Source organism: Mesitornis unicolor, unplaced genomic scaffold (genome assembly GCF_000695765.1).
Source record: "Mesitornis unicolor isolate BGI_N332 unplaced genomic scaffold, ASM69576v1 scaffold12675, whole genome shotgun sequence".
NCBI lineage: Eukaryota > Metazoa > Chordata > Aves > Mesitornithiformes > Mesitornithidae > Mesitornis > Mesitornis unicolor.
This window is the reverse complement of record NW_010187859.1, coordinates 1-72,089: the sequence shown is the minus strand read 5'-3', so window position 1 is coordinate 72,089 and position 72,089 is coordinate 1. Positions and strand designations below refer to the sequence as shown.

At 40.2% G+C, this 72,089-nt stretch overlaps 2 protein-coding genes across 2 annotated transcripts; both read right to left on the bottom strand.

Annotated features, from left to right (window-relative positions):
• Positions 1 to 23,522: 23,522 nt before the first annotated feature.
• On the bottom strand, positions 23,523 to 28,956 carry PTPN20B (protein tyrosine phosphatase, non-receptor type 20B). The gene is made up of 6 exons (XM_010185611.1): positions 28,927 to 28,956; positions 27,168 to 27,258; positions 25,717 to 26,051; positions 24,708 to 24,923; positions 24,399 to 24,461; positions 23,523 to 23,594 (listed from the first exon to the last, which is right to left on the bottom strand). Exons 1-6 carry the CDS (start codon positions 28,927 to 28,929, stop codon positions 23,523 to 23,525), a joined length of 780 nt encoding a protein of 259 aa, XP_010183913.1. The 5' UTR covers positions 28,930 to 28,956.
• A 2,558-nt stretch (positions 28,957 to 31,514) lies between these two features.
• On the bottom strand, positions 31,515 to 71,504 carry FRMPD2 (FERM and PDZ domain containing 2; the record flags this gene model as incomplete). The annotated part of the gene is given in 32 exon segments (XM_010185610.1): positions 31,515 to 31,695; positions 32,292 to 32,377; positions 34,382 to 34,458; positions 36,302 to 36,473; positions 37,332 to 37,493; positions 39,010 to 39,074; positions 41,401 to 41,438; positions 42,611 to 42,821; positions 44,162 to 44,336; positions 44,988 to 45,146; positions 46,072 to 46,366; positions 49,723 to 50,087; positions 51,314 to 51,412; positions 52,679 to 52,893; positions 54,632 to 54,776; positions 54,975 to 55,060; positions 55,555 to 55,648; positions 57,005 to 57,109; positions 57,643 to 57,878; positions 58,354 to 58,470; positions 58,586 to 58,693; positions 59,813 to 59,911; positions 60,702 to 60,805; positions 61,735 to 61,945; positions 64,532 to 64,688; positions 65,498 to 65,683; positions 67,903 to 68,055; positions 68,944 to 69,082; positions 69,180 to 69,218; positions 69,220 to 69,322; positions 70,577 to 70,751; positions 71,433 to 71,504. Coding segments are annotated over 32 exon segments (4,629 nt in total), but the record flags the coding sequence as incomplete, so codon positions are not given.
• Positions 71,505 to 72,089: the final 585 nt, after the last annotated feature.

Sequence of the window (72,089 nt, the reverse complement as noted above, 5' to 3'; positions counted from 1 at the left end):
TGGAACGAAACCAAAGGGTAGAGATTTTTTAATAACACAGGTAAGAAAGGCCTCGTACTCTGAGATTTGTAAATCCCCTTTTCACTAGTATAAAAGGCGACTTTTTTACAGTTACATTTTGGATCCATGTGGTGTATGGATTCAGCATAGCAAAAAAAACAAACCCCAAAACCTGGGGTTAAGTAGTACATGATCAGGCACTTCTCAGAGCAGCCACTGACTGTATAAAACATGTGGGAAATCCTAAGAAGCTGATTATTTCTCATGATACGTAGAATAGTAGAAATGGCTGGACTAGCTCTTTGTTTCTCTTTCTGTCTGGACAGTGCTAAGGACTTGCAGGTTCTCTTGAGTTCACTAAGATGCTAATGGAATATAGGCAGGGCTGAAATCTCTGGTTTGAAGTTATAAGGGGTGAGATTCATAATAATTCGCCTCTGAAGACTATGTCTGGGAGAATAGGGAATGGAGAAATTGAAACCTTCACAAAAAGGGTTGCGGTGTCAGAGTACAAATTGATAATCTCTGTTAGCAACAAGAAGGGTTATGCTGAGTGATGCTATACTGACCTAAGCCACCTCCTCAAATATGAGTTACATGTTAGGGCTTTTTCCTGGCTCTCATTTGGCCTTGGGTTTTCTTAGAATCAAAGAAAGTGGGAAATAATTTTACTGTAAAACTAGTAAGTGTTTGAAACCAGAGTTTTGACATTGGATATATCTCCAGTGAAAGCATCCATGAAATAAGATCTTTTATGATGTTTCATATATCAATTTTAGAAGGCAAGGACTACACAGCACACACTGCAATGAAGTCCCAATCCTAATGGGAGACAATTTGCACAGTGCAGTCAAAGAATTGTTGTGATAGCAGATAGAATAATACATGCAGCAGAGAATTCCAGAAACTGTTTCATACTAAGAAGACAGCAGTACCTTTCCCTATTTCATGGTGTTGTGACACAGCAATATACCACCTGCCTGCGCTTCACCTAAATGGATGCAGACTACAATCTTTCCAGTTCTGTTCTGCCTGAAACAGTGTCTGCTCAAACGGATTCTGTGGCTTATCTTGGCAGCTTAGAAAAGCTTGGTTCAAAGGGTCTTTTTTTTTGTTAATAGTGATTCTTTTTTATAGCTGTCTCTATGGCCCTAATTCCAGCTAGAGTCTGAAATGTATGTACTGTGTTAATGCTCCACAGCACAGACTGGGGTTTTCCAGCCCAGCCGGATGCTGGAGGTCCTGGAAATCTTGCAAAAGAGCCTGTATACATCTGCCAGCTCAGTTGTTGCTTGGCTGTCTAAAGCTGTGGAGTACTGGCTTTGATGGTCTGGATGCCCCCTACCAGTCGTGTGTTCACATGCTCAGATTAAGATGGTTTGGTTGTGATCTAGAGAGACAGATAACTTTTGTAGACGTTTTCTCAGTTTTTACTCTACCCTTTCCACGTAAGGTTAGTACTGGCAGGTTGCATTGTATCTTGAGAATGGTACAGCACAAAGCTGTGAAGGCCAAGGCCACAAGCAGATTGTTGCTTGAAGGGAAAACAGTGGCTGTGCATTCTTCTCGTTTATACTAAAATTGTATTAAACTTTACCAAGCGTTTTATTCTGGGTAGATGGCTGATCCTTTATGCTAATCAATGTAGTGAGGAGGCAGAGCTCTTCATCTTTTCCATGCCTGTCCTTCTACACTTGTAAGGAGAGGGCTAGTGATAACTCTGCGCTGAGAGTTCAAGGAACTGTAAGTGCTTCATTTATCCCCACTGTTCTGAACAATTGCACAGATCAGTGCTCTGGCTTGTGATATTAGCATGCTACACAAAAAGCTGCTCTTATTTCTTTATTCCAACATTTTTTGCATCTTTTATCCAGCTGAGTGTCAAACTTTGGAACAGGCTGCTCAGGGAAGTGGTGCAGTCACCATCCCTGGAGGCATTCAAACAACATGTAGCTGTGGCAGGTCAGGACATGGTTTAGTGGGTATGATGGTGTTGGGCTGATGGTTGAACTTGATGATCTTAAGAGTCTTTTCCAACCATTTTGCTCCTATGATTCTTTGTTTCTAAGTGTCAGGCTGCTGCTCCCTCTAAGGCAAAAAGTATTTACCTGCTGATTTGTCAGATAACACCAGGGATGAGTGAATATGGGCTAACAGCTTTAGATATCAATAGTGCTAAATTCCGTTGTATGTGTTAGGTGTACAACTTGAGGAGAGAGGGAAAAAAGAAAGCAAACCTTTTACCATACCCCAAGTCTAGGTAGGAACAGGAAAAAATTGTTTGTGCTAACCCCCCTTCTATCTCCCCACTTTCCTCCCACCATTTTAGTACCAAATATAACCAAAACCTTTGGAGTGTCTCAGCTATTGGACTAAGATGTTGTTTCATGTCTGGTTTCCATCTGAATCTGGAAGCAGAAATGCCATAATACCACAAGTCAAGTCTCTTGCATGCTACTTCTGATCATGGACAGGAATCTGGCCTGCCCCCTAGAAGGGCCTAGATGTGTTACAGGATTAGCAGGCATCTCCCAGAGCTAGGGGAAGTAATGCAGCATCAGGCCATCAGCTCCTTAAACTGTACACTCTTGGTTACTGGACACATGGAAACTTCCCAAGCAAAGGTTTGCAGCACACGAGTGCTTTCCAAACACAGAACCAGGCCAGTTCGTGGCACCTTCCTGTGAGCAGATCGTGACAAGTATTGCCCAAAATGCTTGACAAAGTTGTGTAGATCTCGACTGTGCTCAAATGTCTTCTAATTTGTAACTCTTCCTATATGCCGTCGTTGAGGTCACAGACAAATATATTAGTATATGAAAGAGGATCCTTGCATGAAAACAAAAATGTCATTTCTGAAAACATGTGAAAATCAATGCAAGTTTCATGGAGTATGAAGTTAAGAAGCAAGAATGTGTCGTGACGTTGGTTACGTTTGTTAGTTTAAGACCATTCTTTGGGCTTCTGTATACAGCAGCAAAATCCCTCAGTCTGTCTATCTTCCCTTACTCTGGCAAAGTGCCCTCATTAAGGGTTTAAAGATGTTATTGAAATACTATTCATAATGTATACACTGCAGCCCCTCACATCTGTTTTCTGCACTATTTTTCTAATCATCAAGACCCTTATTCATATTTGCCTTGGAGATAACAGGACAGGATACCAAAGGATTCCTGGTCTGAGAGGAAATGACAGAGGGTTGGTGTAATGGACTAATTAAAGACTTCAAGGTCAGGGTAGAGAAATCCAGAATTTTGTGGTGTGGAGACACTCACAGGATACGCAGCACTACCCCATTTTTAATGGCACAGCCATGATCAGAGCCACCTGAACACCATCCCAAGGAACATGCCCCTGCCAGATCACCCAGCTGCTGCTGAGGGGACGATGTTCTCATCAGCTTTACTTTGCATGTGAGGAAGTATGAGGAAGTCAGGCAGCTTGTGAGAGCTGAGAGCTCACTCTCAGTAAAGCACTGACAGGCCACATGTGAGTGAGTCAGACTTTACTCTCTTCTTACTGACTCGTCAGTTTGACTGTCTTGAGTCATAGAGCTCTGACAACAGAGTACTGTACAGTATGAAGATGCAGCTGGTATTCTTCTCAGCATGTGCTTTCAAATATGTCTTCCAGTATCACTTCTATTGCTAACATACAGAGTAAGAGACTGTTCACATATGTGATTTGTGGTAGAACTTGACTCAGTGACCGAGATCCCTGGGTGGTACTTAGGTTTCATTTCAAAAACTCCCAGAGAAAAAGAATTATAGAAGCACAAGGAAAGAGTTAAACAGTAAGGGTCTGTGTAACAAACAGTAGTTACAGAGTGCTGGTTATTTTCGTGGCCAGTGTGACAAGCAATTTGATAAAAAATAAAAGCTTCTGAGCTGCTAGGGTTAGTGAATTAGAGTCATACTCAGCTGTAGCAAACTCAGACTCTCTGTGAACTGACAGTGCGATACTTAAAACAAGTGTGAGGACTTTTCAGCTGTCTAAACATTGCCCAGTGTCTTGTAGAAATCTTTATGGAAGAGAGTTTTAAAGAGACGTTTGAAGAATTCTGAGGTCACATGCTCTGCTTCTTCATCTGGCTAATGTCACCAGCAAATCAATTCTAAACAAATGACTGTTTAAGTGTGTATTTAAAGAAATGAGAAAACGTGCCAAAATCAAAGAGATCCAAAGTTTAGAACAAGATGGAGCTTCAGCCTGCAAGAGCAGTTTATCCAGCCTGCAGGCTACTTCAGCTTCTCTTTTTCTGGGGCATCTCTCAGCTGTAGAGTTAGTGCTGGGAGAGGCTACATTAATTGTTTCGGCAGCCAAGTATTTTCTTCTGTTGCAGACCAAAAGATTATCTTACAGAAGGGCATGTGATGGGTCGCCTTGAAAGTCATGTTCCATAGCAGGACAAGCCCTACTATGAAACAGGGGATGCACATTGCATGGCCAGAATTCTCACATGCTCTGCAAAGTCACTGGCTGTGCTTATTTGGAGGATACTGGCCTCTGCTCGCACAATGGGCATAGTTGCAGTTACCCAACAGACGTTGCCTCCCTAACTGGCTGTGAAGCTGGTCTGCTTAGAAAGTTCCCATCTCCTCTTTAGAGCACTCAGAACATAAATCCATTTAGGGCTTTTGCAAGCTTCTGTCACTGTACCGACAGCTCTGGTTGGTTATTGATTTAGGGAGAACTGGTAACATGATCATAGCCTCCTCTAACTTAGAAATACAGTAGAAATGACTGGAACTGGCTACACCCTGAAGAATCAATGGAAAGTCCCTTTTGAATTTACTCTAAAGCTATGCCTTCTTTCCACTTCTCCCCATACTGCATCTCCTTCACTTATAGTGGTCTGAATCAGCCATCCCTATTTGAACTCTGCTGAGCTAGCAGGATTTTGATACTACTGATGAGAGCAGCTATTCAGACACATTCTCGTTTTCTGATCTGTGCACTATCAAGTGTTTGTCTGCCACTGTTTTTCCTCAGCAAGTGAACTGGCGTAGTGGCATGCTGAAGATCACCTTAAGGCCAGGGTATGGAATTAGCTTATTTTAGCCAGAACTGTCTATTTTCCCAGACTAGAACCTCTGAATTTTGAGGGAGTGGGCAGAAGAGACTCAGAGCTTGAACCCAGAGATGGGCTATCAAACAGTCCCACTGCACTAAGTATCGGAGCTGTTTACCTACTTCTAAATCCCCTGTATGTTTCCTGTCATCCGTGCACAGAACCTCTGGAGATGGTTTACTTATGATATCATTGTGGAAGAACATGTTACACTAATTCTAGTTTGATTTTGATTGTCACAAAAGTAAAGCGCACTGGAATTTGTCCAGTTTTCAATGTGCCAAGTGGTGGGGCTTGTGGTTCAAAAGACCTCAATTCTGCACCTGCTTTTTTCCTGACTTCCCAGGTGATTGTGAGAAAGTCAGTTTACGCATTTCCTCTTTTTCGCGTTCCCTGCCTCTAAAGCCACCTTTTTTTCACTTTCCCCATTTCTTAAAATCTGTGGATGAGAAGTGTAAGATACTGGTTCACAGTGGTGAGGATATGGAGCATTATATTTCTATTATTAACAAAGAAGGTGGCTTTTGTGTAGTCTTCTGTATCTGCACTGAAGATTAGGACCCGATCAGAGAAGTGATTAGTTCGGTTTTCACAACCTGGCTAAGTCTCTGTCCATCATGCCCTGACAGACCCAATGCATCATGAAAGGGCAGGAGGCAGCTCCCTTGCATTCTGTTAGTACCTCGTGATCCGAGGTGAGCCAGTGGCCGGTGCGAATGGCCATGACGAGCAGCACACCCTGCTGCCTGTCACAGTCACATGTTAATCAGGTACAGTAATTTGTGAGAACATTGATAAATACAAATCACTCTCCAGAGGACTGCAATATATTATTTTACCTCTCAACAATAACAGACCTTATTATCTTGCTGGGAGAAGCTCCTGTCAGAGCAATCAAGGATGGCCACTTTTAATGAAGACAAATGATCTCCTTCAAAGGAGCAGCGAGCCTTGATTTGGCTTAATGGCTCACTAGTACGGAGCATGGATTTAATCAGAGCTCCAGCTTCTGTCACGGATGGGCCTTGAAGTCAGGTAATTGGAGGCAGGTGCTAAATACAATTTAAATGAAATGTATAGTTAATAAGGACAGTTTGAAACAAGCAATTTATCCCCCTCCCCCAAGCCCTAGCCCTCTCAGGGACATGAAGGCAGCCAGCTGTGCTCAGGAGCCAAATGACTTAATTTCTCAGCATTGCCTTTCTCACTCCCAGCACTGTTCTGCTACTCTTAGCTTGCCAGATGTCCCAATTGCAGTGATCCTCTTTCAGATAAGATGGACAACTGAGGGACTGTTAGAGCTCAGTATGCTTTTTGTGTGTGTGTGTGTGTGCTGGAACAGACAGCTGAGCCAAAATCTGTACAGAGATGTTGTCCAGAAGATTCTGGCTTTTAAGCACCTCAAAGTCCAGGGAGGAGATGAGAAGGAACAGAGTGTCAGTGTTTCCCTAAAATGTGTATCATTGTTCACCCCTAAACTGCGGATCTGAATGAGAGGATTTGACTCTCCAGGCTGTATTGTGCAGGTCATCTTAGATGGTCACAACTGCTGTGTCAAAATTGGAGTATGCATAACCCGCAATGCCTTTCATAATCCAAATTATGGAGCCTTCTGAAGCACACCATCGTCCCTTTCCTACCTGCTAACCTGTTATGTTTCCTTCCAAGAACATGCTCACAATTCATATGGATATTTATATCTTTTTCCTTTTTGGTGGAGGAGGGGCAGAGAGGAGAGCAGTTCTTCTGACCTTGAGGGTGCTAACAAGAAATGTTCCTACAACCCATCACCTGTGTGCAGTTTTGTTTGGAACCATGTAGGAATTGTCAGCATCACTAAGTCTTGTGCTTTAAAGGAAAATCTTAAAACATTTGTGTTGTGTTTTGGTTTTTTCCCTTGAATACTCGGCTCATGGAGTTGTGTGCTTATGGAGTAAATAATGCTTGTGTGTGGGGAAGAAAATCTGAACATGTTACCTGAAACAAATGCAACACTAGCCCAACACTTCACTGAAAAGTAAATACTGATTTTTAAGTGAATCTTACAATTTTGAAGAACGGCCTCGCTTAGTTTCAGCAATGCTGAACCTTCTAGGGAGTATAAAGAGTTATAGGAAGTTTAGTGAGTTATCACTAAAACATTCACCATATTGTAGATTTTCAGACATGAATCAACAGGACACCAAACTGGGTTTTAAATCCCAGTTATCAGTTACTTAAAAGCAGTGTCACACAGACAAAAGCAGAATAAGAGCAGTACTATAGGTACTACAGGACCTCCTTTGTCCCTTTCTGGTCTTTATGCCATCCCTTGAGAGTAACAGTTAAAACATAGTGCATTCACAACAAAAACAAGATTTTACTTCTGAGGGAGAAAGTAATTAGCCACTGGGTGTGGAAGTATTTTCCCTTAGCAATTTTTTAAGCACAGGCTGGAACACAACTATGCCTGTAGGGACTGCGTGACTGGGAAGAACCACAGACCTTCACTGTAGGGAGATTGCTATTATCAACTGCTGTGAGACTCATTTCTTAGTCAAGGAAATACACACAAGCAAGGAAGGACTTCTGATGCAATTTCGGAGCCAGATGTCTCTATGTGTTTTCTCAGGATGCCATGTGCTGTTTTGCTTTTCAGTAAGGCCAGGCGACAGGTAGGGCTGCCTCTCTGTAGCAGGCCCCAAGTTGCTAAACCTGAGCCGTGGTAGGTGCAGCTGTTTTTGGGAGCATGACATGGCACTGATACTGGAAATTAATTTATCTCCATGAATGTTTTCTTATAGCAGGACCATTCAAGATTAGTTGCCCTCTAAGGAATATTTTTTAGAGAAGAATCGAAATAACCCCTGGCTCAAATTGCTTATTGAACTGCTTGGAAACAAGAATTTTTCCTGGGGGCCTCTGCAGTTTTGTCTAGTTTTTTGGGAAACCAAATACGTTTTGGCTTTTCAGATACATTTTGAAATTCATTGTTATTTTTTTCTCATTCTTTTCTCTTCATGTTGTTTTTGGGCTTAGTTTTTTTTTAATTGGGAAAAAATGATGAGCTGTAATTAACAGATGAGAAACAGAACAATCTTGAGAAGGCAAATGGATCAAGAAAAGAGTCAGACGTAAAATACAGGTCTTTTAGCTTAGTTAGTGTTCAGCTGATCAGAGTACTGCTACACTTCTGCTTTATGGCTTGAATTCCTTCCAGTGGCTCCAAAGGTGGGAAATTTCCCACTAGTGACAGAACAATTAATAGACAAAATGTTCAGGTGGCCTTCCAAGTTTACAGCAACACTGTGGTCATGGATGCGATTGCAACTCAGGTAGCTGCAAAAGAGCTGCCAGCTGTAAGAATGACTAAGTCTAGCTGAGCTGAGCACCAGTGGACATTCGATAGCACGGGCTGCACCAGAAACTGAGCAAGGCTGGCTGGTGTGTGAGCAAATGCACCGTGTCAGTTGTGATCATGTCTGCCTGTAGTGCAGGAGAGACCGCAGCATTCTCTAAGTGGCAGAGGTTTATGCTTTCAATCCCATAGTCACTTCCTATTCGTGTGTGTGTAAGTAGGGTTTGTCATGGGCATGCATGGTGATGAATTCTGATGGGAGAGAGAAAAGAAGGGTAACTTGATTATGTACTAGGAAGGGAGAGGTTACGATGTCCATCTTGCTTTTTAAAAGTTGTGTGTTTCTGTGTACCTGTCAAAGCAAGATGTTTATGACAGGAAGAGAAACTATTATTCTGTCAGAAGATGAAGCATTGGAAATGCTATGATTGGCCCAGCTGAGGAAAAAGAGAAGTTCCCAGAAGAACAGGAGGGCGTTGTGATAACTGTATATATCACTTTTATTGATTTAGGGAAAACAGTGGAGACAAAGGCCAGGCTGGGATTTCCCTCTCCTCCTTGGGAAGCAGAACTGGGCCCATGCAGTCATGGTCTGTGTGTGTTCTGTCTGCAGTCATGAACTATTTTAAAAAGATACTCAAGCCATACCTTAACAATGATGATATTCCAGTTCTAGATTACAAGTTATTTTGGTAGACCAGAAGGAGAATGTAACACTGACAGCTGCAGTGGACAGGAGACAAGACTAGGGTTACCTGCTGAGTCACAGAAATAACTCATAAGACTAACTCCTGAGCTGGATCCGCCTGTGACTGTTGTCAGCTTCTCAGGGCACCAAAGAGTAAGGCCAGACTGTGTTCATTCCTCTACATGCCCTTGGCTGCTGTATACACTGTAGGGAGCAATATGCACTCTATTCCCAGCTACTCAGGACAAACAGGCTTTGCTGTTCTTATGGACAAGGATCTCTTCATTACAATTTCATTTGTGAGAGCTAATGCAATAGAAATCAACTGCCATGCTTCCCTAGGAGCAAAGTTGCAGAAATAAGGCACTAGGCCAGAGGTTCACTTATACTCATCAGGATTCACTTTTCCAGCTCTGCGAGGTGCTCACCGTGAGGCCAAGTCATTTTGTCTCAGTGCGTATTTCACTGTCTGTAAAAAGCCCAGAATAATGCTACCAGCCTCTCAGAAGTGAAATGATTTGAAGCCCTCCGTGAAAGGTGCTATACAGGCCCAAGCTGCCATGGTCAAGCCAGCCCCAACAATACCTTGTGGAATGTGTGCCTTTCATGTCGCTTCTGGGGCCATGGGAAACAATGCCCTTTCAGGACAATAGGTGTCTGCGATTCATGGTGAATTTCCTTCCCTTCTGTCATTAAAATCCATTCATTTCCAGCTCAGCCTCTTCACTCTCAAACATACATCTTGGATATTTGTCAACTTCTATTCATCTTACTTAGTCTGCGCATCTAATCTCTTTGAGACTAAACATTTCCTCTGATGGCAGAGCCTTAAGAGTGCTATTCTGCCAATTGGGATGCATTGAGGAGAGCCTCTTGGCAAGCTGGCTCATTCTTGGGGAGCACACTTATTTGAGTAGTGAGACCTCAGGCATTTATGCTGTGCAAGACACCACAATGCCCAGCACTCAGTAAAACTCAGAAGAGAACCACTGCCTTGAAAAGCAGGATGCTTACTGGCAAGTGTTTTTCAAGATGGATATGGAAAGCTGGTTTCAGTGCCCAGTTTTGTTCCTGACTCCTCATGCAGTTTCAGGCAGGCCATTTCATCTCAAAGCCTTTAAAGCAGTAACACAAACTTCCTTCCTGTGCATGTTATTGTACCTCTTGCCTGCTCTGCCAGGTGTTTCAGGTAGAGGAGAGCAAAAGAACAGTGCTGCAGTGTTCCCTAGTAGTACGTGAAGGGAGATAGACTCCTTTCAGATTAAACTATCAAACAGTAGTGAAATCACAGCAGCTTTGGCTCAGTAGCCATTCAGCAGAGTTTCATCCACTGACACAAGGAACGGCTCTGTCCTCAGTTCCCTATGTTTTCCAGTTTAGCTTGTGCTCTTTAAAAGGGAAAGACGCTGTATGTGACTGGCATTCAAGCAGGATGCTTCTGCTGTCATAACTCCAGAGATCCCTGAGAGCTTGGTGACATCTGGTGGGAACTGGAAGGATCACAAGCCTTTTGCTTCCATATTCTGCCACCAACCCTTTTCTGCACTGAGAGCTTTTCTCTCACTCCCAAATAGTTTATAAAACAAATTTTAAAAAGATTCCCTCAAAAGCATGCCATAAAAGTTTCTATTGAATTTTTGCTCAGAATCACAAGAGCACAAGATCAAAACATGATGCTATAATGATGCATACCTAACACTGTATGGTTTAGAGATCAAAGGGCCTGAAATGCTGGTAAGACATATCAGAGCTGAAATACAAGGAATTTGGCTTTGGATTTTTGCAGGCTTGTAAATGCCATCTTTTTATCAGCCTGGTCAGATTGTTATGAAGGAAATTATGCAGGTCACATTTGCTCATCAGGCAGTGCCAGACCCCTGTGATATAACCAGTTTCCATCGTGTTAAAACTTTGCACAAAACACATGTATACCTTAGCCTGGAATGTACCATTGTAGGTGTGTTTAGCAACCCCCTTGTGAGCAATTAAATGTATGTGCCCAGAGTTTGGGTTAGACATGGATCTGACAATGAGCACAAAAACGTCAGTGAAGGGAAGGGTAGGGAAGTTAGTGTTATGAATCATAGAATCATAGAATACCAGGTTGGAAGGGACCACAAGGATCATCCAGTCCAACCTCTCAAGGTATTAGTTTAAATGAAATAATTCAGCACCCTGTCAAGCTGGCTCTTCAAACTGACCAGTGCAGGGGAATTCACCACTTCCCCTGGGAGATTGTTCCAGTGTCTGATTGATCTCATGGGAAAAAATTTCTTCTGGAACCTCTCCAGAAGCAACCCCTCGTCTTTTCCATGTGACTCCTTGTGAAAAGGGAGTCTCCATCTTCTTGGTCACCACCCTTTATGTACTGGTACATGGTGATAAGGTCTCCTCTAAGCCTTCTCTTCCCAAGGCTGAACAGGCCCAGTTTTCTCAGCCTTTCTTCATACAGCAGGTCTTCCAGTCCCCTGATCATCCTCGTGACCCTTCTCTGGACCCCGTTCGACTTGTCTGCATCTTTTTTGTATAGCAGGGACCAAAACTGGACACAGAACTCATGGTGTGGTCTGACCAGTGCTGAGTAGAGAGGGATAATGACTTCTTTGTTTCTGCTGGTGATGTCCTTTTAAACACAACTCAGTAACCTGATGGCTTTCTTTACAGCTGCAGCACACTGTTCACTCACGTTGAGCTTGTCATCCACCAAGACTCCCAGGTCCCTTTCCACAGGGCTGCTCTCTGCCAGGTGGAACCCAGCCTCAGCTGCAGTCTTGGATGATGTATTCCCAGATGCAAGACCTTACATTTGTCCTTGTTGAACTTCATCCAGTTCCTGCCAGCCCACTTGTCCAGTCTGTCCAGGTCTTCCTGGAGGGTGCCCTGAAAGATAGTGGATTCCCTGCATTTGCCAAGGGTTTTGCGAGGCCTTTGTCAAAAGGGGAAGAGACTGAAATGTTACCAATCAATCTCCTTTTCTCCTTAATTTCTTTTTAGGATTTGTAATGGAAAAGAACGGCAGTGAAGGATGAAATCAGTAAAATTACGGTAAAAGATTTCAGAAGTGATTGTGAAGGCTACACCACAGATCCAGCTACTACTAAGAATCTAGAATATATAGAGCACTTCCTGAAATTGAACCCCTGTCAAAGAATGCTGAACTGGGACCTTAAAGTCACTGGTAAGTTTAAACAATCACAGCCTGGTGTTGCAGCCTATTTATCTTTTAAACCTTCAATAAGAAAGGGTTAGGTTAGAGGACAAAGCAGGGTGGATTTTCAGGGTGAAATCCATCAAGTCCAAAGCAGATATCCTCTTAGCTACTTAGGAAAAGATTTTCACTCTAAGGATTCAGGTTGCCTGCCTTGAGCTCCTCAGACCTTTGCTTCCCTTCCTGTGCCAGTTCATCTGTGCAGTGGTGTCATGACGTGCAGTATCACTGCTGGTAACCTTATTATCAGAGCCAATTGTCCAAAGACCTTCATATGGGAGCCTGCTTGCCATTGTATGAGCTCTGGCCCTATTTTTTGTGACAGTGCTAGGTGACCTAATTCACTCCAGTGGGTCCATCACACATGTCCTCACAGAGTGATTTTCCCCTCTGACAGGCCATGTCACTGTCCCTCCTGCTAGTAGTCTGCTAGCCCTTGCCTCATGTTCAATCAAACACAGAACTGCACACAGATGCGGCCCTTACTGAAGGCTTATCTAGTTAGTAATATTTACATGGGCATAGCGAGCATGAGACATGAGCCTAAAGCTACTTGTACAGACCTTAGGCCTTTAAAATAGCAGACTATGTGGAGTCTTTGTGGTTTAGTGTTGGGTAAGCCCATTATTTTAGCTTCCCTGAAGAGCACTGCAGCAGGAAACAGTTCTGCTGATACTGAGATGTTCGTGATACTACTAGGACACAATGATAAGCTGTTAAATCCATACCCAGAGAAAAAGCCTTGTTAGCCACCATGCTACACACACATGGCGTATTTTGTGGAAGATAGATTTTCCTGCGCAAAGCACATACAGGAATGAAAGCAAAATCCTCACTGACAGAATCTCTAGTAGCTGTAAAGGGACATTTAGTTGAATGCTTTTGGTTCTGCTCTGTAGCAAGCAGTGTTACATACATGCATACTTTTGCACTCACGTACAGACACACACATTACTGTGTCTTAGGTTGAGGAGTGAACAGATGTCTTAATTTAGTGTAGATTATTCTGTGATTTGACAGAGAGTGAGAAGAAAGAAAATAGGACATTACTGCAAGGAGTTAAAGAAAGGTGGGAATTATCCCTGCCTGCCCTGTTTCCTGCATGATTTTTTGGCACCTTGCATCCATCATCAGCCTGCTTCCATGGCAGGGTAGGCTGGTGAAAGCATTCACACTAATGCAGATGTCTCTGCCAGTTCTGCTAGTTTTCTCCCAGACCAGTAGAGATCATGTGTGTTTGTGATACGAGATGGACCAGGAATGGGTATATTCTACTGCTTCCAGAAGCCAAGGTAATTGCAATATACAGATTTGGCACCCCCAGTTGTTGAACTACGAGATGGACCAGGAATGGGTATATTCTACCGCTTCCAGAAGCCAAGGTAATTGCAATACACAGATTTGGCACCCCCAGTTGTTGAATAGGTAACTGAGAATTAAAAGCAGATCTGTACATCCCAGTCAGTGTTCAAAGAGCAGCCTGACAGGAAGACAGATGCTGGAGTGTTGGAAGGAAACCTCAAAGGGAATTAAACATGTAAACCTTGTGACTGAAAGCTGTAGAGAGGACAGGGCGTCCTCCCATTGATGGACAGGAAGAATACAAGCCAGAACACATCTCACAAACACATTAGTCTCAGACCATTTTGATGTAAATGGTGGAAAAGAAGGGAAGAGGATGTGGTTAAACTTCACCAACCTTGGATGGCTAAAGAGCTGACAAGTGAATGGGACCAGCCTCATCTATCAGCAGCAATGTGGTACAGGTCCTAGAAAAGCTAAGTGGTAACCTAGACTGTGGTAAGAATCTTTATTGCCTGTTCTGAGTCCCGTATATGGGTTTCTTTTTGAAAACTTCTCTGGGAACTGATCTGTGTAGTGACTTTGAGGCAACTTGGACTGAAGCTACAGAGAGCAGCAGCTTTGATAAGGTTTTCTCTTCCCTGTCCAAGGCTGTAGTTAATTCAGCTGGCTACAGGCCATTGACCAGTGAGGTCCTGACCACCTGGAGGTAGCCTAGCTGCACTTTGGGTTCCTCAAAGGCTTTACAAAAAACTGGGAGTCAGGTTTCATAATCAGAAGTGGGGTGTGCAAACCTGTTGAGAACTGTTGACAAAGGAGAAGGAAGAAAACTTTAATTTAATGGATATTTTTAACATATTTACTTGCTGGTTGTCCTCCCAGCTTATTCTGTGTCATTCTCAGAACTCCAAAGAGATAACAGAGTTTCACCAGATGCTTTGATAGAACTCAAACCAGTGTTAAGCTTCCAGGAGGAGTTTTTGGATAATTGAACCTGGCCTTTTGAGCCGCTGATAAAGTCTAACAGAAGAGCATAACCCAGCAGTCACCCACACTCTTAGCTAAGAGTTTAAGTGATTGTTGATGAGAAGGTGGAGAAGTCTCCATAAGACTGAAAATCTCAGCAGGAGCTGGCATGGAGTGCTCTGGAAGGAGCTTCTGTTGCCTAGGGTAATGCTGCTCTGAAGGGACTGAACATTTGTATTGAGCTGAGAGGTGCGGTCATCCCACTGCTGCTGACATCCCAGGCTTTGTCCAGATTCTCATTATGGGGACAGTTTTAGATCTTTTGATCTAAAATTGCTGTCAAGCAAAAGCCATGATGCTCAGTCTGTGCTAAGTGGCTCAAGTTAGATGATACCAAAAGAATTTCTAGCTGTGAAATAACCGCTTTTTTCCTACTTACTATTGAAATGCTACATTTGCAGAATCCTGCTCTTTCCAGGTGACATTCACATCCAATAGAAACAGCTTATAGTCACGGGAAATATTTCCCTTAGTGAAGCAGCACAAATTTCCTAATAATAGACACAGATGCTTGCTACATGTGCCCCAACTCACACACAGTGGTGGAAGGGAATGTGCAGTAACTGCAAAGTGCAAGCAGCAAGAATATTTTACGCCTTGTATTATCTTTTCTTTGACACTTCACAAGCATTACCTGTGGCTCCTGCATCTCCTCTAAGATGGCAAAACAGCAGACAAGGAAAATGAGGCATGATACTGCTAAGACCAGCTCTCCTCTGCCATCTGCACTGTCATCAGAACCTGTAAAGGAACTTGTCTTACAATTAATTACAGATACGATGAAAGGAGAAGCCAGAAGTTCCGGGGCAATATGTGTAGTGCTATTCCAAGCTAAATAACTATTTATTTTATCTACTGAAAGTCGAAATTCCCCTATTTCCTTCAATTATTTCATTTTAGGATTCAAAAAATAGCCAGAAAACATTGTTTGTGTTCCCGTTGAATACACAACTACAAGTTTTTCCTGGTTTCAATGGATAAAATAGGTGTGAGATGGAGGCAGGATAGTTTAGTGAGAGACCAAGGTTCAGTTCCTGCCTGTGGAACAATGGCAGCCTCCTGATGACCATGACAGTGTTACCAGTAGATGGTTCTGTTGATGACATGGTGCTAGACTTGCAGTAAAATCTGGAACCAGCTGGATGAGGTTTGGGATTTCCTTGCAAAGAGTCAACAGTTTTGCATCTGTTGTTTCACCTAACATTTCCAAAAGTGGGTAAGCTAATTTTCTGTCTACTGTGGGTGTGCTTTTGTGTGTGTTACTGGTTGTGGCAAGACTGCAGGCCAGGCGTGCTCTCTCCTGACGCTGTAGCTCAAGTTCGTGCTTTATCAGCACTTTTACATATACAATAACAGCAGTTTCCCTGCACTCATGGTGGGGATTGGCTTTGTGAACACTAGTGTTGCTATAGCTACATTTTCCTAATGTTCATTATTTCCCATAGTGTCCTTGTCCCTCATCCAAGGATGCTGGCATTAAGCAAGCTCACAGCATGCCATTTCTGCCTTGGGAGCTGTTGGTAGGTGTACTGAATGGGCCAAGAGGTACTGCAGCTGGGGATTTGGCTGGGCTAAATCTGCTTCAACCATGAAGGAAGTGGTCAGGGAAATAGGAGCATTTTTACAGCAGTGTGATGGGAAAGAAAAGCCTCAAATCACTACGGCTCCTTTCCAAGAGGGCTGAACAAGAGGGAGGAGAAGGAATTGTCACCTCTGAAGAGAACAAATGCAGGGAGGGGAGGAAGCAGAGGCAACTTCGGTTAATTGCTAGGTTGTGTAATGAGCTGGGGTGCTGGACAGCTACTGTATGGTCCCCATTGTGTCTGTCGCCTGGTTGGGGGTGTACTGCTCTAGGGCATTTTAGCTGGTTTTTGTTTCGTTTTGGGTTTTTTGTTTTTTTTTTTTTGTTTTTGAATGGTTTAATGAGCAAGCTAAATAGCTGCAAAATTCAGAGCAGGATCTCGAAAAGTTCACTGTCCCTCAGGCGTGCATGTGTATCTGGTGCTGCACAGAAGGGACAATGAATTCTGAACAGCCACCTATTTCTTATAGGAGGAGGCTATGATCTGAACTTGGTTACACGAAGAAAGACACCAAAGAGTTATGACTAGCTGAAAAGCAGAGCTGGTCACTGGCAGATCTTGCAGACGGACATCCAAGAGGTACTCAAGACTTTGCATCTTCTCTTAAACTTCCATATTGGCTTTTCAGGCCTTCAGGAGTGCATAAATGGCACTACAACAGCAACTTTCTCATGCTAGGCATGCTGGTGCTAGGCACCAAAAACCTGTATCTCCTAATTTCAGTAGACAAGCAGATGTTGGATGGAATCTCATCTTCTCTCTGAATCAATATTGGCATATTAAGACCACTGAGATGATTAAGAAATTGGTATGACTGTCATATAAGGAGAAACTGGGAGAGCTGTGGTTGTTTAGTGTGGAGAAAAGAGTGCTTAGGGAGATCTTATCAATATGTACAATCTTATCAATATGTATCAATGATAAGACAAGGGGTAACGGACACAAACTGGAACACAGGAGGTTCCACTTAAATTTGAGAAGAAACTTCTTCTCAGTGAGGGTGACAGAGCATGGCCCAGGCTGCCCAGAGAGGTTGTGGAGTCTCCTTCTCTGCAGACATTCAAAACCCGCCTGGACGCCTTCCTGTGTAACCTCATCTGGGTGTTCCTGCTCCGGCAGGGGGGTTGGACTGGGTGAGCTTTGGAGGTCCCTTCCAATCCCTAACGTTCTGTGAGTCTGTGATTCTGTACAAATGGGAGAGAGAAAAGAAGTAAAGAAAGTGGAAACAGACTCCTCTCAGTGGTGTCCAGTGACAGGACAAGACACAATAGGCACAAAATGAATTACAGGAAGTTCCATTTGAACTTCAGAAAAAACTTTTTTACTCTAAGGATGGTCAAAAACCAGAACAAGTTGCTTTGACAAGTCATGGAGTCCCCAGCCTTGGAGCTATCCAAAACCCAACCAAACACAGTCCTGAGCTCGAGATGCCACTGCTCTAAGTTGGGGAGGGTTAGGCTAGATTCTCTCCAGAGGGGTGGTTTTGTGGTTTTGTGGTTCACTGTTAACTGCTGCATGCTATTGAGTCTGGAGGTGTGTGAATGAAGTCTGAGGTTCTGCTATTCCTGGCTTGCATTAAGTAATTGATCAAGACACAAAAAAATTGATACTTGTATGGCACTACAGAGCACTCTTCTGGTTTCACAAGCTTATTTCTAAACCTACAGAGCTACATCAGTGCAAGATTATGTGCAGACAACACTTTACTGTTACACATATCTTTGTAGGTGCTGTGCCCTTCCATCACGCACACTTTGGACATTTAGAAGATCAATCTAATAGTGGACTGTCACCCTCAATCTGCTTAGACTGCAGGGGTGAGCTTTCTTTTCTGTGTAGAGGTCTCAACTGCCATCTATTTTTTGTAATATTACAACAATATCATCTTTGCAAGCAGTAGGCAGGTGCTCTTCATGTTGAACCCAGCTTTGTGATTTAACAACTGTGAGAAATACCCTTGTGCTTCTCTGGTAACTGAATGTTTTGCACCTGCAGGTACTATTCCATTATAATTCTAGTAAGAAAGGCATTCAGACTATGTAAGGTATCATTTAAAGTGCTATTTATTATTGATAACTCTGTGAAGAAAGAGAGGATTGTATAGATAACCTTATGTCCCTTCAGATGCCTGGGACTCTCAGTAGCACAGCATCAAACAGGCATCTGATTTGGGTGCAGCACACTGTGCAGATGCTGTCTGTGAAAGGGTTACTCTGTTCTGGTCATTTGAACTATTATAGGATTTTCTCACAAGAAAACAACTCCATTCAGCATTACTACTGTCCAACAGAAAGCTTGTTTACATGAGAACTTCTTGCACTTTTAAGTAAAGGCAAAGACTTGCACGTGATACAATAACCAGCACCAAGTGGGAGCTGCTTACAGGCTGTCTGTTACAATTAGCTGGCTACGTTTATCCTGCAGCTAAGAGACATTAACAGCACAACGCAAGCCTGAAGGCTGAGCTTTATGTGCAGCACCAGCTTGGGCCTACTCAAGTTAACCATTAAGTGGATTATATTCCTTGATGTGCAGTGGTCAGGATCATTACCCTGACATAAGTGACACTATCTCCAATGCTCATACTGCAGATGAATTTGCAACATACTTGACAAAAGAAACAAATTTACAGGGATTATCTTGGACTAAATCCCAGAATCCCAGAATCACAGAATATTCTAGAGTTGGAAGGGACCTCGAAAGATCATGCAGTCCAACCCCTGCCAGAGCAGGATCACCAGACCAGGTCACACAGGAACACGTCCAGGCGGGTTTTGAATGTCTGCAGAGAAGGAGACTCCACAACCTCTCTGGGCAGCCTGGGCCATGCTCTGGCACCCTCACAGTGAAAAAGTTTTTCCTCATGTTCAGATTGAACCTCCTATGCTCCAGCTTTCTCCCATTGCCCCTTGTCCTGTCATTGGACATCACAGAGCAGAGCCTGGCTCCTTCCTCCTGACACTCGCCCTTTACAAATTTATAAACATGAATGAGGTCTCCCCTCAGTCTCCTCTTCTCCAAGCTAAAGAGACCCAGCTCCCTCAGCCACTCCTCATAAGGGAGATGCTCCACTCCCTCCATCAACCACAATCCATCTCACTACCCGATCATCTAGACCACACTTCCTCAGTTTAGCTGAAAGGATGCTATAGGAGACGGTGTCAAATGCTTTACTGAAATCGAGATAGACCACATCCACTGCCCTACCATCATCTATCCACCTCTTAGGTCCTCATAAAAGGCTACCAGGTTGGTCAAACATGACTTCCCCTTGATGAAACCGTGCTCACTGCTCCTAATGACCCTCTTATCTTTGATATGTCTGGAGACAGCATCGAGGATAAGCTGTTCCATCACCTTCCTAGGGATGGAGGTGAGGCTGACTGGTCTGTAGTTACCCGGGTCCTCCTTCTTGCCCTTTTTGAAGACTGGAGTGACATTTGCTTTCCTCCAGTCCTCAGACACTTCTCCTGTTGCCCACAACTTACCAAAGATGATGGAGAGTGGCCTAGCAATGATTCCCACCCGCACTCTCAGCACCCATGGGTGCATCCCATCAGGGCCCATCGATTTATGTATGTCCAGTTACATAGTTGGGGTAAATATACCCCAACTCAATTAGATTCAGCTCTTCACAGCGCTTCATAAAACCAGTTTTTGTAAAAGGATTTCCCATTACTCATAATTTTCAGTAAGTGAAGGAAGTAAGCACATCACTCCAAAAGCACCCTTGGTTTGAGGTGAAAAGCAAGTTTATTCATAAGCTAGACTCTTTAGATTTGGACATATCCTCTCAGATTCCTAGATACGCTTTCCTGAGAATGAGTACTTTATTATCATTATTTTAGGATCTTTGCCCGTAGATGGCAGTATTGGCTGTCCTTCTGCAGAACTAGCGGTACTTGCATTGACTGTATTCCATCACAGAAGATTCTGTTGTTCGGTAAGGCCATAAACTGCACAGACTTTGGACAAATCAACTGCCCCTGCCTCACTTCCCTGTGACTGAAATGGGACAGTAGATTTTCCTTTCTTTCTAGTTTAGCTTGACTAGTAAAGCAGTGCGAGCTCTTTAAGGAGTAGGTTATCTCTTGTTCCATGTGAATGTGTATCAGTGAGCCTTGATCCTCATGGGAGTTTTGCATGAGGAAAGAACCAGAACTGGGACCTTCATTTGAGTTATGTATGGTGGAAAATAATTCATGAGCTGCTGGATGTAGCCAAATACACCTATACTCAAATGCTTCTTGACAGTCTTATAACTGTTCTCAGTTTATCTACACTTTGAGTTCAGTGGCTCAATCTGTAAAGGATATGAGTATACCTCAGTAATGCAGTGTAAAAGAAGAAATCCATGAGGCAGAGAATCCTGTCTGAGTGGTTTGCCTTATTCAGGAAGTCTGCAGCAAAGCTGGAAGTCAAATCCCTGAATCCTACCTTTAAAGGGGAAGTTGGGAACAGATGGTTCCTTAGGGTTTCCAAGAGATCATACACAGCAGCCACATCTGCTAAGCACTTTCTGATGATAACTCACTGTTTATTTCTCCAAACATGATGTCTATTGTAGGAAGAAGCTGTGTCTATCATTTCAGTCCTTCCCTCAGAATTTAGCTGCTGTCTAGGCTGACTGTCAGCAGTGGAGCTCATGAGTGGTACTAGTACTGAGGTGACCTGCCTTTAGCTTCAAACATGTGCAGAACCCTTGCAAGTCTGCAGTTTTCTTAAACTGTTTTCAAGCTGTGGATTGAGAGGCTTGCTCTGTAGGATCGCTCTGGGACTGTGACAGATGGAGGGCCTGTCACTCGGCATGTGGTAAATTGCATCTATCTGGCTCCCCTCAAAGTTAGTTTGAGAGGCTCTGAGATCTTCTGTGGATGAAAGTTGCTTTGTTACATAGCAAATTATGAAGTATCTGGAAGGACAGTTCCGTTTTACCTTACTACTCTAGCGGCCTTAGAGGAACAGTGTAAAAGTGTATGTCTTATCCAAAACAAAGTTCAGTCTGAGTGAGGATGTTATGGGGATCATAGCCATAGTATCTGTTCAAAGACATTTACTTATTACATTCCTAAAGGATAAAAACACGGGATATAGCAGGATGTTTCAGAGGTCAGTAATACCTGCTTCAGGGGAATGTACAAAAGGCACCATCATCACAAAATCTGCCTTTAGCGGAAGTTAAAATATAAGCCCCCATTAGTAAAAGATTTGTTTTGCTAGAGCTCTTCCTGGTTAGTAGTTAAGTGTTACAGCTACTTTTTCATAAAAAGAAATGGAAATGAAATGCAATTCAGTATTTTCAGAAATCTTTTTAATATCCCTGTAAAACGGGAAAAACTTCTGTCAAACAGTAAACACTTCTGTCAAACAGCTGCAAAGATGATGCATAAACATGGAGGAACAAATACTGCCTTCAAGATTGTCTTCTAAATCCAGAATGCTTGTTCTAGACCGCAGTAAAAACACCTTTGCATAAAACACAGGAATATTTTCACTGAGAAGCTTTTTAAAGTTGTTTTGGTACAAAAAGTGAATTGTGCATTCGTGTGCAGTGTAGTGCATTCATTGCATAGACAATTAAAATCAAAGTGAAAGGCCAAATACCAGATGAAGGTAACAAAGTTATGAACAAAAAGTTGGCTGATGACACTCGAAAACACTGTGCAAACAGTCCTTTATGTGCAACATAAAAACAGTAAATGCAGAATGTACGGAGAGTAGTGCTTCTGGGAAGGCGCAAATTCAATGGATTTAAGAGAAAACATTGAATTCTGTTTATGTTTATACCAATATAAGTCCAGAGTTACTCCACTGATCCGGAGTTACTCTGGATCTCTATCAATATGTTTGAAATTAGCATCTGGCCCACATAATAAATTTCCTTTCTGTCTTTTCTTGACTTCCAGCAGACTCTCTGGGGGTAAAAAGAAAAAAATGGCCTTTATTTTAATTGTATTATGGTGGTTTTTTACTGAAAGTCATATTTTAAATTTTAATTTAATCCCTCATTCTTTCTGAACCATGAATCTCTCATTTGTAATGAAAATAAACAGCTATTTTATTGTATTGTTTCTACTGCAGTTTTATATTCAAATGCCTCTTCGTATTTTCTCCTTTCCTGAAATCAAAGAAGTTTTAAAAATATGTACAATTCGGTGAAATAAATGCTGTTATAATTTCCTATGTTTAAAAGTTACTCTTCCAATGCACATCTAATAACTTCACTTCCATACATGTCATCTTCTAGATAAAGGACTTAGAAATAGGGCTATGGAAACAGGTACAATCTTACAAACTTGAGCAACAGATTTCTGCTCAAATCCTCTCAAACTCACACTAACAGAAATGCTTTTTACAAGAGAAATACACTGTACAGAACGTTATTTACTCTGATTTAAAGATCTGATTCGGCCCCTACTGAAGCCAGTGGGACTTCCCATAGACTGGTTCAGATCCTAGATAAGAATTACAAGATAGTTAATCGATGGAAAGGATCAGGGGAAGATGAAATGTATATGAGTGTCACAGTGCACACACAGTCACTTCATTTGGAATAGTATTGCGTTCCTTTTTACGTGGATGCTGAACGAAAGAATACTGATGCTATCTACAGCTCTTCTTATTGCTGGGAAAATTAATATTCCATCCAGTTATTAGAATGGTCTTCCTGCTTTGAAGAGAACCACCTCGGGTTTAAAGACATCCTATTTTTCTGTCAGCTTCTTGATTTGAGATATCTAGTGATGGCGATGTAACTTCTTGGGCTGGAGTGGTGACTGGAAATGGTTCTACATTGTTCAAGCAACCAAAGGTAAACAAATTTAGTCCTTCCACACAAAAGCATAACTACTTTAGAATGTACTGATTTGCAGTCCAGAAGACAAGAGCGCACAATAATATGTAAGGGACAACTACTCTTCCACCAACACAATCTTAGGTCTTTATAGTTGCCCTCTGGACAGTAAAGCTAATTCCAAAGGCTGCTATCTTTTTGTCACAGTCCCACAATGTTTTTCTAACAATTATTACATTATTACGCAGAACACACACGTTGTCCATGACAATTTAATAGCAGTGTTGCAGTGCTGACTGGTTTTTTCCTCAAACTGTGAGCCAAGATTTAAGATTTAAAGGACTTACCCAGGACATGTTAAGATTAAGGTTTTGAAATGCCTTAGAAATCACAGTAATCTAACAAACCATGTAACATAATACTTGTCTGTGTTGGCTTGACATCTCCTTAAACCAATTGCTGAGTGGTCCCTGGAGTCCAAGGGGAATAGCAACAGGGAAGAGTCAGATTACAGTCAGTAGGAATCCATTGCTTGAAGGTTCTGAAGGACTTCCAGCACAACTTCATAACAGAATATATACTCATCCTGCACACAGAGACGCTAGTGTGAAACATCCAGTTACACCGAACATACATTCTAGACAGTGAAGGATGAACAGGCTGAAGTGTTATTTATAACATCAGCATCTTTGTAGCATGGATACAAAAGATTACAGATATAGGAGCATGCTTGTTCTTTTTGTTCCATCACTCATTAAAGTTCAGAAACACTTTCTTATTCAATGTAAGTGTTCAGGGCTCATTTATGTCAATGAAGGTTATATAGATGATTAATCACATGCTTAATCACTATCATGAAGAAAAATATATTGAAGCATGTGCTAAAATATTTGCCTGTAGGAAGAAGTTATCCTAGTCCTGTCTTGCTTTTCTTCCCACCACCTGTTCACTCTAAATTTAGTTAAGCGTATCTTGCCTTTTCCTGCGTGAAAACTCTTTTTCAAGGATAGGTTTAACTCAGCAGTAGAAGGGTTTACTGAGGTGATGATAACGCAGCAATAGCATGAATTCAACTGAAGGCTGCAATTTTGCAGGGTAGAGTTTATGATATCTCACTGGTTTTGTTGTTGATCTCTGCTTTTCACTTAATAAAGAAAGAAGGGGGTTGATATGCGTATTATATTGGTACTTTGCTTTTATTTCAGTTAATTAGTAGGGAACAGATCTTTTATATTTAAATCTAGACACCACTTTGCTGGAAGACTCTTATTCTCTTCAAATGAGAGGGCTGAAATTAGGCTTTAAGCTCCGAATTTATCAAAGCATGTGGATATGTACCACTAATTGAGTCTTTTAAAAATCATAATCTAGTTGAACATTGAAAGCTTACCTTACTTTGGATCATGCCAAAACGCTGATCTCTCAAATCTCTCACTATCTGCTCGATGTTGAACTACCAGAAGAAAACAGTTTTTATTTCATTGCCGTGCAAGTTACAAAGAAAGATTTAAACATGTTCCCATGGGGAAGCTCTGACTCAGTTCTTTTACAAGTAGTATATCTGTACCTATTATCTCTTTTGTTTAAAACAACAAAAGTTGAGTTTATTCCATTTTGTTAGAATGAATTCTACCAGGAATTACTCTGCTCTAAGGTACCCCCACATGTTGCTGACCTCCATGACCTGTTTGATACTTACACATAGATCTTTTTCTATGTAGCTGAGCAGAACTTCAAGACACAGCAAAACTCCACTTCTTCCAATGCCACTGCTGCAGTGAGCAACGATAGGTCCTGTACTGTGAACTTTTCTCATGTAACAAATAAATTTTACGAGCTGCTCAGCCAGTTTGGGAGTACTGTGGTCTGGCCAATTGGCAAACTGCAAATGACTTACAATGCGTTTCTCTTCTGTCTGGAAGAAAAAGACCAAAAATGTTAAAAAATACCAGTCCTAAGACCTATTTTCAAGGAATTTGAGTGATAAATTTTCCTTCAGCTTAATTCTTAGTAAATTGTTTGTCTACCCTACAATTCTTCAGCTTTTCATATTTGACCATATTAAGGTTTCTTTTAGATTTTTAGAAATGCACTCGAAGACACAGGCCTAGGGAGTTTACTTCATATAATTTGTATGAGGCACTGAAGTTACTCTGTTGCCCCAAAAGGATGTCGTGATCTCATTTGTTGGTTAGAATGAAAAAAAACACAAACAAAAACCATTTGGTAAATTAAAACATTCCAGTACTGTTTCTGTTACTGGACTAAGCTGTACTAATAGAAGAGTAGTAATATCATAGCCACAATAGTACGATCATCAATGCTGATAAGCATAAATGCTATATTACAGAATATGAACCCACTTTGGCAGCCCTTACTGATTTGATTTGATGAGAACAGCAAGCAATTCTGCAAAACACTGAACACATCAGCTCTGTGACTATTAAAGGATTGATTTTTGGACAGTCCTGTTCAAATGTATGTAATGTTGATTCCGTTACTTGTTGAATGAGCAAAGCAGCAGCATTTCATCAACCTTAATTTCATGCCTGTTGTTCAGACTTTTACAGTCCTGAAAAACACTGGGGACAAAAACCTGAATATTCTGAAATATCACAGAAGAAACAAACAATAATACTAGTGTTTAGTAATGTAAAATACCCAATAAATGTCATCATCTATGAAAGTATTAAATATTCTCAACTTACCCGCTTGTTGATAACTTCTATTGTTCTAATTATGAAATATTCCAGCATCTGGTGATTATCTAGCCGAAGATAGAAATTAGCCAGGTCTATAGAGTCATGGGGTGGTTCAGGCCAGTATCGATGACATTTGACTTGCCCTAGCTCCACTTCTTCTGTCATCATGGCAACCACATCTGATTCACTCTCCCAAACCATTTGCCAGAAATCAGCCGTAGTGGATGGCAGAGGCCCTTGCGTTATAATATAGAAATGTTCCTCTTCTCCAACTTTCATTCTAATGTAACTTGCATTAATGTAGCCATTCTTTTCCCCCAGAGGAACTCGTGTCTTATCGTCTGTACAGAAACAGAAAGTTGCTATTTCAGCTGGACATCTGAAACAGTTCTACCATCTTTAGCACTCAGGAGACAGGGAACTTCAGCTTCCAGCAGCAAAGTATGTCTCTGGGTTTTAGGATACATTTGGCTAGTAGCACTAATATTAATCACTGCTAATAGGAGTTTCTGCAGATAAATCGTGTGGTTCACTGCAGCTTTTTCTCTTTTAAGATACTTGCATAACACTCTGAAAAGCCTGATAATACCATAGAATTGTTTGGCAGCAATTCAAAATAGTGTATCCACACTGGTTTTAATGTATGTCATGGGAACATTGTCACTGGATATTGGTGTTACAAAACAGGAACCTCCTGAGAATGTATACTGTATATATACCTCACTGCTATAGAGGTAACTGCTACAGATTTTACATGTGTTGTGCTGCTGCTTCAGTTTAGAAAGACATCAAGGGTCCAGAAAGTGTTCTCCTTCTGTCATGTTACCTCTTGGGCAATCATTGGGCAGTACATTATTTGTAAATCCTTGTTAACAGCAGTCATTCAGCTCTCAAATCTTCCTTCTAAAATTACTTCTTGTCAGTGATTAAACTTGTTTCTAACTCAGATCAGAGCTGAACAGCTGAAAGCTCTGTTTGGATATTATGCTTTCAAATACATCTGAAAGGAACTTTATCTTTTCAAGAGCTACATAACTTCATGATTTCCACTGTATTTTTCAGCATTCCACTGTGTCACAAGCAGGAGATGTAGCTGCATATTTAAATAGATTTAAGGAACTGCTATTATTGTTCAAGTTACACTTGCCCACAGAAATGTAGATCAGTATCTCTGAGAAAGATGCAAGGAAAGACCAAGGCAGCTGGCGCCCTACCAGACCAAGTCCTGCCTTGTGGAAGATGGTGCTTTAGAAAATAACATACTGTGCAATGCAGAAATCCTTACGTGAATGCTGCCTCTTCTGAAAGAACCTCAACTCATTTCCTTATTAGTGGAGCTCTCTGTGATTAAGGATGTGGTGGGATTTGCACCTCCTACATCTCAGTGTTACAGCTGTTGTCCTGCTTGCTCATGTCTTTGTTCACTAATGTGTGTTCTCATTAGTGTGCATACTTACATGGAAGAATATCTTGGTATCTGTTTTTATCCTGGTTTTCTGGTGCTTTGCCAGTTCTGCAGTCATCTACTGGTTTCACATGTTCTAAAGCCTAGATCAAGGAGAAATAGTCAATCCATGTTGTTCATATCCTTCATAGGCAATCTTTACAGTGATGGTGTGAGAAAACTTTACTGCTATATGTGACCCAAGACTGGCAAACAGACTGAGAGAAGAGAATCAGTACACCATTCTCTAAACTTCTAGGCAAGTAATTTAAATGGCTTTGTATTTTCTCCAGCTTACACAACATTTCTGGAGTTTTCAAGTGAGATTTCTAACCCACATCCTCAGCCTCTGTCATTACAAATCCCTGGTGTATATTGCTGTAAAACAGATGTTTGGAATAGTGTCTTGGCATTCATGTTAGCAATGTCAGCATTCATAACTGATAACGTACTGACTGAAGCACCAACTGTTGCACTGTTAACAGGTAGTGAATATCAGTAAATACTTTTCAGTGATGGACAAACTGATGGAGATAGGGAACAGCATCAATGATGTTAAGTGCAAATCATATGGTAGTTAAGTACTCATAGAAGAATCAGAGGAACAGAATGCAGTGTAGCTGGAAGCAGGGATGTGCAAGTTAATTTCATTTACAGTTCTGAGTTACCTTCACTTTTCTTTAATCTTTTTACCTCTTTGGTATGCATTACACAATGTTTAGCCATTACACTATGCCACTCTACAGTGTATAGGGACTGAAATACATGTGACAGTCTTTTAAGATCTTCATCATACTGCAGCTTTTACTCAAATAAAATATCCATCTTTTCATTTTCTGAGCAGACACATGACTCAACTCACACTATGCTATGCCTACATCATCATGGACTGGAATGAATGGAAATTCATACATGCCCTGGAGCCTTCAGAGAAAGTCAGCAAATCCTATACACTTGACCCTGTGGGATTTTTTACCCAGAAAGTCAGAGATAGAAAGGCAAGTGAAAGAAACCGATAACGTTGTAATTACTATGGAAAGGTGGTAGCAATCTATTTCACTGGTGATAAGTGCATCCTTTAAAGGAAATTCCAGTACTGTGTTGAAGACTTATGAAATAATCTGCCATTTGGGAATTTGCTGATAACTGAGTAGTCTATTTATATACTGAAGCAAGAGATTTTATATGCTGTCCTATTTTTAAACTTTTTCATGATTTATATGCCATCAGTTGTAATTATGTGTTTTCATTACCCATGGAGGTACGTTACTTTTTCGTTTTAATTTCACAAAGTTCCTGACCTTAATAGTGTCTTCTGGCAATGATTTCCATGGATCACTGAAGCATTTCATGAAACATTTTCCTTTCATCAACTGTTTTGAGACTAATGAATCCCTAACAGCATGAATTTCTTGCTTTAATGCATCCTCTAGAACAGTTTTTAGCCAAATGTTCAGCAGAACCAAGGAGGTAATAGGAAGAAGTCAGTCTAGGAAAAAGTGATTAATACTCTACTTTTCTGTATTATTTATTTTTTTATTTCATGTGGGCAGTATCTCTGAACAGGGAATAGAAAGAAAGTGAACCAGATACAGTAGCATCACCCACATGGCAGAGTAGAAGCCCTATTCTGGCTGGAATAATTCTCTGACAAAGTGGAGTCAGTAAAGATACACAAGTGGATTTCTCCTATAGTTTGCAGAAGGCTGCTAAAAGTCACTTTCTTAGCTCTGCTAAACATTCAGATCCTAAAAAAAAGAGTCACACTTTACCATAAACTCCTTTAACACCTCTTGATTCTCAATCCGCAACTGAAGGCCTTGAATAAGACCTGTGATGTCAGTCCGTGGACCTGCTCCAGTCAGTGATGGTTTAAAGTTAATTAACCGAGTCAGTTCATCTCCAGAAGCAAAGGTTCTGCCTACGTATCAACAAAAAAAAACAAAGGAGTTTTTGATTACTGTAGTTCATAGTGCAAAGTCATAGCTTTAAAAACTAGGGGGCTGCAGTGAAAATGAAATGTTGAAAATTATTTTTGGCTTGCTTATGTTGACAGCAGAAGGAAGAATAAGTCAGCACCATGGATACAACCAGCGCCACATTTCATGTAATTTGGAAGCAGATCCAACTATTGCAACTTACTGCCTCATACGGTTTCTAAATATGTTCTAAATAAACTGTTCTTGCAGAATTGTAAACTTTAACATTAGTTTATATTGGTATAGGAGACTCTGGCCACATCTTCACAGGGAATCATCTTCATGTTTCCAATACTCGCCTGAAAATTAGTATTGCCACATGCCACTGCTAGGAATAATCACTGCAAATTCTTCCTCCCTGAAGTAAGAAAATGTCTTCTATTCTTTTCATTGTACCTCACACTCACCTTCAAGAACAAGATATGAAGAATCTTTGATACAAAGTTAGGATCAATTTTTACTAAGTAGCTCACCCTGAAGCATATGTTCTGATCCAAAACTTGACAGATTAAGAAGATCAGTATCTCCAGAAATATCTCTACTGTACTGGAGCTACTGAAAAGCTTTTATTCCCATGTAGAGTAAAAACAGTAGCTTGTCTGGCAAATAAACCAGTGATTTGAGGCAGAGGAATTATTGAATTTGTCCTTTTAGTCTCAGGGAACTGTTGGCAAAGAATAACATGCCAGCTGTCTCAAAGAAAACCTGATGATCTGTTCTACAGTTTTATTGTAGGCTGAAGACAAGGAGCAATGCTCTGTTTTCCTTTTGTACGATGTCATTGCTACTCTTAACTAATCTCCGTTACAGAAGTGGTGTACTTTCTACGCTTTTGTCTTGGGCTACAACTTGCACCTGCCTTGTCTGAGCTTCTAAGACACTTGGTGTTCTCTTACCCTCACAGATGCAAGGGTGTTTCTATTAACTGGTTGAGAGTGCCAGTGAAGACAGAGCCCCCACTCCAGATAAAGTGTGTTATTTCCCATACACCTCTCTTTCCTTCTAGATAAAGTGGAATAAAAATCCCAAACTTTGAGAAGGTAGTAGAGGATAGATTGGTTATAATCTTCTGTTGGCTAGCCAGCACAGCTTGGTAGTGTGAGGCAGATAACTGTGGTTTACTTCTAATAAAAGACATCAGCAATTCATTGCCTCCACAGAGCAAGAAGAAGCAGGGAGTCCCATATTTCAGAGAATCTGTGGGATACTGCCGCATCCTCAATATGATCCCTTTCACAAGTTATTCTTGTTTGGGGCAGCAGCAGCTTAATTTTCTATAGGAACAACTAGGCAGATTCTTTCTGTAAACTGACTTCTGATATTGGAAGGGCTTTAGCACTAGAACTGTGAAAGTGCTTCAGTATGTGTTTAAGCACATCAGTTCTAGAATTTTTAATGAAGTTATCATATAAAGTGGAATTTGGTGATTCTGGGAACAAAGGCTTGAGATGGAATTTGACACACTCAGTCTCCATGTTTGTGTAACTGTTTCATTTGCTTTTTTGAGGAGCTGTATGGGAACAGTATGGGATTGAGGACAATGATTTCAAAAATCTGTTGCATCTAGTTATAAGAAACACCTTTTGTAGCATGTTCTTGGAATTTGTTCCATAAATTCTCAAAGTCTTCTTTGTCATTGCCTTTCATATATAAAAAAGGCCTTCTACTACATCCTTCTACTACCTCTGGTAAGATAAACCATCTGCTTTTATTTTATTCATTTTGGGGCAAATTAAGAATTTCAGGGTTTTTTTAATTATGCACTGGGAAGCTGCCACAAAATTGCTTCTGACCCAAACTGCAATGTTAATTTTTTTTGTTTAGCCTCTGACCCTATGTGTCATTTCTTTGCACTGTCCAATAGTGCATGATTTGAACAAATGTCATGATGTTGCTCAAATAAATTCAACACATTTATTTTCCTCTTATTTTCTCAGTTTGTACACCTAATTGAACATAATCAAGGTCTTAAGAGATTTTACTTTGGGGAAGGACATAACGTACAACATTAGGAGAAAAAAATCTCAACCGAAAACCAAAACAAGAGAAAGACAAAAAACCCACAAAGGAAAAAAAAAATGTTGCTCATCCTTTTGAAACTGGAGTTCCAAGGCAGAGCTGCTCAGAGCAGTGCTGAGTGGGTGATAACCAGCAGAGCTGCACACCCTGATTTTGGTTAACTACATCCAGACTCATGTTCGGTCCTTCTAGCAGATCTCCAAAAGAGTTGGAGAGCTCCTGATGCGGGCCTTTTTCTTGTGGATGTTGCAAAGGTTTGATAGCCTACATATGTATCAATGTTTAAAATTGTGTCCCGAGCGCTCTTTGAGAAATAAAGAACAACTTCTTAGCTTGTATACAAGGGATTAGTGTTGCTGTCACTATACATATGTGGAGGAGCTGCCCTGTAATGTTACATAAACAAGAGAAGTTTTTGCATGGTTACTTCTAGGTAGAATGGAAATCCTGTGAAGCGTATCATCATCCTCATTGTTCCAGTTGCCTGACTCAGACTGCTGACTCTCTCTTCTGCAGCCTTCACATTCTGGATATTCCTGTGACCTGTAAAACAGCAGTAGTTGAATGGTCTTATGAAAGTGGCAGAAACTTTGATAATCTGAAGTGCACAAAGGTTTTGTTTTTAATCTATTTTTGGTCACTTCTAATTTCACAGAATCATAGAATGGTTTGGGCTGGAAGGGACCTCAAAGATCATCTAGTCCAATCCCCCTGCCATGGGCAATTTCCTTGGTGTCTGGAGTTCAACATCTGTATCACTACAGCCACAGTAGCACAAGGTCCAGCCCAAGGATACAAGACCTGCTTGGAACACTTAGTAAAACTCACAGGGACGCTGCCCACACCAGCATAATAGTGCTGCTCTCTCTCTCTTTCACCACTAGTAAGGCTGAAGCTAGATTAGGCATGTCTGCGTGAGCTGTTACACCTAGAAGCTTCCGTTTCATTTGTCTTAGTAGTTGTGTGGAAACTGTTTAGCAACTCTTACTGCAGATGGAGCTGCATTCCAATGAACTGTATTTCTATCACTTGGGACACATGAGTGCATTTACATAGCATATTAGGACAGCTCTGGAAATATAAGAATAGATTTTCTGTACTATGTATTTTAATAGCTTTACTGCATTTGAAAGAATTACCTATCTGAAATGTTACTGATGATGTCCTTATAGCCTTGTCCAGCCGGCTGACCTTGCAGAGGGGAATTGTGTGTACTCTCTGGATCCTGCAGGTTTAAAGTAAAAAAGGCTGTGAAAAATCAGTACACAGAAACATCAAGAATACAATTACTGTCATTAACATTCTTTCGTATATTTGACAAAAATGTGTCCTTCACTGAAGAAGAAAAGGGAAAATAGAATAGTTTCCAACTTTGATTCAGCATTGCCCTATCTACTAGGAGTAAAAACCCACAACAGCTGTGTTTGTGAGTTTGATAATGATACAGTCTTCAGACATCTCTACAACTTAGCAAGCACAATTAAACTTTGAATACTTCACGTTAGTTATATCCTCTCTGATCTCATAAAGAAAATGCAATCACAGGAATCATGAGTCACTATACTCTTCACCTCCCAGCTCTTTGCAGCAGAAAACACCAGTTTCTGAGATGGAACTGTTTGTAAGAATTTCCTTTTTTTATCTCAGACACAATGATGCCAGCTGTTAGAAGCAGGGTGCAGATGCTCTACTGAAGAAGCATTTAACTAAAGGAGAAGGCAGACCCTTGATCATGCTCCATGTGCAGTAGAAGCAATAGTATTAGTTAGCTGTTTTTCCATCCTACGGAATGGTAACTTGGTCCTGCATTTAAATAATGGTGCAGGACATCTGCCATTAGTATGTGGAAGTGGCTCTTTCTTAGTTGTAACACTTGATAGGTAGTTATTTAAGTTTTAGTTCAGAGTGCGGTTTTCTTTCCCTGCTTAATATCCCTGATGCACTCAGAAGCCACTCTGGCATGTTACACAGTATAAACTACTGAATGCCTCATAGAATCTTAATGGTAGCTGCCAGTTTTACTTTATTTTCTTACTTCTGTGCTTGTGTCTCCCAATTAGAATAGGGGAATTCATGGCTGCCTATTTAACAATGACTCAATTTATCCAGATTTGCATCTACTGACTACACTGATTGGAGGATGCAATATGGATTTTTGTTTTCTCTTTGCTAAGGAAAGATGTTTTACTGATGCTTTTTTGCATGTGTTTTTTTCAGTAGGTTGTTATTTTCAACGTCTACATCTTCGGAGTAGATGGCAGCTGTGCCCTTTAAAGTAAAGCATAAATAGTTTTGATTTGTAGAAGACAGCTAATGGCAAGTTGGAAGAGAAGAGAGAGTTAATAAAACCAATTCAGAAAAAAATTTTAGCATGTGCTTGAAGCTAGGCATGTGCTGTGCTGAACTAGATAGACTTAACCGCATGCTTAAAACTAAATTTGTGCCTTAATATCTTGCTAACTCAGGGATGTAATAAGGAACCTGTAACCTTAGCAGTATTTCCTACTTCTTATTTATATTATTTCTTGGGTGTACTTCTTTGCTGGATCATGGACATGACCTTGTTTTGATATTATATTTCACCAATCTGTAACAGTTTAGTCCCAGCACCCATTCCAACAGCGTACTTAAAACTTCCTCAAACAAATTCCTCTTCAAGGTTTGCTCAGTTTATTAATGTCTAGGATTTCTTCCCTTTTTCTTTCTCTAGTTTGATTATATTGGTTGAGGCAGGGTTTGGGTTTTTTTTCATTCGATCTGGAAGATAAGAAGATCTATGTCTTGAAAGACTAAGATTCAAAAACATAACCATGTTTGAATATGTTTGGGTGCCTCTAATTTATGGATATTGATAGAAGACAGTTGAATATAAATCTTTTAAAGTATATTGTTTTAAAATATTGAATGGTAAAATTAATCCACCATTCATTCCAATCTTATAAATCACCAGAACTAGATTTGCATATGCAACCTTCCTTTCCCCTGCCCTTTTCACATATATATTATAGTAATGATATGCTTTTATCTCAGTGTAATCCCCTGACTCATTCAAACATTAGCAGTTCCAGTCATTGCAGCACCCTTCCCTCACATTAATCTTTTTTCTATACCAAGGTGTGGTTCTTGCCTGCACTGCAGCAAACCCATTTTGTAAACAAACATACAAGTACATTGCCTGATAACTTTCAGAAGCCTGATTCAAATTTTACCTTGGTGCACATCATTTTACCTTGCACATCAGGTTGGATTCTTCTTCTTCCTTGAAAGTGAAAACAGACTGAGCTTTCAGGCTTCCCTCAGCGTTATCTGAAAACCAGAAAACAAAATCAAAGTAAAATGCCTACAAAGCATGAAAATACAGATTAATTTCTTCTGTGCCACGCACACCAGAGGACTTTGATCTTGGAAGAGGCACTGAGATACAGTGCCAGAATCTAACACAGACTATCCCTTTCACGGATGCACTGAGAGGGTTAGTACAGCACAGATGCCATATATCACCACTGAAGAAGCCAGCATAATTCAGGTTGCCAAAAGATACACTGATGTAGACCCCTGTACCAGTAGCAGTTACAAAAAACCTAAAACAAGACTTACATCTACCCTCCCTAACCCAGCCCATTCCTTTGCAGTGCTAAGGGACAAATACCATGGATTAACTTTGATGCCAACACTTCTATAATACCATTGGATTTTGCTGGTTCACGAAAACAGTTTAAGCTTTCCAGCAACCGTCACCAATGTCATGTGAGATGCAAACATCCCCACGGCTAGTTCCTTGAATTTGCAGAGCTGGAGAAAAGGCTGTCCCACTGAAGTGAATGGGAATATGTCCACAGCCCTTAAGAAAGCAAGAGCTTTTATCAGCCTCTTTATAATTGGCCATCCTTCTAATCTTTTTGCATCATTAACCCCTAAATTAAACTAGAATAGAGATGGGGCAGTGAACAACCTCCTTCCAGGCCAGTGCTGAGCACACTTTTCTTATCCTTATGGAAAAGCTTTGCTCTTGAAACACACAGAGTAGCTTCCAGCAACTGAAGTGTCCAGTGCTAATGACACAGGCTAGGGGTTTAATAGGATTAGATTTGGTCTAATAGACACTGAAAAAATTGAGACCCTTCAACCATAGAGGCAGCTGCTGCCTAACAGCAGAATTGCCAAAAATACCTCTGCAGGTAAGTTTGCATCAGTTAAGCTGACCAGATGCATTAAATGCTTGCTGTAAAATATGTCCAAAAATGTCAGTCAGCTCTGCATCTCTTCCTAGTTAGCTGGGGAGAAAGAAAATAACAATGGCAGTAACTTCTTGCCTGAGAAAATTTGAAACAAAGCCTCCAATTTGTAACCAGCAGGCTAGTAGGTATATTAAGGAGAAATTCTGTCTTTTTCTCATTCAAGTTTCTCCAAATTATAGGAAAAATTTCAGTGTTCAAAGAAAGAGCAAGTTGAGGAATATAAGCCAATAATCTATTGGTAATGGTATATCCTTGCCTCCACTCCCAGCTTGAATTAGTATTTAATTTTTGACTCTTCAGTAAAGTAGAGCCTGCAGCACAAGTTTCTTCCATTAGAGTTAAGTCAGCTCTCAAAGTACTGCCTTATGCAGGTGTGTGTGCTCTCAAATTAATAGCAATCAACCTGAGAGCAGAGGCTTCTGGATTTGAACATGAACAAGCACAGAAGGAAGAGGAGCTATCTTCCAGGCAGAACATGAGAGGTAGTGTTTCTAAGAGAGAAGGTAGGAGTGCTGGGATGTGAAGTTTGTGGGAAATGTATTTTAGCATCTGGGTCAATAATTGGCTGTGATTCCATCAGTGAGATGTGTAAAATTAGGTAAAATCAGACCAGGAACCTTCATGACTTAAAAACATAAGCTGTGTTAAAGCATCTTTGAGGGTCTTGCAGCTTTGCTTCCACTGTTCCTAGACTTAAAAAACACATTTGGGCATTCTTTCCCTGTGGTCCTATGTCTTGAGTAACTTAACCAGAAGCGCAGATCAGGGTGAAGAATGTGTTTGTATCTACAGCTAGGAACCAGGACTAACTGTAAAGTTATTAATGTTGAATTGTTTTGCTAATACAAAGTTGATTTCAGGCAACACATAATCCCACTTTTAGAATGTACTGAGTGAATCTGGCTGCTTACCAGGCTTTGCTTCTGTGTTCTGGGAGGGAGGTATATGGTTGCTCTGATTGCCTGAGTAAGTCCAATGCAAAGCCATGCTTCGACAGACAGTGAGTTGAACAGTGCCTTGAGCCTTGCGCAGCAGATCTATAACTGTTTGCCGTGGCAGACCAGACACAAAAGTCTCATTCACCTGAAAAATACAATTATATCTACTTCCAGACTCCTGTAACAGAAAGCCTTGTTTTTCATTGCATATCCCAGCACCGAGCAATCTTTATATAACTTCTTTGTGATTCATGTGTCCTCATGCCCTCCCATTCCAGTAACTCGTTTTACCTCTCCTCTGTACTTCTTTATACCGTGGTTGCTAGCAGTACACCACAAAAGTATACTCTGCATCTCTTCTGAGACGCTATGAGGGCATTGTTTTCCCCACGCTTCAGATGGAAGGTGAAGGAGAGATGAAAGTAAATGAAACATAGAAAAGCACACAAAAACGCTGAAACTTCTGGAGGCCGGAATTAAAAATAATTTGGGGTTTAAAAAAATATATGTTATATTAAAATGTGGTTAAGATAGTAAGATTTAAAATAAAGATTCAAAAGCTCTAATTCCAGTGCTTTTTGCTTGCCTTGATAATACCTAACTGGTACTGATGATAGGTTACTCCCAATATCCTCCTGGTTGGCTGTTACATGCACACTTGGTCAGTTAACTCTTGTTTCCGTGATTTTTTTTCATGTGTAATCCTCACTGGGCACAGTTGCACTATGGAGTAGTTGCACTTTGCTGCTTGCCCTGCTATACTGGGTCTGCTTCTCTGTTGGAGTGCCCAACAGCCACCTCTGGCTGTCGAGAGGCCCAGTCCCACAGGAAGCTGAACCTCTAGACAAGGAGTGAGGGGGATCCAGGACAGTCCCCTGACCTCCAGGAACTGAGTGACACCATCTTCAGATCTGCAGTCTGCACAACCTTTACACTGAACAGAATGTTTATTGTAGAGTAATTGGAGGAAATGTAGGCCAAAACAATGGAGAAGCAGCATTACCTTAAGTAGGATGTCACCAACTTGAAGCCTTCCATCTAGGTCTGCAATGCTGTCCGGGCTGATGGCTTTTATTAGGATAGCCCTGCCATTTCTTCCACCTACTAGTGCGAATCCTAGGCTTCCATTTTCTGCTTTTTCCAGTTCAATCTTAATAATGAAGTCCTACAATAGAAAAGGATGCAGCATAAAGTGGAGTTTATTCAGGGCTGTGGGTTGTTCGCATTTTTAATACAAAAGAATCCCCTTATGCTTCACAGTCATCGTGGCTAATGTAGAACAGGTGTAATAGAATATTATATACAATAGGAAAACTTATTTTCTTGAATAGGTGTATAGAGCCTCCAGTGATTAATATAGCAGCTGCATGTATGTATCAGAATGAAAATAGTATATACTTATTTCTATAATATTTTTAAATAATTGCTAGAGGAGAAAATAACCTCTTAAGATCAAGGAAACAGGTACTTTTGTAATTCTTTTATAGCATATCAAATACATCACCTTCACTGATAACTAAGTCATTCTTATCTCCAGCATGACAGTAATGCAGTACATACTTCATTCTTTTGTTCTATAATGAAAATCTTGCAACCCACCATATCCATCTGTTTGGCTTTGGCACTTCATTCAGTATTAAAATCAGCTTTTTTAGGGTCAAGTATTATGTCAGAAATAGCAGCAACCTAGAAATTTTTATGACTTGCAGCCTGACTAGTTCCAGTGTTGCAAATATCATCCTCAGAAATTATTTTAGCAAGTTGAACAGATAAGCCATCATGGATTAAATGGTGTGGAAGAAGCAGTAATAGCGATGACTTAAAAGTGAGAAAATTGTTCCCATTTTTCTGCCAGGTTGGAGGTCTAATTTCATCAGAGAGCACCCTCTTTTTGCAAACGACAATCAAGAGAAAACTATTGAATCTATTTCTATGAAATACAAATCTCAATGTGGGCAATTTCAGTTTCACGCAACGTTATTTTCCACGTGTTCGCACAACAGAAGTGATGTTTGTGCTCGTAAGAATTTTGAAGTATTGCATGTTGAGCATGGGAATTACTTCTGTTTTCAAAGAACACACCTGTGAATTCATCATTTCAAAAAGGGCATTGTTCTTTCCAAATTCAAACCTTTATGGTTATGTCAGTGCTCCATAATACTCCAAAGGTTTGCAGTCATTTTACCCTCTTTTCAAATGCCCCATCTGAGGATTTCAGAATGAAATGTACTAATCTTAGGTTTCAAAGATTGTTGTGAAAAATCCTTCACAATTACAGTTACACTTATTTGCCCCAGAGTTCCATGCTGTGACATTCCATATCCTTTTCCTGTGCTACCTTCTTTCTAAGCTAAGGATGAATCTTCTAAGCTGCTAAGAATACTATAAAGACCTAATTGAGGGGCTATGTCGTATGAGTTGTGTTTATATTCCCAAAATAGTGATATTTTACATTGAAAAACAGCAATAGAAGAATCTGCCCCAGGAAGTGCTCAGCCCATGTCCATGAATGCTGAAGCAATCCAGCACTTCACAGGATACTTTCCAAATACATTACATTCATATTTTCAAAGAAACTGGAGAGGAAGCAAATACAGTAAATACCAATATTGAAAAAGATCTCACTCCATGCAGCTTACTTCACTTGATGGACTCTCACACCTGATGAAGTTGCCACTTACCTTACATTCTGGAAAATCAGGAGTGTTTTCCTGAGCACCACAGTTTGTTTCCTCCAAATGTTTCTCTGTGAAAAAGCAGACAAAAATTTTTACACAGTTGTACTGGTAAAATGTTGTATAGTGTAGCATAAACTTAAAATCATACTCAGAAACATAAAAGACATTTTATATTTGACATGTAAAACACACACACACACAAAAATCCTGTGGACTTATATGGGCTTACACTCCTGAACAATGAACTGAGCCTTCTGTTCAATATCCCTGTAGACTTTTTACCTCCCAGGGAGCAGGTTCCAAAACAAGCTTTAAAAGCTGCATGCTATGGGGTCAGAGACACCAGATGGACAACAGGTAATGAATAAATGTTTTCTGCAACTCTGAAGGAGGCAGTTTTGTTTATGAAGAATTAATCTTTCCCAGGTGCTGCCAGTACCACCTACAGATTTATTTTCTTTCAAGGAGAGGGCCCAAAATTTCACAAACCTTAATGGAAAATGCTGAGTTCCTTACCATGTTGATGGAGCAGATGCTGTTCTTGGGAATTCAGGTTTTCATCTGAGAAAGAAATATTTGATTTCTCTGTCTCAGCAGGTAGCCCTAAAAGCACACATGGAAGTTTGTTCTGACAGGCCTCCTGCTAACCTTCATATACACAAGGGAACGTAAACTCTGTGCTTAGATTATTAAACAAAGCATAAATATGCAATATTGATACTATATGAAGCAGTTTGAGACACTTACTACTGCATTATTGAGTTTGCCAGTTTGCAGAGTGATATAAACAATTCTGTCATGAATTGCATAGATATTTCATCACCAACGATCAGAGATCAGACTGAGTCATTCTAGACATGTGGCAATGATCAGGCAGAGGAAGAAGCAGGATGTGTTAGTGTCTGCAGAGATGGATATGTAAGCAGACAGTGTGCATTTCTTGACACTGCCACCTCCACCCACCCACCCACCTCTGGTTTTGGGGTTTTGCTCTATCATATCTTGATGTTCTTAATTGACTTCCACAAAGTGCTCTTAATATATGGATTATAGAAAACGGTAAGGTCTGTTGTTAAAAAAGCACCCTGTGCTATTTGCAATTTTAGTAGCATTTTTGTGACTAAAAGAGTCTATAAAAAAATGAAGGTTTGCTTCCTTAATAGAAAATTATTCTAGATTTATCTATAAATCTATCAGAGAGAATAGAAAACAGAACACCAAATACCAAATTACCATAGATTTTTTAAATGCCTTATAAAAGGAATGAATCTTGTTTTATAAGAGAGGCAGGTAGATCCGATCTGATAATCTATTTTGAAGGTGTCTTGAGAAATCTTGGAATCTGCAAAGCTCACGGAGCAAGGATGTGTAAGCAAAGTGGTACCAGAATATGCATTGGTTGTGCTTTAGTTATACCACAGTCACTGAGAGTACATATAACTTACATCTGTGTCTTGTAATTAATTCAAAGCAGCTTGTTCTTCAGTAGGTGAAATAAGCTGCTTCAGTTTATAAAAACAAACACATGGCTGATAGTTGTAGAGTAGGAAATCTGTAAGTAGCTTGACTTGGAATCATTTCTTCAAGTAGCCATATGCCAGTATTCAGGTAAGTGTAGGCATATGCGCCATTCTGGTTAAACGGTTACTTTTTCTAGGTCATCTTTTCATGATTAATAAAAATCAAGATATCCAGTCAGGTAAGGTAAATGGTGGGTTAGGCTTCACTTAACATGCATGCAAATGTACTCTGGAAAGTATTACTTGCATAGCTAACACAGTTTCTATGCAGTGATGTAGACACGATACCTGTCCTCCTTCACCTCTGCTTGCTGAGACTCCCTCTACTGCTAGAGCAGTTCTGGTCAAGTCTTTGTAGTGCAGATGATTACTGAAGTTTTGTAGTATTAAATACTGTCTCCTGATAGGAATGTTCTTATATTAACTTAAGGGATATTGGTGCTATCTGTTTCTGAATTTCTGTAGATCTATTGATAACAGTTTAAAAAGTTGGTCTAGATGATGAAGCTGTGGCTCATATTAAACTGTGGCTCAAAAAGTGCTGGAAAACACCTTAGAGAATAGTTTCAATCAAAACAGATGCTGAAATACGAGCATGTGAAATTCCCATTTATTAGCAAATTAAAAAAATATAAATTGACTATGCAAAATGCAAGAAATTGTTTTTTACAGATAACTATACAATTTATTTATATCCTTAAAGAACGACCAAATTTCCTGCAGACCCTTAGAATGGCCATAACAGAAATACTGAATGCCAAGTTACAATCTGTTAATAATTTTAAAAATGCAATGAATTAATACCTTATGCTCATTTCCAAAATCAGAAGCAAGTTTTGAACTAAAAAACCCAAAAAAGATTAGCCTTACTTACTATTTTCCTGCTCTATAGGAACCACTGGATTGCCATTTCTGGGGACAGAAAAAGTGAAACGTGAGCCATTAAGAGCTGCATGCTTTGTAAAGCACATGTGAAAATTGTTTTTAGAAAGTCAGTTGTCTAAATTGTAGTTGCACTTCTATGACTTTGTTAATGGTGCTTTCCTAAAGAGCATTTATATCAATGTATAAAATATTTGCCTGTATTTAACAACAGTGAAACATTTTATTTGAGGGAAATAAAGAACATGTTAAAACGTCTGTCCCAATACAGAAATGCTTTGTGGTACATTTTGAATTCACTTTTGGCTCCTCCCTATAAAGTAAGAATGATTTTTTTGTGATTTCCTTTACGCTATTTCTCTTTATCTCCTTAGACTGTAATTCTTATGATCAGGGTGTGTTGCCTCCTAAGTGCTTGTATGGCAAGAAGTATAATGAGGCTGCAGTTTCTTCATTTGCTAGCCCAGTGCAAGTCAGTAAAGCACTGGTAAGAGTTTGAACGGCATTAAGACAGCTGTGACAGACACACCATTGCTAACTCTGGTTAAGTAACTTAGTCATTCGCATACTTTTGGATTGCTATTTGACTGTCCTTCTGAGATCTGTGGAAGCTATTTCTGTACCAGACCAGGACCTCTGCTGATGCTTTGTCAGATGGTAGAACACAATAAATCTAAAATGCAGCCACGAACACATGGGGGATGTTCTTAACTTGCCACAGATTAAATGCCCCATTTTAAACACCTTTTTAAAACACTTAGCTGTTGGAAGTAAATAATAATTTTCCATCAGAGGTAGTTTCTTGCCTGTAGTTGTGAATCTGAGAATGTATGGAGAAGGCTGGCACTGGTGTTGGAAGTAAAAAGAAGATTTTCCCTGGAGAACAGGATGACTGAGAATGGTGGCCAGCCTCACAGTTAAAGGATGTAGATTTCTGTTTGAATAGTGAGGTTTGAAGAGCTCTCATTTGTGTTGTTCGTGTCTACACGTATTCACTGTGTTAGTGGTAATTGCAAGGAGTTAAGGTATCTTATGGATGTCATCTATCAGGTTGCAACCTTCAGAACTTTGAGGTAAAGCATTTTTCTTGTAATTTGTCTTGGTTTTATTATTTGACTTGTTGATGTAAAATTTAGAAACCTGCCTTAACAGTAGGATTGAGAATGGGTACGCTCAGATTTACCTTGTCAACTCAGATTTACCTTGTGGCTTTGATTTGGACATTCTGGGTGGCAGCTTCACACACTCTCACTGCATCATCCAGGCTAATGCCCTCAGTCCACAGTCCACAGATGTAAACAATCTGATCTCGTGGCTGCAAACTGCCTTCCACACTGGCAGGAGAGCCAGGCACTATCTCTAGCACATAAATACCTTGTAACTTGCTTCCAGCTCCTCCTGTCAGCTTCAAGCCTAGAATAATGCAGAGAAAGCATCTTTTGTGGCAGCGTGCTTTGATTTTTACTGTGATTGACATATAGCCTAATGGAATAGATGCGGGTCATGGAAAGATAGGCTTAACAAATCACCAACATTACAAACAACAGTCTTGCCCCAGTGGGACAGGGTATAAGAGCTGGACTGCGAGAGTGAAATGCAATTAGATGTTAAAAAAGTATGGAAAATAATTTAAATTGTATCATCCATCTCTATGCTTCAGCTATTCCACAGAGATCTATTTCTCGTGATGTTGAACAGCCATTTGAATAAGACACTTAGCTGCATAGCGGTAACTCCCTCGTTACCAGAGTGTTTAAGTGCCTTGGAATCTTTAGAGTGACATAGGGAATGGAGGCATATGACAACTAAGGAGATATCTACACAGTGCAAAACAGAATCATGTAACAATATTCAAGCAATATCCAAACAAGCTAGTTTCTGAACTGGAAGTAGGATGTTGGAACTGAACAAATATAGCTATGCTGTTTCCTGGGGTCTACAGGTTTATCTGTGTGTAGTACTCGCCACATTCTGCAGAAATACCAAGATACTCACACTGTGGGGATTTCTTTTACCCATTATATTGCACAATGTAGATAAAGCCTTTTGTCTGCGGTGAATCAAGGATTTGAGTGGAGGTTTTCTGAACAGCCAACGATTGACCTAACCAGTGGCTCATCCTTCTTTGTTGTTTGTTGGTTTGGGTTTTTTTTACTTTTTATTTTTTCCTTTCCCTCCAAACAGATCTTTATATGTCTCAGCAGATATATGTTAATATCTAACTACCATCAACTTCTGTATATCAGTATCATGAAAATATCAGATTGGACATCTGCCAGAAACTTCAGCTGATAGAGTGATAGTACAAAGATAATTTTTCCCAACAATCTTCATCAGTCTAATAAAGATATATTAGTCTTCCCTTTAAGGCCTGGACCAGAATAAAGGTCTCCCTTCAGGTTAGAGATAAGGAGGAAGTTCTTTACTGAGAGGGTTGTCAGAAGCTGGAACAGGCTGCCCAGGGAGGTGGTGGAGTCACCATCCCTGGATGTGTTTAAAGAGCAGGTAGATGAGGTACTTAAGGATATGGTTTAGTGGGTAGACAGGAACAGTTGGACATGATGATCTCAGAGGGCTTTTCCAACTGAGTGATTCTGTGATTTTGTGATTCCTTAGTCGTGGGTGATGGAGGAGAGCATAAAGGTGTCAAGGTCACTCAGGATCATATTGATCCAAGACCACAGTTGCTTATGGTTATCTTACAATTACTGTAATCCCTGTCCAAAATAGTATCCGTAGTATTTACTACACACCTAGTTGTCCATTGGCACCTTTTGTGAGAGTAATTTCAGGAATCTCATCTGGCCTAATAGAGGGACACGGATCACTGTCAGCACGACCAACCACAAGGTGCAGATCAGGAGGAGAGCTTTGCAGTAAAGTCAGGACCTCATTGCACGGCAAAGATGTGACATCAATTCCATTCACCTAAATGACAAACCAATAAAATTATGTCATAAATCTCACTGAGCATCAGGTACTTCTCCCTCCACTCTAAATTTTGCATATGAACTTAAATGAGTTTTCTCTTTTATGTTACTGCTTTTCTGTGGTATTTCATGTCAGTGAATGCAACAGTTAAGATTGCAGTAAGATTTCTTTTTTTGATCTTTTATTTTTCTGAATGCGGAGTTTTTATAAAAATAGCTCTGTTTTCTTGAAACTCAAGGTCTTGTAGCAAAAACCAAGGAAGCCAGCCTAATGCAGTAATTGAAGATGAACCATGCTGAAAATAGGCTTATTCATATGTTACAAAGGACGTAACTCCTGCATCCTTTGTATGTCATCTATCTTATCACATTAATTAACTTTATGTCATTTAATTGGGAAGGCATTTAATGTCTCAGTTGTCTTTCATTGCTGCTAGATGATACATGTTATTTGCCTGGTCATACAGTCTATCCGATCTGAAATTTGTTCTACTGAAGCCAGCAGAATTGCATTTAATATATGATTGATTTGCGCTTGCATGCCTAAATATGTGATAAACTGGACCCCACGGAAAGAAAAATACTGAAGCTAAATGCCGCTGATCTGCAAATACTCTCTCTTCTGTATAAAGTCAAAAGCTTACTGTACCATAATGATTCTGTCTCCCCTTCTTAGTCTTCCATCAGACAGTGCAGGGTCATTCAAGATTTCATCAACATACAGGCAGTTGTCCACTTTGTTAAAAACTACAGAGAATCCATAACCATTGTTCCCGTACTTTGTCAAAGTCACAAAGATCTCCATTTCCTATTAAAATAAGCACAAGATACATTTCATGTAGGCTTTTCTGTTGCTTTATTAACATGTTCCAGTATGTTTTATATACAGATAGAAAACAGTTCCTTAGATGGTATAAATAAGAGCATACATAAGCGTTTCTCTGATCTGTCACTGCCTCATGCCACAGTTAATTTTACTTCTTTTTACCTAGTGGAGCTTCATGGTGATTGACTGATAGGGCCTAATAAGGGAGAGAATGCCACTGGAGACTGGAATTTCGGTATTTGAAATGTGTAAAGAAAAACTTGGAGTCCTTTGAGCTGACAAGGATTGCAATAGTAGGGTCCAGAGATTATTCTTTCAGCTATTGCTGTCTCACTGAAGGAAATGGCTGGGCTTCAGTTTTGTCCTCAGTGTTCTCAAATTAGTAAGAATTCAGAGCTCATTAGTATCAGCAGTAATGCAAGATGTTCAGCATTTGGCAGGACTGAGCCCTGTATTTTGATGAGTAATTAGCACAAGGATCATACTTGCTTATCAGCGCATTACAGTAGTATCACTATAACAAAGTGATTTTCCACATGTGTTTAAAACACGACAGAAAAAACCTAAGTAGCTGACTCTAATTAATTTTAGAGGTTACTAGAGGGCTTTTAGGCCTTTGTACACAGGGAGTAATACTGCAGAATGCTGGAAATTTGACGAAATAGTAAGTTGACAAGAGCAAGGAGATGGCCTTAAGGAAAACAGTAAAGAATTCTGGACAGCTGGGAAAAAAGGAAGGTCTGCTTTGCTTGAAAATTGTGGACATTCAGGAAAGTAAAAAAAAAAAAAAAAAGCCATGCAGAAATAGCATAGATAATGAGTTAAAATTAATGTTTAAGTACGCTGTGTTCTTAAAGTTGTTTCTTTTCATATTCTACCTGTTCATAATCTGGTGCTTATCACATACCCTAGTACAATCTTCCTTTTCTTCCTTCTCTTCCTCTAGTTCGTCCAAGTCTTCCCATTCCTTGTCACTGTCATGTGTCTCTCTAGCGGGCAGGGATGAGGAGAAAGGACCACAAACACGTGGCTGTGGGGTCACCATGGTTGAGGAGAGTGTCTCGGAGCTTCCTCCCCGTGAAAGTGAAGTCACAGACGTTGAGCTGATAGTGAGATACTCTTCATCAATAGGGGTTAGAGAGAGAGTTTCAGGCATACATTTTGTGTTCGATAGGTCATCATCACGCTTATTAAATATGTGGCTGGAAAATAAAAAGATTGCAGTGCTGGGGTTTTCCTCCATGTGCTTTATTAGATGGCCACTGAAAAGGCTACTGCTTATACACGACCTTATTTTAATTTTTACTGAAGTACTGGTTATGGTATTAAATTGCTGTCTGGGTCCTCCAGTGTTACTATAAGAATAAATAAGTAGTCAATATTTTTCAAAGATAGTTAAAAGATTAAAAAGCCTTCAGAATTTAAAAACAGCCTGCAAAATCTTGCGCTCCTTTTTTAGAGCATTAATTAGTGCTTTGGTTGCTTCTTGAAAAGAATAATGGGACAATTCCTAGACCATTAATTATTTCATCTGCCATAAACAACTTAATTAACTTATCTGGGAAGTTGTATGCATATTACAATACTACTAGAATTTTCATATTTGCTTTCTTTCTTGAAAATAAAATGCCAGCCACATCCCTGGCTCCTACAGATCTTTCCTTGCTAACTAAAGCACAGACCAGAAACATGAAATACAAAATTATTCCCATCTCTCCATCAAAAATACAAGTCCTGACTTCTCTTCGTAAGCCTGTTTTTATTCTTATGCTTGCCTTGAAGCACAAGAGTTGTCCTACGGAAATCAATAGATTTGTTCGATTACTTGAATTAAAATTATTATTTCTTTTATTCCACTATATTGGAGACACAGTATTGAGCGCTTTTAATGTTCAGGCCTGAACTGTAATCGTATGTGTTGTATTTAAGATAGTTTTGGATGTTGTCATTAATGAACTCTGACAGACTACTATAGCATTGTCTCCCATGAAATTTACCATTAAAGCTAATAGAAATGCTTGGTAACACATTTTTTAAAAGCATGTGTTTTCATCATATCAATCTTTATTGAAATATTGCTAACCTCATTCATCTTAGAAACACTTAAAATGGCATAGCTTTTCTTAATGCTTCACACAGCAAAGACACCATGCCATTTCACATATAACAGTTACCTGGGATCTTTACTTTCTGGTAGAACTGAACTATGTCTGCCATCTACCAAGCAAACACACACAACTGGAAGGAACACAAATTGTGCGTCTTGTGTGAAATCATAAAAGATCCCCAGTGTTAAGCTCTTGTTTTAGAAGTTATCTATAGTCAGAAGGAAAGTGTGAAGCAATGTAGCAAAAGAGGCATTTTGGCTGGATATGGCTAGTAATCTTTGGTGGTATTTTTGAAATACTGATGAAAATAAGAAAAACTGATGTGCTCATGCTGGATGCCCTTGGTGAGGGAAGCAAATCTAGTCTGTTAGCTTATATGTGAGGAGGGAGGAAATGAGAGACTGACCATCTCCAGTAAGCACAGCAAAGCTGAAAAGGAAGCTGACTGTGCACTAGTAGCTAGACAGCAGGTACCTACAATACCGTGGAAAAAGACTGTGATAATTAAAAGAAATGTTTAAGGGTAACAGCAAATGCAGTCTGCTACTTTCTTTTGGAGAAAGGAAATAGGAAGTTCAATGAATGCTGGAAAATGTGAGTGTCACAGAAGCAGTCACATGCTAGTGGAGTGCTGACTGATCTTCAAAGCGTATGAATGATGTTCAGCAGAGCTACACAAGCTCAAGGCAATGAGCCAGAAGCGGCTTAATCATAGCACAGCTTCTATCCCATCTCTACATCACCATTGTTTCATCTGCCATAAACAACTTAATTAACTTATCTGGGAAGTAGTATGCATATTACAATACCACTAGAATTTTCATATTTGCTTTTTTTCTTGAAAATACAATGCCAGCCACATTCCTGGCTCCTACAGATCTTTCCTTGCTAACTAAAGCAAGGAGTCTTGGTCCTGCAAGCCCATACATGAGCTCCACTGACTCAGTCGACTTGCTTTTGGAGTCTTGTGACCCTTACACTTGGACTTCACAGGGGAAAACTATGGATTAAAGTTTTTCAAAGATTCTTATTAGTGGCAGTGAGAAGAAGAGTGAAAGAAATTTGCCATGTGAAACCCTGAGCAGAAAACTTTTAAAATTCGTATCAGATGATTTCTACATTAGCATGAAAAGTTTTGAGCAATCTTCATTAATCAAAAGGAATTCCTCTATTAATGCCTTTGTCCTTCTGGGTTGTTGGTTTTTTTTTAAGTTTTCAGCTGGGAGGATCATTTAAACTGAGATCACATTTCAAACATTGTTTAAAATGCATGCTGTCTTAAACTGCTCTGGCTGCCTTTTGAAAATGCAAAAGCTGAAACTAAATGATACTAAGAATGTACCAAACAAAAACATTTATTTCAGAACTTCCTTCTTGGGAAGAATCCAAAACATTTCTTGGAACTGATATTTTCCCACAAGAAACTTAGTTTTGTTGAAACTGTATCTCTTGGCAAATGTGTTTGCTACAGACGTGTTTCTGCTGGTTTTATTCTCAGAGTTCAGAAGCATAGATGTAAGCAGGAGCTTCGCTCATAAATGTGAGTGAAGCTTCTGCCCCCAAGAGAGGGGAGCTAAAAGTATGCATTGCCATTATGGTCCCACTTCACTTGCAGTCAGTTATCGGTGTGGCTCGCCAGTGACTGTGTCTGGTTCTGTGCTTGATGAACGTCAAGAGTAACAAAAGAATTTCAAGTGACTTTGTGGAGAAATAGAAATGAGTTTCTAGATAAAAATCCTAAAGCTGTAAGATTACTAAAGCTTGTATTTTCACTAATCCTTTCTGTTCTGATAATTTATGTTCTTTTGCACTGGGAAAAATGATTAAAATGGAATGGATGTGTGCTGTGTGCCAGTGTCTGGTATATCCAAAAGAGTGTAAAAGGAGGCTGAGTCCATTTGCACTGTATTTTATTGTATAACTCCTCTGGTGGTTCAGTGCTTCTATTGGCTTCTGAAGACTGGAAAATAACTTTTTTTTTTTTCCTCCTTGATCACAGTTTGTCTTCTGAGCTTTTTTTATTTTCTCTGAAAAAATTTGAAATTAAAAGATCATACAATAAGAAAGAAATTTTTGGTGCCTATTTAAGTCAACTCTGAGAAAATTGAAATTAAAAGATCATATAAGAAAGACTTTGATTCCTATTTAAGTCAACAAGAGTCTTTCAACTGATTTCAAACTGCAGCCAGCTTCAGCTGAGCAGCATAAGTGATTACAGTAGCGCAGCACTCGTACAACTGTCTTGCAATGCAGACTTACACAAAATTCTAATAAGATGAGAGTAAATAGAGACAGCAGATTAGGATAGTCAGAATAAGATGGTAAAACAAAATTTTCAGTCATCAGCAGTGTTTAGAAGCTGATAGCCCTGTACTTAAACTTAAGCCATTCACTTTCAAAATTCTAGGTGCCAAAGGAAAGGCTGCAGAGCAGATTTCAGTATTCCTTACCTTTTGGCCCATCCAAATTCACATGGTGAGTAGCACTTCTGCTTCACTTCTTCCTCTAGGGAATGGAAGACCTCAGAGCTGGCAGCTTCTTGATGAAACTTCCAAAGATACTTATAGAAACTTTCCCTGGAAGTCATAAGTTTCTGTATGGGCTTCTCCTGAAACTCAGCTTCCTGCTCTTCATATGTTGAGCTGTCCTCTTCAGGAGGCTCACTGAAATCTGCTGCCACTGGAGAATCCAGGCAGTCTTCAAGATCTGGAGAAGTGCTACCTCCATCACTGGTAGACTGATCCATACTCTTTCCTACCTCTGTACTGCCTGGAATTTCTGCCACAAACTCCTTAATTGGAGATGGAGCTGGAGTCTATCAAAAAACAGAAAGGTTAGTGTGACTCCTTTTTTATTGCCCACATTCTTTCTTTTTAGAACAAAGTAATTTGAAGAGGCAATATCAATAGGCATCTGAATGTGAAAATACCAAATAGTAGCTGGAAGGGAGAGTAAAAGATACAGGGAGGTACCTCTCACTAAATAACAGCTTTGTCTTTATGCTTATCTTCCACACTATTCAGTAGCTGCAGCTGGAGAACTGCTTCACAAGTTCACACTTCCCGATGAATTATTTGCTAGAAGTGATCCCTTTTTATTTCTTTTCATATCATGCCTCAACTTTGTGTCTATATTCTCTTCATCGTGTAAAAGTGGCTTTCAGGTTTGACTCCAGTGTGACTAACCATAGAAATCCGCCAAGGACACATTGCAAGACAAGAACAGGAGTCAGTTTGTTATCTGGATATGGTCCTGACCGTCATTTCTGTCTGCCTGTGAACAGCGTTTATATATCCTGATGTCATGGAAAAAATGAGTGCTCCAATCTGCATGGAGCAAGAGTAATGCAAATGCATGTTCATTATAAGAGTACTTGTGTATGTCTCCATGAGTTGTGTTCAAGAAGCAGCAATAATAGTGCTAGCACACCTAAAGGCACTGTTTTAGTCTCTGCAGTCTCTATTATTTGATGAGATTTTTTTCCCCTGCAGATTCTGCTAACTATCAATATAGAATCATAGAATCATAGAATGGTTTGGGTTGGAAGAGATCTTAAAGATCAACTAGTCACAAAGGTGAATAACCATTTGAAACCATTATTTCGTTTATTTAAGTTTATTAAGAGGTAGCCTGGATAGGAAAAGTTCTTTATTTTCCTCTTGCTTTTGGGAGTAATATAACTACCTCAAGCCCACGAGTTATAAAGCAGTTTCTCACTGAGGATCTAGTAAAGCATTTTTAGAAGCATCACTAGGAGATCTGTTTGGGTATGTGCTGCTTTATTCCAATGACAGTACTGCAGTTCAGAAGTTGTTGGACTGGTATAAAGATGGTTCACATCTGTCAGATTTCTATTATTTTGATTGCTATGGAAGAATAAAGTTGAACTATAAAAGTTGACTTGAAGATGTGCATGGGAAGAAATGGAATAGAGAGCCTTGGAGAAAAGGGAAGGTTGGTTTGTTCAGGACTGGATAGAAAATGCAGTAGTGTTTTTCCAGGTTTACAGAAGCAAGTTTATCGACAGAAGCTTTGCCTTACCAGGGCACTCTGCTCTATTTCTGGAAGAACGCCTTTTGGTGGTCTGCAAAGCAGCAGTGTGACTTCTGGAGGAGCTCCTCTCAACAAGTGCAGAACATCCTAAGCAGGAAGAAGGAAATTTAGATTTCTTATGGAATACATTCTATAGTACTTATCATTTTACTGACTGGGATGAAGACAATTTTTATTGCAAATGCCAAGTTTCTAGTATTTGTCCCTTTCAGTAGACTCTGGGGTCCAAAATTAACTACTGTACGATTGTCATACTAGTGGACCATAGTTTTTATTTGAATGTGTATCTAAAGTCAAGTCAGTTCTGTTTACAAGCTCTTGTTCCACCGACAGACACATAGGTTTAATTTAATTATTTTTCTATTATTGAAGAAAACAGGATTTTCAGACGTATTTATTCAGACTGCATGTGGCGGGGACACATCTTCAGTCGATTATATCAGCACAGCTCCACAGACTGCCATGCTGACATAATCAATGGGAGATTTTCTCACAGCCCCTCCTTGACATAACATCTATTCAGTGGCTTTCAGCGGCTTTCAGCTGCAGTGGGAGTTGGAATACTTAATCTGGGAGTGGGGAGGTGAATGCTGTACGCCAAAACACCCTGTCTGCCCTCTGCACAAATGGACTAAAAAGGCTGTAGGTCAGCAAGACAGTGCTGGAAAAGTGCAGACTCCAGGTCAGGGGAACAAAAAACCCCCAAACTAGTACAGTTACAGCACACACACCTTCCCCCCACCTCTCCATGTGTCTAAGACTTACGGCACCTTGTCTTTTGCCCTAGCTTTTTATGATACAAATGACCTGTCAGTGGGAAAATTGCATTATTTCATCATTTCTATTTGTTACCAATTTTATCTATTCAGTATTTATTCATATGCAAAACTCAGGGATTTTTCATAAGGTGAAAAGTGTATGTTAAAAAAATAAATCCACATGTAGTCCTTTTTAACCATTTGATTTCTTCATGTGAGTATAGAATTTCTCATTCTATTCTATTCTCTGTAAAAAAGTTACACTGACATTACAAAGCACAAATGACCACAGGGAAAAATTGCTCTGATTATGTATAGCAGCAACAAAGATGCCAACTAATTAACAACTCGTGTGCATATAACAATAGATATAGTAGTAGAGAGTTATAAATCAACTAGTGGAAGAAATTATCTGTCAGAATTCTGTTAGGAGGAAAATTATCAATAAGAATTCTAGAGAAGAATCCTACTTACAAATCAGATTCATTACGTGCAAATTTTGACTCACTCTGGTGATAATTATGTTTAAATGCAGTTTCATCCCATTATCTTTACGTTACCCATCTGAAGTCCTAGTGATAGTACTGCCTGGTACCTGATACAAGAGTCCTTGAACAGGCTTCCCATTCACAGCTAAAATGATGTCTCCGACTTCAATTTCACCATTCTCTTCAGCTGGCTGCCCTGGAAAGAGTCTCTTGATCCTGACAATAGTTCCTCCGAGGTGTTCACAAGCATCTCCTTCTGTTTGCAGAACACTAAAGCCAAGTCCTCCAGAATTCTTTGTCAATTTGACTTCAAATGTATTATCTGTTCAAAGCAGGAATTGCAAAAAGAGTGGGAGCTGTGGCATATGTACTCCCTAGGGAGCAGATGTAAATTATACCTTCAGCAGACCTTTTCCACATGTGCTGCAGAGGCAGATCTTCTGATACAAATGGAAAAGAAGGGTTTGGTGCTTATTTAACTTATGCAAGTCCTTGAAATTGCACAGGCAGAATGGGGAGAACTGGATTCTATCCTACTGCTTTTTCACAGACTTTATGCCATCCGGTACAAGCTCATAAAGGAAAATGCCTTCTGTACCAACATAAAAACTTTCAAATGCTATCCTTTTCTGACATTCTTAGAATCATAGAATGTTTGGGGTTGGAAGGGACCTTTAAAGGTCATCTAGTCCAACCCCCCTGCAGTAAGCAGGGACATCTTTAACTAGATCAGGTTGCTCAGAGCCCCATCAAGCCTGACCTTGAATATCTCCAGGGATGGGGCCTCCACCACCACTCTGGGCAACCTGTGCCAGTGATCTACCACCCTCATGTTGAAGAACTTTTTCCTAATATCCAACCTAAATCTACTCTTTTCTAGTTTAAAACCATTACCCCTCGTCCTATCGCTACATGCCCTAGCGAAGCTCTTCCCCAGTTTTCCTATAGGCACCTTTCAGTCATTGGAAGGTTGCTATAAGGTCCCCCTGGAGCCTTTTCTTCTCGAGGCTGAACAACCCCAACTATCTCAGCCCATCTTCGTAGGAGAGGTGCTCCAGCCCTTGGAACATCTTTGTGGCCCTCCTCTGGACACTCCAGCACTTCAGTGTCCTTTTTGTGTTGGGGACACTAAAGCTGGACACAGTACTCCAGGTGAGGCCTCACCAGAGCAAAGTAGAGGGGCAGAATCACCTCCCTCGATCTGCTGACCACGCTTCTTTTGATGCAGCCCAGGATGTGGTTGGCCTTCTGGGCTGTAGCTGCACATTGGCGGCTTATGTCCAGCTTTTCATCTACTAGTACCCCCAAGTCCTTTTCCTCAGGGCAGCTTTCCAGCACGTCATCTCCTAGCTGTTGGGTAGATCTTACTGTTCTGTAGCTGCCTGATGTTAGTTTGGGTCCTGCACTAGCCCGCATAAGCTAGAATCAGAGCTACTGATCTTTCCAGACAAGAACAAGAGACTAGCCCTTTCCCAAATACCATACTTCCAGCTGACCCCCATTCTGCTAGGGATGTTGTAAAGGAGTAACTGCCTCATGGGAAAGTGTGATTCAGACTTAGTGTTTATGAGACAGCCTTACAGTAAAATATAACATTTATTTGTTGGCTAAATTTAGTGAAAGTGCCCTTCTGCTTTTAAGAAAAGAAGTGATGGCAGTCTCCAGTCCTGGCCCTGGGGCAGCAGTTCACCCTAGCTTTATCACTGACACAGCATCAGCGGTTGTGCTGGCACTGCTGTTTTTGGGTAACAGACTGGCAACAGCAGCACAGCTGCTTCCTGCCTGAGAGTGCTGTACAGACAGGGACGTCCCCTGGCAGCCCTGTCTCACGAAGGCTGAGAGATGCAGTATTTATGTCTAGAATAAATTCTAGCAACTGGAACTATAAGTGCATCAGAAATATTTTTTTCTGAATTGATTTTTGATAATGCCATTAATAATGCACATGATATTTCATTCAGTATGCAGTTTTCAGCACGGCAACGTCATAGAATTATTTTCATTCATTTCTTTCTTGCACTTTGTAAGAAGTCACCCTGAGTTCCTTTTTTGTCACTCACCATCTGTCAAAACACAGCAGTCCTTGGTACCATCTGTGAAGGATGTTGCCACAGAAACAACTGCACATTGGTCCTCCTTTCTGTTAGCAGTCACGCATGGCTCTGCCAATTGGTAGTTTCCCCTTTCTAGAACCAGCTTAGCAATCTAAAACAGTAATGAACAGGTTCCAGTGAGATAGTACACAGTGAGCCCTAAGTCTTTTTACTTTTCTTTATAGGAAAATGGGGTTGGATGGAGGAGTGGAGAGGTGGAGTTCCTTTTGGCCCAGCTTTGCTACTGTGCTTCATATTAAGTGCTATTTATTCTACTGAGTATCTTATTGAGCTCTGCTGTTGTACAAACCTGGCCAGATTTCTTAAGGTGTTCCACAGCCTGTTTGTGGGTGATGCCACAGAGACTGATGCCATCTACTTCCAGCAGACGATCACCTGAGGCAAAAGAAAACAAAAAAACCAGACAAAAAAGAGTCAAGTTGCTTTCAAGTTCAAGTTTAGTGGGTACAAACCTTGAGGCAAGCCACTTTGCAATACATCTTCAAGGTTACATGTGTCAAATTACGTTACTTTGTATGAAAGCAATACTGCTTGTTGTGAAGCATTCTACAACTAGCACTTAAAGCGTACCAGAGGATTCTGTAAGTAAATGCAGTGACAGTATGTGGTTATCACAGCAACAGTGGAAGTAGATGTTAGTCACTAGCCTGATGTGTAGATACAGAGTAACTGTATGATATTGGTATGAGGCTCCTGGTTTTTCAGTGGGATATCTACAAGTAGCACAGGGACAGGCTGAGGAATGATGGACAGCATATTACAGAATCCCAATTGTATGACCTCCAATCCCAAGTGTGTTTCATTGACCCTGTGGCAAGCGTTCCACACAAACATTCTGCAGCCAAGAGTCTTATTGCCAGACATGTTACCTATCTTTATTTGCCCGTCCTTATCTGCTGGTCCCCTGGGAATAATTGACTTCACGTATATCCCGCCGTGACGTACACTGGTGTTAATTCCACCCTGCAAAACATATGGCCAAAGATTAGAGTGGAGTCTTCACGTGTTCTTCCTGTGATACAAATCAAAGCGACTTACACATGCATTGTAAAGCAACTGCTTCAGGAATTACTTTTTTTTTTTCAAATATAGGAAAAAATGGAAAGAGGATGTTACTCCTAAATCTTATCTAGTTGTAATATACTTCCCTAGGCAGTAATCTTGTTTTGTTTTCTCAGGAAAATGCAATGTATTTCTACATGGCTATATAAAAACATTTACTAAATGTGCGTATTTTTTTCCCTATGCTAACATAAAGATGGGGTTGCATCTTTCAGGGAGTCTCTAGCCCAGATTCCAAACTATGCAATATCCATTCAGCAATTACTAATCTTTCAGACAATATATAAAGCATGGACCTGTACTTGCGCAGCCACTTGAGAGCCCGCAGCTCAAAGGAATTTCAGATTAGCTTAAGAGCCATGTTCTGTCCATCTACATCCCTCGACCAAATTCAGATGCAAAAGCAGCCCTCAGTTTCTCCTGCATGCAATGAAATGGCTGTTGTTTCCCACACCATTTCAGCAAGAACAGTAAAGACATCTCATCCTAGATGGCTAAACTCAACTTCAATAGCCAGAACAAGGAATTACTATTCAAATGTGGCAGATAGTTTTCACTGCTGCCTTCTCTATTCCTCTAAAGATACAGAGAACTCAATTTCCCTATGTTTGGAAATAAAATTGGCTAGGACCCTTTCTCTTGCCTTCTGAGTAAGAAGCATGGCATTTCTTGAGTCCACACAGCTAAACTTTCAAGCCCCCAGCATGGGATGGCTTCTGTTATACTGCTTGTTGAGACACAGGCCAAAGCCATATCAGGGACTGTCACAATTTAACACTGCTTGTGGGCCACTGCCTGAGCCCATGTCATGGTCCTGGGTAATCTGTAAAAAGACAGAGACTTTGAGTTCCAGGAGCTCCAGGGGAGCAACAAAACCAGTCATGGCTTGCAGGATTCTTTGTATCACTGCATTTTCTAGGGGTTCTGGGTATACCCCTCCCTGACCAAACTCTGCTTTCAGTGGTCGGTCTTGCTCTCAAATTGAGTAAGGATGAAAAGGGCTTGTACTGCCACCTGCTTTATGCCAGCACACTTCTTTCATGAATTCTGCAGGCAAGAACTGGGGAACAAGCAGAGCCTTTATGCTATGCTTTCTCTGTCAATCAATCAGACACTCAGGTTTGAAATGTGCCATGCTAACAGTTTTTGCTATCAGCCTATTTTCCATCTTTGTTATACATAAATTCACTTCCCTATGTGTTTCATGGTCATGTAATAGTTTGACAGACACACTGAAAGATTAACAGTAACACTTGCAGTCACACTTATTCCAAAAGTCCCGTCTTCTTTAACAAGCTCCACAGTATAGATTTCCTTTGAGTTGGTTTCAGGTGGAGATGGTAAGTGTGAAGAATCAGCTTCCTGTCTCAAAAATATAAACACTAATGAGACTACAGCATCTCAATTATAAAGGGGAGGAAAGGAAGGGAAAAAAAGGAGATTGTTTCTAGAAGATATAAAGGGTTTCATCCTGGAACGGTACAGTTTATATCCCTGACATTATTTCAAGCTTACATTAATGTCACTCAAAATATAATGTGTTCAAATGTGCATAAGCTGCATATAGATAGGGAGGATGTATAATGGTAGGAAATTGGGTACAAAACGTTCTGTGTCTGGTTGAAAACTTCAGAGATTGCAAGCAAATAATCAAAATTTTTTTACCTCCACTGGAAAAGGGAGGAGAATTTTTAATAACATTTTGTGGAACGAATTCACATATTATAGGTATGTCTATCATTTTGACATTTCCAATGTAATTTAACAAGAAACACCTTCCAACATTTTCTTTCTAGTTTCCTCATTTTTTTATTTCTCAGTTACTTTCAATTGTTGTTATAGCTAGCATGTTGTTAAGACATAATATTACTGAACAGCATCAAAAGCTCATTTACCTCCACATCCAAGCTACCAGCTGCAGGAACTGGAATCCTAGGGCCCAGTTTTGGTGCTAAACTCCAGGAAAGAGCCTTCTCAAGCTCATCTATATTTATGTCCTGTTCTTTGGGGAGAGCTGTATGACAATCCTGAATCTTTTTTCTCCCACTGTCCACACAAGAGATCTCAGATCCACTAGTGCTGTTTCCTCTTGATAGATTCTTTTCTTCATTTAATCCGTCTTCATACATGTCTGTAAAGCCAAACCAAAATAAAACGTTGCTGAATGCAAACAGAAAGTAAACTTGAAGAAAAATGTTATTATAACTCGGGACAGGAGAACAAAGTAACTTCCTACATCAACTGGTTAGGAAATCACATCTGTGAACTGTGTCAGTCATTGTAAAATGTAATGCTGCTATTATAAGTGTGGAGAAATGTGTTTGCTTCATCGCTGCAGAGGACAATGACTATCTACCATAGAGAGAGAAATGCCAAAATTCCCTTAGTATTCAGCAATGCAGCCCATAATAGATTTTTTCACTGACTGTAGAACAGAAAACACATGATACCTACTAGAAGTTGACTGTTTTCACTGCTAGTCTATGGTTATTATAACTGCCACTGAGTAGCAAGAAAGTATTACTACATCCCTATGCCTAATAAATACCAGTGTCCTGTGTTAATCATTAGCTTTCCATAGCCAGCAAAGGCATTTGCCTTTATACCTTTGGGTTGAGAGATGATGAGCTCCACTTCATCAGGAGAATTCTGTATGATTTTAACTGCAGTATTAAATGAAACACCCTCGAGACTAATATTATTCACAGAGATGAGTCGTCCTCCTTAAGAAAAAATAAAGTCAAGACAAAGCATATCTAAATAAGGAAATAAATCCAGAGTAGCCAACTTTAAACCATGAAAGTATTTTAATTCTATTTAAAAACTAAGGACTATGACCTGGTTTGATATTTCCAGCTCTGTCTGCAGGTCCCCCAGGGATAATTGAAGCGATAAAGATACCAAGGTCTAATTTTCCTACATTTTCTCCTCCAATAATTACAAAACCTGCAAAAACAAGATAGCATGAGAATGCAGTATTAGAAAAGATGAACCTTAGGAACACAAAACGCTCTTACTCCAACGGCTTAAGTTTTATACATGGTCTGGAGAAGGGGGAGCTCTGATTTATATGGCATCAAAGCCTTGATTTGAGAGCGCTTGAAACTCACATTATAATTAAAGTGGGCTGGTGACTTTGGTGGCTATTAAAATGTAATTTCTCCATAAGAATACTTTCCTGGCTTGGGACTTTTAAAAATTCCAACTGCTTTCTTACAGGAGTCATAAACTATGTAGACCTTAGTATTTAACACCTGCAGGAGGAGAGTGGTATAAAAGCTCATTAGATAAATTTGAACATTGTTCTACATCATGTAGACTAGGACTCCTGAGGTGAGCCATGTAAACTTCTAATGGATATGTAAGAGATATCTAAGAAAATTTAACCCGTTATTGGGTAGTTCAATGTCCCTATCCTATCACAGAATGTTCTGCCAATTCCAGAATATATTCTTGTAACTGGTAGAATAGTTGGATTTGGGATCGGGATATTCCACATAGGCTTGCACCATTTAGTAATCTTATGTTTAATTATATTAACGGTCAGGTGTGAAACTTGATGGTCCTCTGAGCTCATCCACAAGAACAGGATACAGTGCAATAGTGTATTATAGAACAAAAACATTTTTCAAATAAGAATCCAAAAGTTGGAAAACATTCATGTGAAGCTTGTGTAGACATTTTGCACCCGACAGGCAATATCTGAAAGGTTTGCGGAACGTATCTCCCCCTGTGCAAGGTCTAAGATAAATAAAATCACTGCACATGTATTTCAGCCACAAAACAAGACCCTTGTTCCTTTCACTCTACTCCTAGCATTTGGTCCCCTTGACCCCTGTAGCCTTAGTTAATCCTCTGAAAAAATTGTGTTCTTGATTTATGTGCTTAGTCCTTCTCAGTTGGAATTCTAAGTCCTTCACAAAGATTGGTCGTCTTATTCTAAAAGAAGAATAAATGAGGTGAAGAAGGTTACAGTCTTGTTCAGCTTGAGTCAGCAAGTATCATTGTTAGCACCAGAATCTGACAGTCCCAGTAACAAACATAACATGCATGCTCTTTACTTACCAAATCCATTCTTAGTGTCACGTTTTAGGCTAACGCAAATAATTTCTCTTTCTAGACCACTTAGCAAAACTTCCTTTTGGATGGCTGGTGATCCAGGTGCTGCAGAAACAAAACAGCTAGAATAAATGCAGATTAATGCAGGGAGACAGTAGATTCATCTAGTATGCAAAACTGGGGCTTCAAAAATTAAAAATATATTTTGTCCTTTTTTTCAACATTACCATTACTCTGAATCAATAGAATTCAGAAAGGAAGCTCAAAGAAGCACTTGGAAATTTGCATTCTTTAGAAAAGTCTATGTATAATAGCTGTGTAAGCTCTTCCTATAATATTCCTTTCAGAGAGAGTATGCATTAATCTGCAATGTTTTTATTGAGATTAGGATATCTACAGAGTCAGGCATGTAATTCTTATTAAACGTGAGGGTGATTTGGACACAAAATCTCCTATGGGTTCCTTTGGCAACTCTAGCCTTCAGCCCTGTGTATTAACGCTACTTAGCATTATACAATTGCCACAGTGTGTTTAGAGTACGGTTCAGATTTTTATATGGACTAACCAAACAATCATAGCTTCGTATTCCATAGGTCTGCTCACTGTGTGCATAGCAATATTGTCCCATTGTCCTGAGTGTACTGAACTACATCCCTGAAGAGCATCAGGCACCACTGATAGAAAAATTTTATCATGAAGTCCCTTGCCACTGATCCTGATGGAAAGCAGGAGTGAAAGGGTAGAAAACAGATTGGGCTGCTAAACTCTGGGTTAATTCCCAGGACTAGAAGTGCAGAAGGTTATTCTTTAATCAGTAAGTAGAATACATTTTGGTCTCCTGCTATTGAAACAATAAATACAAAGGGTGCTGTCTCTCTCTAATAATTATACTCACCACTGATTGTGTTCTGAGTTGAATGGATAGAGAGGTAGTCATAACTCCGTTGCTTTCCATTCAAATTGATGTGCATTTCTGACTGGGATAGCCCTGATGTGGATCTGCATGGCAGGAAAAGAAGACTGTGTCATAATAACAAATTAGCAATGGTATTTAGCACTCTTCATTGTCATTAGTCTGTCAGACCCAAGTTGGGAATGCATATGTTTATAGCCTTTCAATGAGTATTCTCATTTCTGGGCCACATTTCATCATAGGGTAGAGGTAGTTTATCTGTGCCAGCTTTTGCTTCCAGATTACAGTGGCCATTAAACCACTCACATCACAACTGATTTCCTGCTGTGTTTTCTCTGAGCTGAGTGCAGGAATCAGGAAAACACAGCATAGCCTCAGCATGATTAATTTAGCCCTGCTGTCAGTTTAGACAAAATCACATCTGAACGTTTTCCTGGTAGTTCATGTTCTTCTTGGCTCTATTCTAACTCTTCGTATTCTGAAAGGCACTAGAATTCATCAAAGGCCTTGAGACTGTGTGCAGCTATAGTAACCACCTACAGTGTTGAATGTGCCAATGCAAATGAAAACAGAGAAGTTCTTACACTGCTCTTTATGATTTGCACCTTTACACAGGGAGAAATCAATTAGGTAAGACTTGCTTAAATACAGCTTCCTCTGTGCATTCAGTTCACATACTGCCATTTCCAGAGAAGATACACAGACATTAAAGATTTCACTTTTATGCTCCCTTATTTTTATTCTACTCCATAACCCCACAAGTGGTTCATTCCTGCGTCTGGTACAAATTTAAATGTCACTCTTTCAAGTTCTTATCTGTTAGACTGTTAGCTTCCTGCCTGTGTTTGCACTACTGCTGGCACCATGGAGCTCCAGGCCTGAGAGGGCCTTTTGGTATGACCACAGCAAAGCCTGAATAAAAAAAGGCTGCCTTACAGTTTACCATAGAGGTTTGCAATGACACAGTCTATGCCTGAGTATTCTTACACACATTTGCAGGAAAAAGCACACCTACCTGCCAAGATTGCTTTTGTCTCTAATCCTGTTGTTGGTTTCCACACTGAGGTTATCACAAGATTTGCTCATCATCCCAGCAGAAAGGTTTTCCAGGTTTGCTCCATAGAGCACATTCTCTGAACGAGACAGTCTCTGAATCAGGGCAAGGTGTTCACGCTGAGCTGCATATGCAGAATTTGATTTGTCTATTTCCATAAATTTACTATCCTCTGAATAAGAATGGAGAGAGAGGGTGGGGAAGGAAAGATAAATCCATTTATATTATCCCATCTTTTTAAGTGCAAAGGTGTTTTCTGTCTAACCTTTTGAACATGCCAGCAAAAAAAGACTGACATCACAGATGTATTTGTTCCGGTATCCTTGAAGATATCTAGGCTTTGGAGTGAGTGGGAAGGGTTTCCAATCCAATTCTTTTATAGAAAGTATATGCTGTATTTAGGTTTCATTTCTGTGAATTATACTGCAAAGTCACTTTCCACGTACAACCCTGCATAATTTAAACCTGAATATCTCTGTAAAGTAAATTTTGTAAACATTCAGTTTATGAGAAACATCTGTCTGTCTGCGACTGAATTAGCTAGGTTGCTATTTTCTCATCCTTCACAGGCCCAACAGTCCAATATATGTATATCTCAGAAGACAGGAGCTCTAAAAATACATGTTCTCTTAAGTTCAGAGAGAGGAAAAGGAGCTGGCTGTTTGCTCTGAAGGATTTGCACAAGTGAAGTTGAGTAGGGGACCATCTTGGTGGCTATGCTTGCTATCCAGTTTTCCACCTCTGTGTGAAATCTGCTGCTTGCCTAATGATATCTGGGCTCTGCTATAGATGAATGTATCCTCTCAAAAGATTCTATTTCCCTGAAACACGATTGTGCTGGAGGAGGCATTGTTAATTTATTTAGGTTCTCAACTGGGGGGCTGGAGAGAGGATTTGAAGAAGAGGGAGACAGCAGTCAATTGGAGACACATCAGAAAGTAAAGCAAGAGCCCTGCTTGGTACAGGCTAGCACAAATATTGGCTTTAATTCTGCTTGTATGTGACAGCTGACCTCCTGTGCATTTTCCTCAAAAAAATACTAGCCTGAATGCGACTTTGTAGAACACTTCTCTGCAGCATTATACTTAGGACTCCTCTTTCCTCAGTGGCTTTGACTGGGGGCATTTGTTAAGGAATCAGAAGGTTTAACTGTCTACATTATTAGCAGAGTCTGAGAGTTGCCATGGTGATTTCAAAGCAGGGATTTGCTAGCAAGTTTTGAAGAGACGGTGACTTATACATCTGAACAGTGCAGCAGAAGGAAGAGTTTCCCTCATGCAGAAAGAGCCGTATAATCTCTTACAGCCTCTCTGTGGTGGCAAAGGCAGCATTTTGAACTACTGTCAGTTGTTACCTTCACAAAGTCTTTTTTTCTGGGACAGCAAGCACACACCAAACCTCAGAACCTGCAGTCACAAGGGTTGTGTAAGTCTGGCTCATTTTAGGGATTTGAGGTGTTTGTAATCAGGACTTGGGTTATAATTTTCTTAGCTTTCAATCAATTTGTTCTCTTATATATGGAATGTGGTAATTTTTGTTATTTTTTATTAAGACACAATACCACAAGCAAATGTGACACAGGAAACTTTAAGATTCACTATTAGCACTCATTTGAATACTACGAATCACAATCCCGCTAAGTTACATTTGAAGCTACAGGAGCCTAAGCAACAAACATTGCCTAGAACCTAAATGTTATCCTAGCACCTTTTACCAAGGTAACAAATTTGTGCAAGTGGAATTTCGCTTTTCATTAAATTATTTTAGTAGGAAAGAAGCAATATGTCAATCAATTTGTTGCCAACACTTTTACATTTTTACTAGAGAAAAGAGTATCCCAGAGGATAAGTCATGACGCTTGATTGTCCTGCTGTGACTCACTGGGTCAAATACTCAGTGATTGTAAATGGTCATGATTTTGTTCAAGGCAATGGATGAGTCCTCAGTAGTTAAAACTCACGTTGCTCCACTGAACTCAAGAGTTATGACAGTTGCCAGCTTAGGCTGTTATTTCTCATGTGCCTCAGTTTCCCCATAATGATCCTCACTCATCTTTACAGAGCAGACTGAGAACCGTGGGTGACAAGTGCTATGCAACTGCCCTGGATTGAGCAGAACCTTGTCTTAGAAACTGTGGAAAATCCTAGGTCTAAGGACTTATTAGTCATATCTTCCACAGACACGGCAAAACATAAGATAAGATAAGATAAGATAAGATAAGATAAGATAAGATAGCAGCTACATAGTTGAGTGAGTATGACTGATGTGCCTTTGGCTTAGTGGTTTTGTCCTGGAACTTAATCATAGGGTTGAACCCCTGTCTTATGCAAAGAAAATGAGTTAACTAAATTCAGCTCCAGCATATCTGGGCACTAGTATCATTATTCTTTGTGTGGAATTTTTCTCATGTTACATTTGGAGTAAGTCTGATATGTTTTTTTCAGAATTCTCAGTAGGCTTCCTGAACAGAAGTGTATTCATGCTTTTTTTAAAAATCTGAGTTTAGCTACATAGTTATCATCAGAGAAGCCCTCTCCACCCCCTGCGTGTGCCCACTCACATGCACACACTAAATTAGACTTCCATACCTCTTGCTTCTAGTGAAGCGGGAGACTTTATTTTCTAGTCTGCAGATGAGAAACTAAAGCACAGTGAAACGGATGTGGCAGGTTCTGATTCTCAGCTTCACTGAATGCACCTTTGCTAAAACCTAACCTTGTCCTATGGCCTGAATAGCAAAAGCACATTTATACCTCACCTGATGAAGTTTGCCGAAGTTGCCTAGAATTCATCTGTGCATTGAATTTGTGCTGGGCAGAGCAGAGGTCCAGTAGATATTTACATGTCTTTGCTGTATCTGTAATGAAGGTGTGTTTCTTGCCACTGAAGCTACTTTCAATCATAAATTTTTTTCTCTAAAGGGAAAAAAAAAAGCACAGCTTATATCATATATCAGTCATCACAGTGAGGCACAGAAAGTTCATTTGTATAATCTTGTTGATTTGTTCAATTATATTTATGCCTGGCTGCTGCTGTTTGGGTGCAGTAAATGCCTATCATAAATTCAACAGTTGTTAGTGAGGTGTCTGTCATTGGGATCATAACTGCTCTGTGTCAGAAATCAAGAGCCTTTGGCATTGACTGCACTGAGAACAGGTTGATAGAACTGGCAAAATCTGGCCCTACAGATGTTAAATGATTAAACCAATTTAATGTGAAAATGAAAATATCTTCAAGGGACAGAAAGGCCATTTTGGAAGAGCATACAGGCTGGGAAATGTGTGATGTAGGTTGACACCTACAGCATATGATGGTAGATTGATACACTTCTGATGGCAGAATACCATTTAGAAGGGGTCACAGTCTTGTCACCAATACTGGTTTGTTAACAGATGTCAATATACTAAGAGACGAGGATGAGAATAATGAGATTTGGAAAGAGAGAGACATGACCCCATGACCCGATGTAGGTAGGAAAACAAGGGAAAAGAGAGAGAGAGAAGTAAAGAAGAGAGAGGAATGAATATGGAATATGCTGTGAAGAGGTTTGACATAGTTTCTGTAATAGTCAGCACCAGATTATTCAGTTTTATAGTATATTTTCAAAAAGGATTTGCCTGTGTAGAATGAATCTAATTCTGGCTCTGAGTGCAATAAATTTATCAAAGTGACAGGCAGAACGGGAGTAAAGTAGAGTGAAGAGATTTACTTGGTTCCAACTCACATGAGCTGAAATTCTCTCTGTTTCACGCCACTGGAATCTTAAACTGGCAATTCTTGTGTGATTTTTGACCTCATACACAATGATGCCTTTGGCACAGATTCCCAGGATGATGTCCCCTCCTGCTCCTTTCTTCTCTTGAGACACACGGTAGAACAACACTCCATATTCAGGAAGTTGCTGTGTCACCTTGTAGAGAAAAAGTGCATTTACCATGTGTTACTCAAAAAGAGGGAGGGGAAGAAAAGGTAGGCAGATGGAAGAGGAAATGGTTTTGAGTGTCTTTACTGAATATTCTTTCACTCTGTCAAGGGACCTCTGAAAACCCTTACCAAATTTTCACACCTTCTGCCTCACGGAATCATCACCTTACTTTGGTATGCCATAGAGCCATTCTAGACATTCAGTTTCCACGTGTAAAATTGAATTACATTTCCCACACACCTCATTTGAAGAGGTAGGATTGTGGAGCTTCCTGCACAATAATCTAAACAGTACCGTGGCACTGAGGTACTCAGCGTTACTGCTACTTGGCACTTGTGTGCATTTCTGAATAGAAATCCATGCAGGATTAGTTCTGCTTGACTACTGTTAAACTTTGTTTCTTTCCATTTTCTTTTTTTGTGTCTGTTTCTGTTTCCCTGAGCAAATCCAGAAGCCATGAGGTACAGAAAATATTATTATCATAGTAAAACTGCTAATACTTTGGTACCAGGGCTACTCTGACATTGTTATGGCTTATGTAGTTTTCTTTCTACAATAGTGATGACCAGCTGGAAATCTGAACTGGAGTGACACCACAGTTTCCAGTCTGCAACAAACTCACTCAGGCCCATACACCCATTCTGCCATGGCTATCGTCTTTTAACATCAGACATTATAAATTTACATTGCAAATAATCTTAACTCACAGGGTTTGCTAAATTGTGCCCCAGTGTCTCTCACCTAAGTATAGTGGTGATTTTCTGAGGGAATTTCACCGCCCCAGAGTGCCCTTCAGTGCCAGACTTTATAGTAACAGATCTTCAGTCTTGCTTGTTGTTGCAAGCACAGTGCTCATTGCTGTGTGAAAAGTTAAGTAGCATTATACTTCCAGGGACTGAGAAGCCAGCTTCTGTCCCTGCCATCTAACTGTGCAGAGGTTCTGGGTGTTCTTCCTTGTCTTTCTACCTCTTGCGCTTGGCCACAAAACGTTAAAATGTGACTCAGAGCCTCGACAGAACTGTGGAATATGAGGAGGGGTTTGTGTCCTCTTTTGTGATCTGCTGATCACTATGGGTTTATTCTAAAATGTATTTTTTTCTGGGAAACTAACGTAGAATCCCCACATGACTTTTCAACCATGAATAGAGATTTTCAGTGACCAAAATAAAACACTTTAAGAAGATCTGTTTTTCAGAAAATATCCAAAGCACAAATGTTCAGGTCCTGAAAACTGGGGCATCTCTAATCACAAGCTGAATCTGTGTTTTAATTTTTAATCCCTTTCATATTTGGAATTTGCAAGTTCTTGCCATGGGGGCTATCTTTCTTACTTTGTATGATGTGTTGGCTCCTTCTACAGACTTACTCATTGAAACAGATACTAACAAAGCTGCTTTTCTTCATTGGATTTGCCACGCACGATGGGACTGTCATTAAGGCTAAGCTTCAATCTATTTCCTCAGTTCCATGGACAGAGTTAGATGAGGAACTAGCATAATTAAACAGCAACTGAAGTAAGATGATGCTATAAATAAAAGCATGTGGCACTGCAGCAAAATGGCTACTGGTATTTATCCATTATCTAATCCCTGGTATTTTTCATTTGATGGAAAGCAGAGGAGTTTGGGGGAGAAGGAAGAATTGGAAGGAGGGAGGAATAAATCCCACATAGTCATAACACTCTAGAGCCCTAGAGAAATAGTCGTATGAGAAAATACTACGGGTAACTCCTTCCTCACTTCCCGTGTTTGCAAATATTTAAAAAGAAATAATCACTACATGTTCAGTAGCTGCTGCAGTTTCAGAAGTCAAGAAAGTGCTTATAGCCATGTTTTATAATAATGTCTAATACATTCAGTAGGTGTATTTACAGTCATCTGGAACCCAGACATGCTGAAAATTTGGATCAACCCTTAGGATGTTGAAAACACCCTGAAATGTGCGTTAATCCTTTATAAACTATTGATGAAAGGAAATCTACCATGTAAATGTGATGTAAGTTATTCTTAAGTTATATCCATGTGTGATACTGAGTGACAGTATCTATAGCAGACTGAAATGCTGAGGTTTTTCTTGACTGTTCAAATTTGTCCACCATATCTAAAATCCATTGTATCAGGCAAGAACAAAATAACAGACTGGTAAATAGAGTGGGGCTTTCTATCTCAAAATAAATAAATAAAGTTTGGGGTATGGCAAGTTACCTTTAAAAATTCTAGTTCAGCTTCATCCTCAAATAAGGAACGATTCATACGATGTAATTTAGCAAGCTCTCGCTGCACATACGCCAGGGTCATTTTCTCTATTCGGCTTGCTGGAATGTAGTCTTCAACACGAAAATAGCTCTTTCCGTGCATCTTTGGGAGATGAAAAAAAAATGAAAAAGCGAAACAGAGAGGAGCCTTTTGTTCTTTCTTGACTTCTCTTACATGGTGCATTTCCGTTTTCAGGGTGACCGTATGCTGAAGTCACCTTGCTGCCGTTTCCTAAAAGAAGATGGGGAACAGCATCCTGACAGCCAAATGTGCCTCTTGCACCTTAGCCAAGCGCTCAAAGCACACACTGCTGCTCTGTGCAGAGGGGAGGAAAGAGCTGGGCCTGCAGGCATGACTGCAGGCTTGCACTCAGAGCTGACAGCTACAGCTGCATCAGTACAGCCTACAGTGGGGGGGACAGTGCCAGGAAGGATCTGACCGGTTGGGTCAGACAACTCAGAGTTCAATTACTAGAGCTACACTGATTTATATAACTGAAGATACGGCAGACAACATAAATGGGTATTTACTGTATACTTCAAACCTGGAATAACTAGTTCAGATACACCACCAGCCACCCTCCTGTCTTTGCAGCTTATGGATCTGAGCCTAGACACAAAATAGCTGTGAATTCTGGAGTGTGTATTATTTTTTCCTCTTCCATGTTTTCTAATCTCTTTAAGAACTTCTGAACATCCAAGCTGTGCCTATGTTGGAAATTTTCTACAGATATTATGGAGTTTCTTGGCTGTGTTACCAGTTATGAAGGACCAAGAGTCTTTCATCATTCTGCCATATTCGCTGCCAAATTCATCTGGCTCATTACTGCTCCTTAATCAGGCAAATTCTGTAATTTTTTTAAATTAAATCTGAAACGTGATTACTGAACAACTTAGCTGAAATCACATGCTATTCACATTTCTTTAAACTCTATGTGACAAACAAAAACTGCAAAAGAGCTCTGAGAAATATTGTATTATTTATCCACACCTCAGAAGCGTAATTGCCAAGCTCTGCCTGTAAAGCCAAAGCGCCGAGTTTCAGGGCAGTCTCATCATTGCAATATAATCGCTCCTCCAAAATATCTTTACGAAGCTGCAGGTAAAACTGATGTCTTGTCAAGCCGTGTCTGGAACACAAAAGGGTTTAGGAACACAGGAGAAGCCTTGAACAGTCACCCTAAATCCTGCTGGTTTATCCTACAGTCGGCAGAACCGTGCACTTACTGGATAACATTAAAGTGGTTGACAAAGAATTTTATTTTTTTTTAAATTAATGATGGAGGTTTTCTTCTTGGGTTGGTCATTCCAGCCATCTGGGGACACTTTGTAGAGTTTGGTCTCCTCATCCAAAAAGAAGAATTCTTTACCTGAAATGAGAATTTTGGGTTCTGTGATAAGTCTGGAGATACTTCAGTAGCTCAAAGTTCTTGCTGTCTTCATTCAGTGTATCACTAGCACTAAAAAACTAAAATGTATCATGGATGTCTGTTGAGATTTACTTCTCTGTGTCATGGCTTAACTTATTGCTTCTTTGATGGAGAACTTATGACGACACTTAGTGTGTAAGTTAGGATTACAGTTGTTAGATGCTGGATAGGTATGGTATCTATGGCATCACTCAAGAATTGATGAGGCTTGCATTCCACTCACCATTCAGGTTCTGCACTCTGTTGTAATCCTCATGCCCTACACACAAGGTATGCTCCTTCCTAGTGCCTCAGCTCTGCTTGCCATCAGAAATGGGCTAGGGAAATGTGGATTTTGTAGATGAAATAACCGAGCCTGTACTCCAACTTACATTTAGGAAAAAATGCCCCTCAGTTCAAGAAGGACAGGGAACTGCTGGAGAGAGTCCAGTGTAGGGCTACAAAGATGATCAGGGGAGTGGAGCATCTCCCTTATGCGGAAAGGCTGAGGGAGCTGGGTCTCTTTAGTTTGCAGAAGAGGAGACTGAGGGGAGACCTCATTCATGTTTATAAATATTTAAAGGGTGAGTGTCACGAGGATGGAGCCAGGCTCTTCTCGGTGACAAACAATGATAAGACAAGGGGTAATGGACACAAGCTGGAACACAGGAGGTTCCACTAAAATTTGAGAAGAAACTTCTTCTCAGTGAGGGTGACAGAGCATGGCCCAGGCTGCCCAGAGAGGTTGTGGAGTCTCCTTCACTGGAGACATTCAAAACCCGCCTGGACGCCTTCCTGTGTAACCTCATCTGGGTGTTCCTGCTCCGGCAGGGGGATTGGACTGGATGAGCTTTTGAGGTCCCTTCCAATCCCTAACGGTCTGTGATTCTGTGAAAAAGACAGTCAGTCTTCCTCAGTACAGGGTTTCCTGGAATTTCTGCTGGAGCTACATCACTCAGTATTATTTCAGTGTAAGGCTGGGACACAGCCTTTTCTGCATGGGAATATTAGCCAGTATCAGTATGGTTGTGCTGATGCATGGTCCTAGGGTAGACATGCTTTACATTGGTGCAGTACAGTTTAAACCAATGTACCTTACATTTGCTTAAGCTTTGGATCTGCTTTCATCTGAGGATCTTAAAGGATCTTACTGGAATTCATTAATAAAGTGACTGTGGGAGAGAACTGTTGCTGTAGGTAACTGTGTCACCTTACCTTTTAGGTAAGCCAAGCCAAAGTAGAAATGTTCCACCAAGTTTGCATATGCCACCACGGTATTGAAAACATCTCTTGCCTTGGACTTGATGTCACATTGCACCTCAAGGCACTGCCCATTGAGTAGAATCACATTGAGATCCCTCTGGGACAAATAGGATTTCCCTTTTTTAGTCTAAGAACATGTAACAAAGAGTGAAGAATGAGTGCCAAGTACAAGCAATGCGACTTCCACAGCATTTTACTACTGAGGCCCCCCAGTCTCCTTTGTCTATATAACCTGATGCAATTGGTCACAACGCTATGCTATTCCCTGCCTCCCTTCTCATAAGTTAATATCCCAAACATTTCTAATTTTTTTAAAAGCCCATGGAATTCCAACAATGCAGCTGAGCATACTCAGACTCGACGATCATTGAGGTTACTCTAGATTGAAGAGTAATTCCAAATTTTCTTTGGCCTCATTTTTACTGCTGTATGCTGTCAGCCTTTTACCTTAATTTAATGAAAGGAAGAGGATGTGCCTGCAAACTGGAGGAGTTCAATACATTGGCACTAGGTGTCACATTGCATATTTGCTGTGAAATCTTCATCTCAGAAGTCTTGTGCTAAAGTGAGCATTCTAAAGTGAGCTGAGAAGGATGAATTAAGCTATTTTCACACCAACAGAAATAACCATGTAGCACTGAGAATTAAATGACCTACTTTCAAGTCTAAATACCTCTGCAGGAACCCTAACTTGGTTTGGGAAAAGGACATGGCAACAGTACTGGGTAGGAACTCAGATGCAACTTACAAAAAGCCCCAACTAAAAGGTCACTAGATCAGTTCAAAACTTCTCAATGCTCATACTTACCACAATTGATCCAGGCAGCTGTAAGGTCACTGGTGGTTCACTAGACAAAATAATAAATTCTGGACCTGAAAACTGTAAGGAGGCGATTTAGAGATTTAATAAATGTATCCTTAGTGCAATGATGATCTCAAAGACCAGTGCCAATAAAATACTTTTCTGTTGATCTGTATGCTGTAGCTAAATGACTACAGTGTCAAATAAGGTGCAAATGCTGATTGAGGACTTCTCTCTGTTTGGGGTTTCTCCTGTGTGGGGTCTCTGGGGTCTAACTGGGGGAAGCTCATGCTGAAGCGTTTTCTTCTGTAAAGACACTTAACCAAGATCCATTTCCTTTGCAAGGTACCATTTTTCATGACACTTAGGGAAGCTTATTTTCTTCTGAGACTTTCTCCCATTTGATTCCCAAATTACTATGAGGGCAGTCACAGACATGTACACACATACATAAACACTGCTCTGATTTAATAAGCCTAGCTTCCATAGGGAGCCAGACTAAAGTGCAGAGCTGCTTTCTTCCCTGTAATGAAGGTTGACCGATATTTCTTATTAGCAGACATTGTATTATTTTAACTTCAACAAACTTTAACAGCACAAGATGCTTTTTTTTTTTCTTGCTAAGCATCTGCCTAAAGGAATGTTGCATGTGGCTTTTTTTTT

Bases quoted from the DNA above. Each gene is read 5' to 3' on its own strand.
- PTPN20B (XM_010185611.1), bottom strand. The intron at 26,052-27,167 runs GTAAGTATGCAC...GTTTCTGTACAG, and splicing joins ATACCAAGATATTCTTCCAT to ACGATAAGACACGAGTTCCT. The intron at 24,462-24,707 runs GTAAGTATCAAA...TTCTTCTGGTAG, and splicing joins ACATAGAAAAAGATCTATGT to TTCAACATCGAGCAGATAGT.